Below are 59,956 nucleotides of genomic sequence, written 5' to 3' on the forward strand. Positions count from 1 at the left end.
GCTTTTCTTTTTTCTATGAACTCTTTTTTTATATATCTCTTACCCATTTTTCTTTAGATTTGTTTTTTTGGAAGTATTTTTTTTTCCAGTTCATCATTTATCTTTTGACTTTGTTATGGTAATTTTTTTGCACTGAGAAGTTTCATTTTTAATCTTGATGTAGTCACATAAAATCATTTGCAAGTATATGGGATTCATCAACATTTTCTTCTAGTATTTGCATAGTTTGTTTTTACATTTGAATTTCTTATCTTGTTATATGGTATGAGAAACAGGTCCAATATTATCTTTCTCCACATGGCTATCGATTACAAAGAGAGCATTTTCATAAAGAAGCAGCAGCTAACAGTGTCAAGAACTACTAAGAGGTTTGCTAGGTTAAGAATTGAAAACTGTCAACATTTAGAAAAAGAAAGGTCAATGTGACTTTGCCAACAGCACTTTCAATGAAGCAATGGGGCAGATGTCAGATTGAAATGGTTTCAGGATGGAAAGAAGGTAAGAAAGTAGAAGCAGTAAGCATTGAGGACTTCTTATGCAGTCCTAAAGTGATAATCTTTTTATTAGGTACATATAAAAGATTTAGAATTCTAAAAGGTAGATTCAGTACGTAAAACCCCTATGTCAGTCAGGGACCAACCAGAAAAACAGAAGTCTTTTAAGTTCTTAGATAGAGGGAATTATCCTTTGTGAGAGTTAGAAAATGGGGACATGGGGAGATATGTCTGTGAAGGGATACAGCTTGGCTAACTCAAGTGCAGATGGGTTCAGCCCTTTCTTGCCTTTTGGGTTGGTGCCTTTGATGGGGCATAACCACCACAACTGTATCAAGTGGCCCTGGTTATCCTCATTTTAATGAAAGAAATTGAATAATTTCCCCAACATCATATGGTTAATAAATGGACAGAGATTACCAAATACTGAACAGTTAATTGCTGTTGATTTCCTCCCTGTACAAGAGCTTCAATCTATTATTCTTACAAGGTGTAGAAAAGATTCATTTATGGTCAAGGTTCATGAACATCTGTTCACTACTGACCAGATCTGACCAAGGTTCATGGATCTGGGCACTACACTTAAAGTTAAATCTTTTCCTCCTCCATCCTTCTCCATCTCCTCTCCCTCCCTTTTTCCCTCTCCCTTCTCCCCTCCTCCTCCTCCTCCTCCATCCCTCCAGGATGAGGGATGATGACACAAATCACTATTCCATTGCTATTTGGAACATAGAGAAGTCAGTTTTCTTTATTCTCAGAGGCAGATAACAATGTAATGCGAGTGGAAAGGGCTGGCCCTAGTGTATTGGTGTTTTCCTACGAGAGATTTGTTTTTTTTTTTTTTTTTTTTTTTTCTTTTTTGGCGGTGCTGGGGATCGAACCCCAAGGCCTCATGCTTGTAAGGCAAGCACTCTACCAACTGAACTATCTCCCCAGCCCAGTGTTTTTCTAGTGACTATCAGATTCCATGGTTCCACTGATGAACCATTGTTTTAAGGCAAAGGGCCAGAAGCACCATTTAGACTAAGGAAGGATTCTCTGACATAGTATTTGACTTTTATCTTTCACTCATTAAATATATCTCTAACAGTGTTTACAGGGCCACTTAATGTATTGTATTATCAAGGAGGGCTGGTTGATTACAAGTAGGACCTCTCAGGAACACTAGCTAAATTCAAGACTGATTTCAAAACCAGAGCCTCAATGCATTAATTCATATCAGGGAGCAAGTAGGGCTGATATGTCTTATTTATGTCACCTTTTCCCCAGTATTAAAGTAACTTGAGAAGTTGAATTATTAATCAGAAAGTTGCTAAGTGAGCACAGAATCAGAAGAGGTGCTGGTGAAATATCTTTACTCACAATAGCGAATACCCCTCTAGTGACTAGCCCGCAGAGTTGAGTCTTTCCCAGTATTTCCCATATTTTAGTCATTTGAATACTATCATCAGGATTTTTGCCATTCCTGCACACTATTATATAGTTTTTGTTTAAATGAGTAGAAATTTTAAAAGACTTTATTTACTTTAGCTTCATTCTAAACAATTGTATTTCTGAACTCACATTTGGTGTGCTGTAGTTTTCTAATACAAACTAAAATAAAAAATTAAATATAAATGTTGAAAAAAATCAAAGTGAAAAGTGGAACATATACCACACTTTGGTAAATATTGCCTTAGTTATTATTAGAAAAATACAGAAATTTTGTCTCTTTACACCCAGTTTGGTACAAAAACCCATCTATGTTGAATTTAAATTCATGTAGCATGATGGTATTTTGAAGACATTGTGAATCCTTCCCCTTCTATTTTATGTTGATATTACATATATTACGTAGTTCCAACTTAAAAGGTATTTATTTCATCTTTAAATATATGATTATATGCAGAGTAGGAGATTCTCAAATATTTATGGCACCTAAGAAAGAGCATTCATTCTCCCTCATTTGAGCTTATCCTTTTTTTGACCTGCTAGTGGATTAAAATTAAAAAAAAAAATTTTTTTTTCTGGTCTGGGAATTGACTCTAGGAACTCATGAGTGCTAGGCAAGCACTCTACCTCTGAGCTTCAACCCTACCTGTGAAAAGAAATTTTTATAAGTCTTCACATGATGCTAGACACAGTCTATGTCAATTCAAAAAACATCAGACAATGTAGAGATAATGCTAGAAATATAAAAAGACAAAAATATCAGTTCTCTATATCTATATTAACTTGGAGAAATTAGTGCCTCTTCCTAAATTGTGAAGAATCTTGAGAAAACTGTTGTCCTACATAATTATATGGGACTTGGAGAATTTGGAGAAACTATATGATAGGAGATTCACCTTCCCTGCCTGCCTTCTCTCTAATGAAACTTTTGAGGGAGGAAATAAAGTTTTAAATTCCAGTTAATACTGTCATTCTTTTTTTTTATTGTACTTATTTATTTTTTTTAATGTGGTGCTGAGGATCGAACCCAGTGCCTCACATGTGCTAGGCAAGTGCCCTACCACTGAGCTACAACCTCAGCCCAAATCTTTATTTATTTTTTTGTAGTGCTGAGGGTTGAACCCAGGGCCTTGTGCTTACGAGGCAAGCACTCTGCCAACTGAGCTATATCTCCAGCCTCTATCATTCTTTTTTTAAAAAATATTTTTCTTTAGCTTTAGATGGACACAATACCTTTATTTTATTTTTTTATGTGGTGCTGAGAATTGAATCCAGTGCCTCACACATGCTAGGTGAGTGCTCTACCACTGAGCCACAACCCCAGCCCTCATTTTTATTTTTATATTTTAATAGTACTATGTATTAAATCTAGGGGTTCATACATTCTAGGTAAGTACTCTACCACTGAGTTACATCCCCAGTTCTTTAAAAAAATATAAAAACCAAAACATTTTTTCCCCCAGTACTGGAATTGGACCTAGGGGAGATCTACCATGGAGCTACGCAAGTCCCACTCTTTTTATTTTGAGATAGGATCTCCGTAATTTACCAGGCTTGCAATCATTTTGTCCCAGCTTCCTGAGACAAATACAAGTGTGTGCCAATGGGTTTGGCTACCACTGTCATTCTTTTCACCACCTTGAAAAAGACTAATTTTACTTGCAGTACCTAACACAATGTCTCATAAACTATGCTTTTCATTCTTTTCACTTCCTTGAAACACGGGCTAATTTTACTTGTAGTACCCAGTATAACATCTGTCATATAGTAGGTGCTCATTTAAAGTCCATTTAATGAGGAAATGAATTCTAGTCTTTCACCTATGTTACAATGTATTACCACTACTAATTTAAGATCGTTCCAGAAAATAGAACATATTGGCTTCATTTTATAGGTATATACATGAAAGAGCAACTGTTTACTGAAGCATGCTTGTTCTTTTTCACTGTGTTCAACTTTTGAATTATATTATTTTCACCTACTACTCATTTATCTTTTCCTCAATATTGAAGTTAAATTCTCATTTTAATATACTTTTTCATAATCTGGGCTTGCTTTCACATAGTTATGAAAATAAGGAATTTGAAAGCAACAAGAATTGTTGTGATACCTGAAAGTAACTCCCTTCCAGAATTGATAGCAGAGAATGTTTGTTAAGTGTTTAAAATAATATGTTCATTTTAGAACACTGTCCAAGTTTTATTTTATTTTTATTTTATATCAGTACTGGAGATTGAATATAGGGGTTCTTTACCAATGAGCTATATCCCCAGTCCTACCCTTTTAATTTTTCTTGCTAAGTTGCCCAGGTTGGCCAGGAAACTTGTGAGCCTCCTGCCACAGCTTCTGAGTAGCTGGGCTTATAGTCGTATTCTACCATGCCCAGTTCCCAGTTTTAAATGACATTTATATTAAAATATATTTTGGCTAGGCCTTTGTTAAATATAATTTTTTTAAGAACAATTCACTTTGTAAATAGTCTGATATTAAGTGCTAACTAGATAAATCCTAACATATTCTTGATGCTGCAACAGTAATAGTGGTTCTAGAGACTAAAAGTTTCAAGCCTGAGTCTGTAAGCACTTAGGATTTATGTTCCTAAATGACATACCTAGGAATTTCTTTAAAGATTTGGAGAAATATGATAGGAATAAAAGCAAAGTTTTAACTATGCTTTTTGAACAACTTTATGTTGAAGGGATGGGGAAAATACTGAGGGGCTTTCCCTACTTTTGAAGTGGGTAGGAGGAGAATATTCAATTGATGAGAGCATTAAATATGGAAATAACCCTTGGTCATTGTTTTGGTCATTGCCCCTAGGGATATAGAAAAGAGGACTGCAAATCTAGCCCTTGACAAACAACCTACGCCAGCACCAATTCCCTCCTTCCTTCTGGAGCGGAGGCTGTTTCCTTCTCACGGAGATGAACCACCAACTTTACAGATAGGCTAACTTTCTTTACAGCATCCTGGGGTACCACCAGAATGGAGCCTCATCCTCACCCTTCTTACAGGGAGGAAAAGGGTTACAGCATTCTACTGGCCTCAGCCTCACATTGAGGCACCGGTTTCCCGGATGTGGAGCCATCATCTCGGAAATTGAAAACCAGAGAAGCCAACCGCCAGGGACGAGGCAAAGAGGGAGAGAAGACTAAAAGGACTTGAGGGAGGGTGTTACTCCACCCGCCTTTTAGTTGTATTGTTAGAAAATTGGAGGTGGACATCTTTTGCTTGCAGCATTTGCACAGATTAAATCTAGAGCCTCTCCAGAGTGACAATCCCACCCACGAACGTGGAGACAGTGAGCCCACGGCCAGCAGTGTACCCACAAGCCCAAAGAGATCCTCGGCGAGGCGACCAGCGGTTCCTACCACTGAAGCCTCGAACACGAGCAAATAGGGAACGTACGGGCCTCGGCGGGAGGCGGGACCCTGCCCACCCTCCGAGCGCTGATTGGCTGGTGGCGCTGGTCGCCTGGTGCTATTTGTTGTTGGAGCTGCGCACCTGACGCAGGCTGCGTCTGCACGTGCAGCCGTTTAAGCGGCGTCGGATCCTGAGAGGACCAGAGAGAACCGGGAGCGGAGAGGTGAGTGGGAGCGTGACTTTCTTTGGGTGCTTGCCTGGCCCTCCGGGCTTCTTGTAGCTGGGCCTTGTGCCAAAGGAAGACTGGATGGGCTGGACAAGGGTTCGAAGCCCTGTTTGTGAGCCTTTCCCTCTCCTGCCTGGGTCCTGAAACCCGTGGGTGACCTGAGGCTTGAGGCCTGCAGGGGAGGCGAAGGGTCTTTTTCCCAGCGCTTAAACAGCCTTTTTCTCGTACAAAGATTGTTACAGTACTGTTTGCGTACAAACGTTCCTGGGGGAGGTAGTTGTCCTTTGTTGGAGATATTTAGTTCTAACTCTTCCCTTCCAGTCTCGAAGGCCTCTTGTCTTTCCCCAACCTCTTCAACTCCAAGCAAACAAGATACTTAAATCAGACTGACTGTCTACCTTTGGACGGGAGTAAAAGGAGAAAGCATAGAAAGGGGAAAATCTTGAGTAGTATTTAAACATATCCAACAAACTTTGTGGGGTATACTTTGAGGGAGAAGAGACTTTGGGACAAAGCCTAAGCGTTTTGGGAACGTGGTGATTGCTAGAATGATTAGTTAAGTGGTTCAACTGGCTTTGAAAGATAAAAAGGATGGATATCAATGCCATTTCTAGATAAGCAAGACCTAATTCCCCATTTTTGCAAAATCCTTTTGGGAAGGTTAACACTTAGTTGAGCAATTCCAAGAGGTGTATGGCAAACAATGATTGTTTATAATTTTTTTTTTTTTTTAATTTTTTGGTGGGTGTGGATGTGCTGGGAATCAAACCCTGGGCTTTGCGCCTCATTTGCTCATCATGTAGCTACATCCCTGGACTAAGAGTTTGTACTTTTAAAGATACAGTTCTTATCTAATCAAGGCCAAAGTGCTTTTGTTCCTCCCCCACCCCCAATAAAAATAGAACTTGAAGCCACCATGGGAGATGAAGATTGGGAAGCAGAAATCATCAAACCTCATGTGTCTTCCTATGTTCCTGTATTTGAGAAGGTAATAAAATTTAAAGCATGCAGTTATTAAATGATAGGATTTTTACCGAAGTTGAAAAACTGGTGGGGAAGTTTTAAATTGTAGTGTTTAACTTTGTGATTGTTATTATCTATTTTATGGGGAATGAGAAAGAATGCCTCTGATAGAATTATGTATCTGTTAATGTGATAATTAAAAGCTAAATTAGATGTGATATGAACAACTTATTTAAATCTCAGTGATTTAGTACTTACAGGTGAAAGCAAGCTTGTACAATTGTTGTTGAATGTTTCTGAGGGACACTTATATGAAAAATTGCCAACAGTTTGGTTCTGAGTGATATTTTGAATTCTAAAAATTGGTTTTTATTGGAGGAAGTCTCTTAAGGTATTTTAGGCTGATTTAGATGGTGCCATCAGTTTGATATATTACAGGCCATCAAATCTTTTTCTTGAATGGAATTGGGGAAGTTGCATTGTAATTCAGAAGCAATGGCACTAGATTAGATTTCTGGGTTTCAGTTCTGACTTTTAAAAAAATTAATACAATAAGATCTAGAAGATAATATAGTTTAAGGGATTGTTTTTGCAGAATTGTTACTGAGTTGACATTATCTCTAAAAGTTTTTTTTCCCTTCAGAATTTCCTATTTGAGTATATGAGAGTCAATTTTTTTTTTTTTTTTTTTTTTTTTTTTTTGGTGTGCTGGGGATTGAACCCAGGGCCTTGTGCTTTCAAGGCAAGCACTCTACCAACGGAGCTATATCCCCAGCCCAAAAGTCAATTTTGATACTTTGTGATTTTAAGTGATGCCTTTGTGGAAATCCTTATTTTGTGTGTGTGTGTGTTTATATATATATATATATATATATATATATATATATATGTTTATATATATATATATATAAGCAGTTCTTTAAATTAATTGGAATTGATTGATATGTGGAATTTGAATTGCAATACCCAAAATATTAATCTGATTTTATATTTCTTGTCTTGGAACTTATTTTAGATATAATTTCTTTTTATGATCTTTTTTCCAACATAAAAATATAACAACATTTCTGTGAAAAAAGGAGAAAAATCACCTAAGAATCTTGCTCTCTAGCATAGTCACTAATGAAAATCTTAGTAAGCTACCTTCTATTTTTCCAAACATTTTATGAAATTGAATGCAGGGCTTGGTGCATACTGGGCAAGCATGGTACCTCTGACCTATAACTCTAGCCCTATCACAATAATTTTTAAAAAATATGTATATACCTTTATTTATTTTTTACGTGGTGCTGAGGATCAAACCCAGTGCCTCACACATGCTAGGCAAGTGCTCTACCACTGAGCCACACCCCAACCCTCACAGTAATCTTTGAATCCAGCTTTTTTGTTTTTTTCACTCTTCACTAATTATTCCATATTATCAATTTCCTACAGATAATTTCTTATGTGAGACTGTGGAAAGGATCTGTCATAATATGAATGATTTCTGTTTGTGGGAATTTAAAGTGGTGTTAGTTTTTCATTATGGCATTGTCATAAATACCTACAACTTATTACTTGTTTAATTTAGGAATTTTTTTTTTTCTCAAAAATAGAATTATGTGGTCAGAGAATATTTTATGGTTCCTTTTCCCCCTCTGCTTCTTAATAGACTTGCTATAATACGAAGTTTAGTGTACAGATAGACTTTCTTTCACTTGGACTTGAAGTCATCTGTTCAGTTTTTATTTTTTCTTAGTTTGAGATGTTTGTCTAAATAAAGCGCTCTTCAAACAGCACAGTGCACTGTAGTATGTTGTGCATATGTATTGCATTGGATTTCTGAAATTGAGGATTAGCTATTACATCTTGCAAGTTCACCTTTTTGTAATCATTGTACTATTCAGTAACATACCTTTTATCTTGACATTCGGAATACTAAATTGAATGTGAATTTATGTTGATCCTTCCACCTCACTTCTTAATACATCTGTGTGGGGCCAATTTACAGTAAATTTTTTACATTTGTCTGTGAACTTGACACCTGTTACTGGTTGTGCAATTAGTAACTTGGCCTAGTTGACTTGAACATGATGTAGTCAGTAGTTTTGTTTTCCTTGTTTAAGAAGTTCAGAGAGGGGGCTGGGGTTCTAGCTCAGTGGTAGAGCACTTTCCTCAAACATATGAAGCACTGGGTTCTGTCGTCAGCACCACATACAAATAAATAAGTAAAGATATTGTGTACATCTACAACTAAATATTTTACAAAAAAGAAGTGCAGAGTGTAAGGATGGATAAATGACATCTTTATGGAGGAAAAAAATTGAGTTTTTTTCTTTTAAGAAATGCACTTTACTTTTTAAATTTTGTAGTTGTATATGGCCAAAATACCTTTATTTTATTTATTTATTTTTTATGTGGTGCTGACGATCAAACCCAGTACCTCACACATGCAAGGCAAACGTTCTACCACTGAGCTACAACCTCAGCCCCCAACCTGAGGTCTTTTATTCCCTGCCATTTTCTTCTTTAAGGCACCGGTTTGGTTGTTCTAAATAAATTTGCATCTCAAGAGTATGTGGGGCTTTCCTTTTAAATTTAAAGTGGTTTTGAAACAGGCTTTGGATTAATATCAGTTTAAGCAGTATCTATGATCAGACTTTTATGAGTACTTTGCAGGAGCTTTTTAGTTTTTGAGGTATGTTCATATATGCTTATACAATTTAGCACTATATAGGGCACTGTTCTGGTAGCACTTAGAAAGGCATGGTGGCACACACCTTGTAATACAGCCAGCGATTCCCTAGGCACAGGAGGATTGCACGTTTGAGGCTAGCCTGGGCAACTTAGTGAGATCCTGTCTCAAAATAAAGAGAGTTGAGGTGTAGCTCAGTGTTTGAGTGCCTCTGGATTCAGTCTCTAGTACCTGCCCCCTTTTTGTCACAGAAAAACTCGAAATCTCCAAAATCTAGATTTTGAAGTGAATGTACCACCTGGGGGGAATAGACAAATGAAAGATGTGAGGTTATGAAAAATTCGATAACTTAGCAGTTATAAACTCCAGAAATCTCAGTGGTTGACATTTGTACATTGTAGGCTTATTGGGATGAGTATTCAAATGTATGGCTATGATGAATGTATTAGATATTTAGTTTACTTACTAGCTGTTAGTGTTTTTTGTTAGATGACTGTGTGATTAAATACAGTGGTCACTACTATATATTTCCATTTTTGTTATTTTCAGAAAATAACTCTTGTGATTAAAGTGGAAACTGAGATCATTACTCCATAGTGGTAATTTTATTAAGCAGCAGTAGCAAAGTTAGTAATAATTTAGAAAAGAAAACGAGCTTGTATAACATTCCAGAAACAAAAAGGGTACAGGTGAAAAGAAATGTATTTATCAAAATAATTATTTGTAGCTTGCTTAGGAAAATTCTATTGTGTTATTAAACATTTTGAAATTTGAATGAACCCAGGATCTATCTAGCAAATGTTAGGCAAGTGCTCTCCCACTGAGCTACATCTCTACCTTTGTCTTGAATTTTATTTTAGGGCAGGGTTTTGCTGCATTTCTCAGGCTGAACTTGATCTTGTGATCTTCCTGCCTCAGCCTCCCTAGTAGCTGGAATTAAGGGTGTACACCACTATATCTGACTTGAAATTGCTAAATTGGTTTATTTAGGTGCTTTAGGAGATTTCAAATGATTTATAGCTAGGTGTCCTAATAGTAAACAGACAAACCTTCTGATTCATTCAACATATTTGTATTGAGTCCTATGTGCTGAAGGTAGTGTTGAACATGATAAAGTCCTTGCTATTGAAGACTTGTATTTTAGTTGGGGATATAGAATTAAGCATATTTGTGAACCAATTACAGATGATAAAAAGTGCTTTGGAAAAAATAAGGAATTGTGTGTGTGTGTCTGTGTGTGTGTGTGCGCGCGCGCGCGTATGCATACGCACGTATTTGGTTCAAGTGGAGAGAGAAGGCTTCCTTCAGATAGTGACTCATGAGCAGGAGACCTGAAACAGACCCAACAGGCCATCATTTGCAAAGCTTCTGAGGAGGAAACAAACATATATTAGGGCACCAGGAAAAAGGTGAATGTGTTAGTTTCATATGGTTGTGACAACAGATTACCCTTAACTGGGTAATATAAGGTAACAGAAGTTTATTATCTTACTGTTCTAGAAGCAGAAGTTAAAAATCAAGTTTTCAGCAGGTCTGCTGTCCATCTGGAAGCTCTTGGAGAAAATCTTTTCCTCTTCTAGCATCTGGTGGCTGTAAGAGGACATTGGTTTGTGGTTGCATTTCTTAGCCATCTCCTCTCTGTGTTTATGTTATCTCCCTTTATCCCTCCCTCTCTCTCTTTTTTTTTTTTCCTCCCTCTCTTTCTTAAGGACACTTTTGATTGCATTTAGGACCCACTCAGATAATCCAGTATAATTTCCTCATCTCAAAATTCTTAATCCACATCTGCCATGACCCTTTTTCAAATAAGGTAACATTTACAAATTCTGGCAATTAGGGTTATCTGTTAGTGACCATTATACAATTTACTACAGCCACTATGACTAAAGCACAATGAGATAAGACAAGAGTAGTAGAAATTGAACTAAGAGAAGGAAACGGAAAAGGAGAGGAACTGGAGTACTTGCATATAAAGACAAGTTATTTTCTGTGAAGAAGTGAATTTTCTTAGAGTGATTTCCTTTATAAAAATTTGGATACATTAATCATTTTGTATAAGCACAATGGAAGTTTTAAAAATTTCATTATTATAGAAACTGTTAATCCACTAATATCCTTCTGTGTTCTACTTTGTATAGCACTTGATGAGTATAATGTAAAATACTGAACTCTACAAACTGTATTGTGTATTGGCAGGCATTGGTTTATTCATGTTACTTTGGTCAGATTTTATTTATATGATAATAGTACTTGATTGTACTTTTAAAGTATATGGGTGACTTAAATAACTTAACTTTTCAGTCAGGTGACAGCCAAACCCTTTACATAAAATGTCAGAAAGCAATCATTTAGACTTTGCAGGCCTTAGTCTCAACTCCAACTTTGCTGTTGTAGTCTGAAAACAACCTTATGCCTACCTAGGTAAGTGAGGGTCTGTGCACTAATAAAACTATTTACAGAAATGGGGTGGATCACCAGATTTAACTGTAGTTTACCACCATTTTAATTACTATATTAATATGTTATAATTGCAGTATTTAAGTGAATATGTCTTAGAATGATTAATAAAAGGAATATCCAATGACCCAGGAACCCTTATTATCTACTATTGTTGTATTCTGAGCAAAGCTCAGTTGTCATACAGTAGTCTCATCCCTTATCTATGGTTTTGCCTTTTATGGTTTTTATTACCTGAAGAAGTTAATGATGGTTTAAAAATATTAAATGGAAAATTCCAGAAATAAACAATTCATATGTTTTAAATTGTTCACCATTGAGTATCATTATGAAATGTCCTGCAGTCTTTCTGTGTCTGCCTAAAATGTGAGTCATCCTTTTGTCTGATGTATCTGTGCTGTATGTACTACCCATCAGATGTTTTCATGGGTTCATGATCCAGAATCACCAATGTCCTCCTGACATTGCATTAGCCTAATATTACATCACAATGCCTGTTACTCACTTTACTTCCTCTTATTAGCTAACATTGTATCATTTCACATCATCACAAGAAGAGTGAGTACAGCATGATAAGTTATTTTGAGAGACCACACTACATAAATTTTATTACATTATTATAATTGTTTCTATTTTATTGTTAATATCTTATTGTACCCAATTTATAAATTAAACTTTATCACAGGTATGTTTGTGTAGGAAAAAATAGAGTGTATGAATCAGTAATTTGATATTATCCATTGTTTCAGGCATCCACTAGAGGTCTTAGAATACATACTACTAGAAAAGGGGTTACTACTGTAATTTTCTGTTTGTGAAATAGATGATATTCTTATTATGCAAAGTAGAAAATTGGTTTCCTTCTTACAGGATAAATATTCTTCTGGAGCAAATGGTGACACTTTTAACAGGACTTCGGCTTCATCATCAGGTATGTGTCAGGGTAAAAAAGATGCAACTCTTTAAATTTAGGATTTCATCTAGTGAATAATGAGCAGACTGGTGGATATCTTGACATGGGCTGTTTTAAGTCCCTAGTGAGAATTCATTCTAATTTGGATATCTTGGGATGGGGGGCAGTTCTAGATAGAGTAGGAGAGAGAAGGGAAAGTATAGTGTTAGTATAGTTAGTGGGTTGCTATAAAACCTTTGTTGAACCTGGAAGCTGCATGTTTGACTTCCAGGTTGCTAGAGCATTGTTAGGGTTCTTGACATAAGGGAGTATGATGTTGTGTATTATGTGTTATGTTATTGAAGCAGATTTCAATGGTGACTGGCCAGGGTAACAACTATTCAAGCCACATATGGCATGCCATAAAGATATCATGAGTTTCTTTGAGATAAGAAAACTAATTTCAGATAGGTCCTAAGAGAAGAGGAGAAATGAGTGTTAAGATAAAAGAGCCCTGCCTTTCCTGCTGCTCTCAACTCCCTTCTCTGAACTTACTTTTGCCTGGCCTGCCCCACCACCCGCATGCCTCCACCTTAATTGTCCAGCACACATACACTCTCTTTAATATAGGGTTGATGTGGATGACAAGATGGATAGAAGTGGAAAGACTTAGTCTAGGAAGTTAAACTTAAGACAGTAGTCTTTTGCTTTATCAAAGTTTGAAGCAGGCTGAAATGTGATTGCTACTACATTGAAAGAATTTTATTGCGGTTATTGCCATTTTAACCTTTTTCAGTCTATAGTTCAGTGACATTAAGTATATTCACATTGCTGTGTAGCCACCACCTTTCCTCAACTTCCAGAACTTTCATCTTCCTAAACTGAAATTCCATACCCACTAAATAATAACTTCCCACTCAACTCTCTGCAGCCCCTGGCAACCAATTGTACTTTGTTAATTGAGTTACTATGCTATGAGTCTCTATGGATTTGAGTTTCTATTTTCAGAAAGCTAGATTGAAATAACCACCAACTAAAAGCCAAGATTTTGCTTATAGTTCTGTGAGTATTTAGACTAATGAAACAAAATCAGAACAAATAGTTTTTCTTATTATAAAATATATCAGGCAAATGAAAATATACTAAACTGATACCTCAATGTGTTTATTGCCAAAAAAAAAATTAGGAAGAAACAAAATTATCTGAAATTCTGACTTTCACTTCTAGATTTAGCCACTGTTGACAGTCCGTTAACTTTGATTTTTTTAGATGTCTACATATATCCCCACATAGGTAATTGTATTCCACTGGCATTATATATATTTCCTTTTATTATAAACACTTGGCTTACCTGCCCTTGAATTCCATGCCCTTTTTATGCTCTTAGAATGATATACTTGAACATGTTTTTTTATTTATTTCATAGAAATGGAATCTTATACCAAATATTTTACTTATAGTCACAGAAAACTTTATAAGCAACTACTATAATCTAATTCTTTCCAAAATTAAGTGAAAAACATTCTCATTACCTGACTTTAAAATGTCAGAGCTTATAAGCTATGAAGTTACTACTATATAGTAGTTCTTTTATAAAGTTACTACTTTATAGTATGTATATGGCATTCACTTTAACAAATTTTTTTTAGTTTTAGATGGACACAGTACCTTTATTTTTTATGTGGTGCTGAGGATCGAATCGTGTCCCACATATGCGAGGCAAGCGCTCTGCAACTGAGCTACAACCTCAGCCCCCATATGCCATTCACTTTTGAACCACATAATATGATTTCATTTCTTTTATTCAATCCTCTTTTTTTTTTTTTTTTTTTTTTTAATGGTACTGGGGATCGAACTCAGGGCCTTGTGCTTGTGGGGCAAGCACTCTACCAGCTGAGCTATCTCCCCAGCCCAATCCTCTGGTTTTGCTAGTTAATTTTTATTTTGTTTTGTTAGCTTGAAATTCTGTGTTCCTATTGCTAATTCATTCCCAAACACTCTGCCAGAAGCACAACTATCCATTTAGTTTCTAACATATAATGTGATCTATCAATTTCCTTATTTAATTGGAAAAGGATTTGAATGCTCCATCCAGCTGTTCTAATATAGACTGACTTCTCTAGCTCTCTCCCATTCTATTTTCTCCGGATCTGTGTTTCTTTTGTCTTGAACCCTCCACCCTCACTTTGCTGGAATTCATTTTTCAGCTTTCAGAGAAAGGAAATTGAAAGTGTCTTAACTTCATGCTTCATTGATCATATAAGGGCAAAATCTTAACTTGGAAATAATTTTCACTTTGAATCTTATATTGCTTGATAGTGTGTGAAATTGTAGTGATGGTTTTAAGAAGTTTGAGATTCTAAGTCCCAACCCTTTGTATATGACTACTTTTAAAAACATTTCTAAAGGGTTGGGATTGTAGCTCATAGATAGAATATTTGCCTAGCATGGGTGAGGCACTGGGTTCAGTTCTCAGCACCACATATAAATAAATAAAATAAAGGTCCATCAACAACTAAAAAAAATTTTTAAATTTCTATAGCTTTTAGGATCTTATTTTGCTTATGCATACATAATAAAAATTTTCTTTTCTTCCAGACATGATTGACAGTTTATCAAAACAGATTATTAAGAATATAACCATATCGTTTTTTCTTCAAAAAATGCCCAATATGGGCTAAGGTTTTTCTGCTCTAGGCATTTTGTTTAGCAGCTACATTGTCTAGAAAGCCTTCCCACTAAATGAAGACATAATACAAGATAGCAAAAGTTTAATATTAATCTGCTTTGAATTTACTGTGGGGCCTGGTTGGCTAATATATTGAGATTTTGTATCTGTTAGTAACAGGGGCTTATAATTTGGTTTTGTCATATTAAGGTTATTCTGATATTGTGAAATGAGTTGGTCAATATATTTCTAGAACATTCATATGACATTGGAATGATTTGTTCTCAGTTTGATTGAACTCTCCTGTAAAACCCTCTCTAGGCTTGATTTGGAAATTTAAAGTCTGATTGAATTTCTTTAGGACATCTTTGTGTGTGTGTGTGTGTGTGTGTGTGTGCGTGTGTGTGTGGGTTTTCATTGTTTCTTGAGTTAGTTTTGGTGAGTTAATTTGGGGGGAACTTTTCAATTTTTTTTTTTTTTTCTTTTCTTTTGGTACTGGGGTTGAACTCAGAGTCTTGCACGTGCTAGGCAAGTGATTTACCACTGAGCTATATCCTGAATCCTTTTTAAAAATTTTTTTTAATTTTTTAATTTTGAGAGTTATAAATTTTATTTTCAGACAGGGTTTTACTAAGTTGCCCAGACTGCTCTTGAATTTGTGATCCTTCTGCCTTAACCTACTGAGTAACTGGAAGCTGAGATTACAGGCATATGCCACTGTGCTTGGCTTCCATTTCTTTTAAGGTTTTAAATTAGGAGAATAAAGTTGTCTAGAGAAATTCTTCAGTCATCTTCATCTCGTAACTTTGAGATGCTTGCCCTCTGGCAAGTTTTATTTATTGATCTTTTCAGAGAATCAGTTTTGGCTTTGTTGAGTCATTGTGTGTTTGTTTCCTGTTTTATTTCTGTTCTTTCTTTACTTTTGCATGATTTTGTTGCTTTCTAACATTCTTAATTGAAATGACTATTAAGCTCATTGATTTATTTTCTAGTATACAAATTTATCAATATGTATCATTTTTAAATAATTCTAAATGTTTTATTTATTTTCTTTCTGTGGCACTGAGGCTTGAACCCAGTGGCACCTTACATTGAACTACATCCCCAGTCCTTTGTTTTTTTGAGAGTGTCTTGGTAAGGTGCCGACGCTGGTCTCAAACTTGTGATCCTTCTGCCTAAGCCTCCCAAGGAGCTGGAATTACATGTGCCATCACATCAGCTAATTCTTAAGTGTTTTAAACTTCCATTTGATGTATTTCTTTGGGTTGTGAGTTCTGTAGAAGTGCCTTTAAAAAGTACATTTCCAGCCAGGCACGGTGGCACATGCCTGTAATCCCAGTGGCTTGGGAGGCTGAGGCAGGAGGATTGTGAATTCCAAGTCAGCTTCAGCAATTTAGTGGGACCCTGAGCAACTCAGCGAGACCTTGTCTTTAAATAAATATAAGAAAGAGCTGGGGATGTGGCTCAGTGTTGAGTTCAATCCCTGGTATCAAAAAAAAAAAAAAAAAGAAAATGAAAAGAAAAATAAACCATTTCCAGATATAAAGGGATTCTAAGCCTTTTGTGTATATGGTATTAATTTTTGAAATTTGTTATATTTCTTTGTGACCTGCTTATCAGGTTTTAAATAAACATTCTTGTGGAAGAAAGTTCTATAGTGTCAAGTGCTAAATATTTCTGTGAAATTAATGTGATAGCATTCTATGGATGACTGACTTTATTCTCTTTCCCTCAATTTTTTTTTTTTTTTTTTTTTTTTTTTTTTTTGCGGTACTAGGGATTTGAACCCAGGGCCTTGTGCTTGCAAGGCAAGCACTCAGTCAACTGAGCTATATCCCCAGCCCCCTCAATTTTGCTATTACTGGTGCTTATAAAAAATATGTTTCACTAGGCATGGTTATATGGATGTCTTTAATCCCAACTTGTGAAGCTGAGGCAGGAGGATCACAAGTTCAAAGTCAGCCTCAGCAACTTAGCATGGCCCTAAGCAACTTTACCAAGACCATGTTTCAAAATGCAAAATAAAAAAAAATGACTGAGGATGTGACTCAGTGGCTAAGTATGCTTTGGATCAATCCCCAGTACCAAACCAAACAAACAAAAAAAACCTTTATATCTGCTGTTAATGTACTCTCAAAAAGTATACACCTTTTAATTTAAAGTCAAGATTGATTCAATTTATAGTCTAAATATAGTTTGTGATTTATGTTTGTTTCACCTGTGTCCTTGAATATTCTGGATATTAGCAAATTTAAAACCAGTCCTGTGGTCAAAAATTGCTATCTCCTCCTTTTGATATTCAGTTTTTAATTATGAGTAAGATTTAGTCACCATTTTTTTTTTTTGGAGAGTTACCTATTCATATTCTTACTCATTTTTCTTCTAGGCTCTTCATTTCTTTCTTAAATTGCTATATAAAATTCCTCTTTTGCTATACGTGGCACATTGAAGAGGCTTAAAATATGTATGCTACCTGGATACTTATTATTTGACTTCTTTCAAAATGTCATTTGCTTTAGAAATGGATGATGGACCTACTCGAAGAGATCATTTCATGAGAAGTGGATTTGCCTCAGGGAGGAGTTTGGGAAACAGAGGTAAGATCTTTGTTTTTCTTTAGTCTCCTGGACTTTTGGATAATGGAATTATTATTCAATTATTCATGGCTCTTTGGTGCAAAGCTAAGTGTGTTATAACTCAACATGTAGTTGTTTTTTTTTTTTTTTTTTGAGTAGTGAGTTCATCATTTCTTAAAATGGAAATGTTCTTTTTACTGTTTTACTTCTTTGGGATAGTAGGACATAGTTAAGTTGATTGGACTGATTAGTTAATAGATTGGTTGGTCATATGCTCCACAGAGGTGTTTCTTAATTTCTTTATGCTTATTGATTTCTTCTTATAATTAACCTGGGAAGAATGTTTGTAAAGAGCTTTACATATTCAGATGAGAGTATATGTATATAGTACACATGTGTGCGCACGCACACACGTGCACACACACACTTATATATAGATTTTTTTTTTTTGGTACCAGGGATTGAACCCAGGGGTGCTCAACCACTCAGCCATATCCCCAACCCTTAAAAAATTTTTTTTTTAGTTGTAGATAGACACAATACCTTTTATTTATTTATTTTTATATGGTACTGAGCATGGATCAAACCCAGTGCCTCACACATGCTAGGCAAAGTGCTCTACCACTGAACTATAACCCCAACCCCTCCCCAACATGTTTTAAATTTTGAGACAGGGTCTTGCTAAGTTGCTGAGGCTGTCTTTGAACTTATGCCCTGCCTCAGCCTTCTGAACTGCTGTGATTACAGGCATGAGTTTTGTATTTCTTAAGAAAAGACATTATGGGAAACATTGTTGTTAACTTATTGGTATTAGGTTTATGAGGTTATTTTTCCAAGCTTGGGTTCTTAAATTTTACTTCTAGAATTGCCAACATTTGATTTGACAGGTTATAACACAGTGAGATACTTTCCTATAATCCATTTTTCAGACTTGATATTAAAATGCTGAAAATATTCTAAATCATATTTTTATAGTGCAATAACATAATTAGAACCTCAAGTTAAAAATCTGTATGACTTGCTTGACATGATGGTAGCACAAGCCTATAATCCCATTTACTTGGGAGACTGAGGTAGGAGGATTGCAAGGTTGAGGCCAGGCTGTTCAACTTAGCAAGACCCTGTCTCAAAATGAAAAAAGTGCTGGGGATGTAACTTAGTGGTAGAGGATCACTGGGTTCAATTCCCAGTACCAGAAAAAAGAAAATCTGTTTATTTTAGGGGATTGCATAGCAAGGCTATTTAGTAGTTTTAATTATGCATAACACTTCTCCTTAAGTTTATTTTGAAAGACTTTATTGGTAATTCCATTTACTTTTTACATTATTGGAATCTAAAGGTTAATATGTGTTACTTCATTTGACATTTGGAAAACATAACTTTGATTTTAGATACAACAAATACAGATTCGAATTTTATATTTGGACATGTTCCTTCTAGTTGACATAATTTATTTTTTAAATGTATATATATATATATATATCTCATGTTTTTAAAAGCTTGCATATCAAGATATGCTGATTTGGATCATGTAATTGTGCCAAGAGGTTCACATATGGGCTTTGTTAACTATTACTAATTATAGAAATAATAAATACCTTAACAGTATACTTGAGAATATTTTAATTTTTAATATTTTAAAATATTAATGTATTTAGATATATTTTAAAATTTTAATATTAGAAGAGTGTGTGATACTTTTTGATGTTAGATTTTGTCACAAATCATTTTTATATGTTTAAGGTTGAAATACACATTGAATCCTTGACAGGACTCTGCTGAAGTCAGTACTTTAAAAAGCTATTTTTATACCACACATACAATCAGAAATTCTTAGACCCATGAGTATTTCTTCTTTTCCTTATGATTTATCTGACATAATGTTTTAATCTGATAATTTTTCTGAATAAAAATTGTACACTTAGAAATGTGTTTTTAAAGTTGACTTAATTACTGAAAACGTAATATTGATTCACTTTTCATGTTCTGTGAAGTATGACTAAGCAGCTTTAACTTCTTTTTTTTTTTTGGGTGCTGGGGATCGAATCCAAGGCCTTGTGCGAGGCAAGCACTCTACCGACTGAGCTATCTCCCCAGCCCCAGCTTTAACTTCTTGAATCACATACCTCTAAGATCTGATGAAAATACTCATAGTTGGACATATGCAAGTTTGTACTTGGTTTTAGAAATTTAACAGACTATTGTAGAGATAGATAAAGTAATTTATAGGAATCACAGGGAATGCTTAAGAAAAATAGTGATATTTTAGAGTGTCAGTTTATGTTGTTTTGGCAGTTTCTGCTGTTCCTTCTTTCCTTCCTATTGTTCTGTCTCTCTTTTCTTTGCTTCTCTCTTCTGTGCTCCTTGATATTGCATTTCTGCCCTTAAGTTGTTTTTGAGATGGGGTCTTACAGTCTTGCTCAGACTGGTCTTGAATTCCTGGGCTCAAGTGATTCTCCTGCCTTAGCCTTCTGAGTAGCTGGAACTACATGTGTAGGCCATAAAGCCTGGCCAAGATTTTTAATTTAGTGGTACAGAAACATGTGATGAAAAGAAGTATTACTAGAAAGAGGTACAGATAGTGTGCAATTGGCAGTGCAGAGGAAGGATTATGTCTGGAGTGCTGAAGGTTTTATAGAAGAATTGGTCTTCTGAAGGGTGAAAAGAAGTCTGATAGGAAAAATAGGAAAGCAAGGAAGGTACACAGTATTAGAATTTCACAATGTGGAGTAGGGGAACTTATTTGGTGTGAATTAAAATGTTTGCTCAAATTATGTAGTGTAAAGCTACAAAGGTTAACATGGGCAAATAGTAATAAGACTCAAGAAGATGTTGAGTGGTATTCATAGCTGTTTTTCTTAAGTAGTCACTAATTTTACTAGTAGGAAGACTGAAAGAGATTCAAGTACTAGGAAAATAAATTATAAAAAGAACAGTTAAAAATCAGGATGAGTGTGTAAAGTTTTCAATGGCAATAACTCACACCGAGTCTAATATCTAGGTCTATCAAGGTGAACATTCAGCATATACAAAATCATAAAGTTTGTTTCCTGGTTAAAGATCCTCCAGTAAATTAACAAATAGTAGAAACTCATATTTCACTAGCAGATTTATGTTTGTACCTTGATATTGTAGTTATTTTTTAAAAAGCTGCAAGTATCTTATGTACTAATTTTAAGTCCTTTTACTGTTCTTTTCCCATCCTTGAAAATCTCCTTACCCTAAAGAGTTACTTCATCCCAGTTTTTGGGGGTATAGGGGATTGAACCCAGGGATCTTATCTACTGAGCCATATCACCAGTCCTTTTTATTTTTAATTTTAAGACAGGGTCTTGCTGATTTGCTTAAGGCCTCACTAAGTTGCTGAGACTGGCTTTGAACTTCTGATCCTTCTGCCTCAGTCACCAAGTTCCTGAGATTACAGGCATGTGCCACCATGGATGTGTTTAATTTTATGTTAAATAGTTTGTCTGAACTTTCAGATGCTGGTGAGTCTAATAAAAGAGAGAATACACCCACAGTGGGCGGTTTTGGAGTTGGAAAGGGTTTTGGAAACAGAGGTAAGTGTTTGCTTATACTATATTAAAAAATAAAAACTTGAGTTGATCTCAAAATTTTCAGTTTTTTGGTTTATATTTCCCTTTAATATACATAGAAAGTATGTGCCTTTCTCAAAAATTTATGAGGATCACAAGGAATTACTGTCACTTTCCTAGTTATAGTTTAAAATAGCAGTTAGTGCTGCTTTGGATGTTCATGTTGTTCCTTTCGCCATTCCCCTCTCCCCCCTTAAACAGCCTTGCTACTTGCTGCAACTTCTCTTCAGGTGGATTCACTTTACTCATGATTCCCAGTTCTTTAATATTCAACATCCTTTACCAAGGGATTCCTCTTAGACCTCCATAGGTGAATCTGAATACCCATTTTTAGTTGAACCAGGAACCAGTAGTTTGAAATTACATTTTTTCCTTAAGAATTTAAAAAAATTATAATTAAGGCAGAATTTATAATCAAGTCAAATAATGTGTAGGTGGAAAACTTTCCCAAGATTTTTGAAACTCAGCACTGACTCTTCTTAGGGAGAGGAAGAATAAGGAGGAAGCAGCAGTTGTAGAAGGCAATAGAATATAGTCTTTTCTGAAGCATCTTCAAACACTGCAAATATTTAGATGAATGAAAGAATTCAAATTAGATTTTGTGGGACTATATTCTTTCTCTAGAGTTTATATATTTTGAAATAATATATCTGTTCAAGGAAAAATCTTTTGTTATTCAATCATATAGCAAGGTTGTCTTTCTTAGACATAGGTGTTTATGAAATGACAAATTTGAAAGCGGACATTGATGAAAGATTTTTTTTTTGTTCTTGTTATTAAATGGTAAAGTAGAAGAAATTAACAGGATTTCCATGTTACTGAGAAGGGAAAATTTATGTATTGGATTATAATTTAGTTGTCCTGTGATAGATGAACAGATTGCAAATTCATTTGTAAAATTTTTAAATTTCTGGTATTTTGAATAGATAGTATACAGTTGTTATACTGACATACACCACTCTCTTGCCACATACATATAGAGGAGTTTAGGACATTTGATGAAATATAAAATTGACTGAAAAGAAAGTTGTTTTTGACCTTGAGAGAATGGAGCTGATAAACTGACATAAGGCTAAAATCTTACAGCTTGAATCAGAGTTCTCATTCAGTATCTCTGTGTGTAATTATTTATGGTTTATCTTATTTTAAGGGGGTGCCATAACAAGTCTCTGAAAAGTGATTTTTTTAACCATATAGGAATAGGAAATTGCTTTCAAAAGTTTGCAAGTTTATTTTATATTTTGTTTAGGTTTTTCAAATAACAAATTTGAAGAAGGTGATAGTTCTGGTTTCTGGAAAGGTAAGTTCCTTGTTTTTGTAGTTACTTTAAAAAATGTAATATTAAGAAGACATGCTAAAGGGAAATTAAATATTTTAATCTGAACAAGTATTTAATCTGAACAATTAAGTATTTTAATTTCTTTAAAGCCAGTTTTATGAAGCAGCTGTATCTGGGGCCCTTGCCAGAGATATTGGTTTGTAGATAAAGAATTCAGGCATCCTAATTTGGTCTTTTGCCACCTGCCTTAGTTAATCTAGGAGGTACAACTTTTGAATGCTGTACTACCTTTAGAAAAAATGATAGTAGAAAGAGCAATTCCAGCTGGGCATGGTGGTGAATGCCCTCTAATTCCAGCAGCTTGGGAGGCTGAGGCAGGAGGATCACAAGTTCAGAGCCAGCCTCAACAAAAGCAAGGCAGTGAGACCGTCTCTAAATAAAAAACAGGGCTGGGGATGTGGCTCAGCAATCCCCCATACCCCCCCCAATAGAAAGAGCAAATCCAAAATTATAATTCATCTCCATATATAAATACAGTTTGGTACCATTCACAATTTAAGTCTGTGAGAAAGAGTCTGTGAATCACTGCTGAAGTTAAAAGCATTTTTTCAAAGATACACGCTGGTTTGGGAAAATACTGTGACTAGAATAATATTATCAAGAGTATGGACTACCATATGAATATTGCTTTCCTAAAACTGAATATTTGGGTGAGACTTCGAAACTTATATTTAAAAAGCATCTCTGGTGATTATACCTCCTTTGATAACCTTTGTTGTAGAATCTTTATAGCATACACTTTGGAGCATCCTGCTACCTGCTAATTGAATGATAGTGGAATAAATTGCTTAATCTCTCTAATCCATAGTATTATAGTCTGTAAAATGGAGACCATCCATTTTATAGGTTGTTAGGCAGACTAAGTGAGAATTCATGTGAAAGCACAAAACTCAGTATCAGATACATTTGTGATCACCTGTATTTCTTCATTAAATGTTTGAGGCTTGGGTTAGGTTTATAGCTCAGTGGTAGAGTGCTTGTTGAACATGGATGAAGTCCTGAATTTGATCCTTGGCATCAAAGGGGGGAAAATGATGTTTGAGGCTTGATTTTATTAATCTCTTTGATTCACAAAGTTAAACTCAAGAACCAGACCTGATCACTTTAAAAACTCTTCTGAAATAAGGTTGGATTTTAATATATCACTTAAGATGATTTCCCCGAACTATTGCCAGTCTCATTCTCTCTCTCTTTGCTTGTTTTCTTTCCTATTCAAATGAAAGCACACAACATAGAACTAGTATTTATTTGAGGAAAAAAACATCACCATGTTTTTCTTTACTCTTTCTACTGTTTCTATTTTAACCTCCCTACTTTTAACCCATTGAATATTTACAACTATTTCCACTTCTGCAAAGACCTTCCAGTTGTCTTTCATTCCTTCCTAGAGATGGTGGGCCAAGGAACTCCCACAAATTCCACAGTTTCTCCCAGACTTGAGAGAGCTCACTTTCTCCAAAGTGGTCTGCTTTCTTCACTTTGGTTCACTTTCTTCTGTTTTTATTCTTAGTTATCCTAAATGAAAAAACAATAACATATGGTCCAGATTCTTTTGTTCTCAAAAGTAGTGACAAACTCAGGAGGAGATCAAGGTAGAAATTTTTACTTGCACAGAAGTAGTGTTTTGTGCCCCCCCAATACCCCGTTGTCTAGTTTTCCTGGGCTGGTGTAGTGTAGTGATAGGAGTTCAGGGTTTTTTTTTTTTTTTTTTTTTTTGACAGATTGGTCAAAGAATAATGTAAGACTTTTTTGTTCTTGTCAAATTCCAAATTAATCAGTAGAATTTTTTCTTTAAGGCAACAAATATTATCTATCATCATTATATCAGGGCCAGCCTTTCTTCTAAAATTCATTTCCTGTTAATCTCCCTTACATTAAATTTTGTCCAAGTAGTTGTCTTGTTAGGTGACTCTTCAGGAATGCTTGTCAGTTGTCTACCACAGCTCAAATAGGAGCCTGGGTCATTATTTTTGGTAAAATTAAAACATTAAGTAGACTGGTGCTTTTTACACAGGAATTTAGTTGATGGGCTTACAAGCTGTTTGGTTTCTTGATATCATTATTGTTAAAGTTCTTAGTTATTAAACATTAATTACATGTACAAAGATCTCTTTTTCTATTTTTTGGTCCCAGGGATTAAACCCAGTGGTGCTTAACCACTGAGCCACATCCCCAGCCCTTTTTAATATTTTATTTAGAGATAAAGTCTCACTGAGTTACTTAGGATCTAAATTGCTGAGGCCAGCTTTGAACTTTTGAATCGCTGGGATTATAGGTGTACATCACTGTGCCCTGCTACATAGATCTCTTGAAATCATCTCTAGTTCTCAAATGTGATTTTGGTTGAATCTTCAGGAAAGCTTAAAGTTATATTAGTAACATAGAACTTTTAAATTTTGAAAAATTATTCCTACTTTATAGTCACTCTACATTCTCTGAAGAAACTCTAGGAGTGGGACCTGGGCATTTTATTTATAACCAGTTCTCCTAGTAACTCCTAGGGATCCTCTTACTCTATTGTTAAAAAACAAAAAACCTTTTAATGTTGCTTGCTAATGTCATTAAAAACAGAAAAGCCAGGATATCCTTAAATTATTTAATTAGGACAGATGAGGAAAAACTGGCATATATATTTAAGAAAGCATCAATTTCTCCATTATGAAGAACAGTAAATGACAGAAAAATACGATATTATAAATAGTATTGTCATGTATTTCTAGTGGTCTGTGGTTCACATTAAGTAATCACTTGATTACTTAATAGTTTAGATAATGGTGGAACTATATTTAATCAAATTGACATTTATGAAATTCTTCCTTTTTGGCTTATTTTTCCTAAGATAACACTTGGGAAATAGTGGGTTTTCAATTATATACTTAATGTTTAATATTTAGAGACATTAGGTATCTTCCATTGTTAAAGTGTTTCAAGAATTAAAATGTAAGTTTCCATTGTTAAAATTATTTCAAGAATTAAAATGTTTTATGAAAAAAATTTTTAATATTTATCTGTGACAATGTAATTTAGGTGTTATGTTTTAAAAGTAATTATTTGGATGCTATTCACATGTTAAATTTTTATTCAAGAGTCTAACAATGATTGTGAAGATAATCAAACACGGAACAGAGGGTTTTCCAAGAGAGGTGGTAAGGATTATGTTTTGGAACAATTTTTACTTGAAACAAGGATACTAAACTGACAAAACTGATTTTAGAGGAGATGAAAAAAGAGAGAAAAATTCTGGTGGTGAAAACCTTTAAGAAAAATACCTTGATGCACATGTTTTCAGCTTCTAATACTTAAGTGAATATTCAGTAGGTGCCCCTTTTTCCACTTTCTAATATCACTGGCTTCCCCCCCCCCCCCGAGATCTCAATAATGTGTTATAAATTACACAATTTTTTGCCAAAAATAGGGGATGTGTTTGTCTTTGAGTAGAGTCCCTGGAAATTTGGGGGAGGGAAGAAATTGTAGATTAATCTTTGTTTAAATATAGCATTATTTCCTCTTACTCCACTACCTTTAATGAATTTGAGGTGAAAGGGTATAACAATTATTATACTTAGTTTTCAATTATATATGGAGATATGTTGAAACGGGAACAACAAAACCTACAAAAGCCATTGTGAACTTAGTATAAAATCGCTACAGGTGTGTTGATCCCTGATTAAAGGGCCTTCTGTTTGGGACAACATGGTAGTCAGATGCATCAGTGTTTTGCTGCAACTTGGGAACATTCTTTTGTCCATTACATGATTAGCTGGCTGAATGGTGCCCTTCCTTAGTGAAGCTAATACTGGATTTAAGAATGAGGGAAGACCGTTTTCTGAATTGAAACTTAGGATAAGGAGTTGTGGTGAAGCAGAAGTTTAAGAAAAAACACAGACCTATCTTTTCGAACTGTTTTTTTTTTTTTTTTAAAGCAGTTTTTGACACATTAAAAATATGCCTATGTTTTAAAATTTTTGTTTTTTCCAGGAAAATAGTGAATATCTTCCCATTACATTCATTTTAACTAAATTAGTATAGTTCATATTTGAGGCAGTCAAAAACCATTTGTAGCTGTGTGTTCTTGATTCTGACTTACAGACCAGTGTTGGGTGATTAGCAGGGACATAGTCATTTTACAGAGTAGTTGATTCCAATTCACTGTAGACATGCCTTCAGAGGGTATTAAGTTTAGCATATAGTGGTCACTTGGTAAATGCATATTTATATTGAAGTATGGCATGACAAAGGTTCAAATATTAAAAGCACATAAGGCAGTATTTTTTTTTAATAAACCAAACACACCTGATGTTCACCAGCATATAGGTCAGGGAATAGAAATCACTAGCACATCAAAAGCTTGTTTTCACTCACAATGCCTGCCCTGAAGGTTTACCTCTATTATGACTTCATAGCAGTGTAGATTAATTTTGTCTGTTTTTATACTTAATATAAAGAGAATCATACAGTACATACTTTTAAAGTATCTGGCTTCCACTTAAGGTATTTGTGAGGTTTACTGATATTTTTGGTTATAATTTTAGGTCATTATCATAGCTGAATAGTATTCTTTCCTTCAACTGTTCTAATGATGACTATTTGGATGACTTCTAGTTTTGTGCTATTACAAAAGTATTGCTAGTGTTTTGATGACTTTTGGAACATACTCAGAAATAGAATTGGTAGTTTCCAGGCTGTGTATATTTTTAGGTTTGATAACTATTGTCAAATGTTTTCAGTATTTATACTGAAATACTGCCACATCCTCAGCAATGCACTTGACATTTTTTCTTTCATCTTAGCCATTCTGCTGTGTATCCCATTATGATTTTAATTTGCAATTTTTGATGTACTACTGAAATATTGAGTGCTGCAATTGGCCATTTGGTCAGCATCATTTGTGAAGTGCCTGTCTCATACCTATTTTTTTTTATTGGGCATCTTTATTTTTACCTTTTAATTTGTAAATGATTTAAAACTTACAGCAGAGTTTCAAGAATAGTACATATATTCCTGTATGGCATTTATGTTGTAGGTCTTTTGGTGAATAGAAGTTATTCATGTTAATCAAAAACAGTTTACTATCTTTATGTTTAGTGCCTGCTTTTTTTTTTTTTTTTTTTGGTACTGGGGATTGAACCCAGGGGTGCTTAACCACTGAGCCACATTCCCAGCCCTTTTTAAAATTTTTTGAGACAGGGTCTCACCAAGTTGCTTAAGGCCTCACTTAGTTGCTGAGCCTGGCTTTGAGCTTGAAATCCTCTTGACTCAGGTTCCCGAGCCACTGGGAATTTATTTTTATATAAAAATCAAGGTGTGTTTTTTCTGTATGGGTCGATATCCATTTGACTTAATGTCACTTATTGAAAAGACTTTTTCTTCCAATTACAGGATGGTATTGCTTTTGTCCTTAACTAGTCACAGAAATACATGTATCTGATTTTTTAAAATTTTTTTTTAGTTGTCAGTGGATCTTTTTATTTTATTTATTTATATGTGGTGCTGAGTATTGAACCCAGAGTCTCACACATGCTGGGCAAGTGCCGATCCACCGAGCCATAACTTCAGCTCTATGATTCTGTTTTTAAACTTGGCTCTATTCAAGTGATCACTTCCTCTAATTTTGCACCATTGATACATAATGTAATTACAATAGTTTCATAATAGGTCCTGATACTTGGTAGTGTAAGTCTTCCAAGTTTGTTGCTTTTTATGATTGCTTGGGTTATTCTTAGTCATTTGTATTTTTGTGTGATTTTTGTAATCAGCTTATTCATTTTTAGAAAAAAAATCTTGGTCTGGACTACTGTAACAAAATATTTTAAACCTGGTAACTTGTAAATAACATTTATTTCTCATAGTTTTGGAGGCTGAGAAGTCTTAAGATCAAGGCACCAGCAGATTTAGTGTCTGGTGAGGACTCATTTCATGTGTTCGTAGATCATACCTTCTTTCTGCATCTTTGCATGGTGAAAGGGGCACAACAACTCTTTGAGGCTTCTTTTATATGAACATTAATCCTATTCATGAGGGCTGAGCCTCATGACCTAATGACTTCTCTATAGGCCCCTACCTTATGTCTCATCACCTTGGGAGTTAGGATTTGAACATGAATTTTGGAGGGACACAGTCATTCAAACCTTAGTAAAAACTTAATGGGATTTTTGTTGGGATTGCATTGAATCCATAGATTAAATTGGGGAAAATTTGCTTCTTTGCTATAGTCTGTCTTCCAGTTCATGAATTTCCCCACTTTAGGCCTTTAATGTTTTCTAACCATTAGCCATTTTTCAGTTTTCTCTCGAGTCCTCAATACATATTACTATACTTGAGTTTTTGATACTTTGTGATAAATATTTTTATTGAATTAACACTTTATATAACATAAAATTCACCATTTTGAAGTGTGTAACTCAGTGGTTTTAAATATATTAATTCTGTTGTGCAACTATCATCACTATTTCAAGAACATTTTCTTCTTCCCCAAAAGAAATCTTACACCTGTTAGCACTCAGTCCCATCTGCCCCTCTGCCCATATTTCATAGTCTACTTTCTGTGGATTTATTGATTCTGTGCATTTCATATAAAGGAAATAATTTAATATGTAGTTTGTGTGTCTGACTTCTTTCACTTAGCATAATGTTAGCTTAAAGTTTTCAAGATTTATCCATTGTGAAGCATATGATAGTACTTCATTCTTTTTTATGATTTAGTAATATTCCATGTGTGAATATATCACATTTTGTTTGTTCTTCCTTGAAGGACATTTGGGTTTCTTCCATTTTGGGCTACCATGACTAATATTGCTATAAAATTTGTGTACAAGTTTTTATGTGAACACATGGTGTTTTAGGGTAGCTCTTGTGTTTAACTTAAAATTTTTTTTAGTTGTAGATGAACACAATACCTTTATTTAATTTATTTCTGTGTGGTGCAGAACCCCAGTGTTTTACACATGCTAGGCAAGCACTCCTCCACTGAGCCACAATCCCCCAGCCCCTTATGTTTACGTTTATAATGAAAAAAATCATTTGTTTCAGCAATTCAAATTGTTTTCCATAGCAGTTGCATCATTTTACATTCCCACCCTCAATGTAGGTGGGTTCCAATTTCTCCACATCTTCACCAATACTGATTGTTGTGGTTATGATTTACATTTTATGGTGACTTATGTTGAGCAGTTTTTCAGTGTGCTTATTGGTCATTTATATATCTTTGGAGAAATACCTGTTTATGTTTAGATCCTTTGCCCATTTTAACAATTGGATGATTTTTTTTTGTTATTCTGAAATTTATGTACTTATTCTCAATATGAGTGTTAGCAGATAAATGATTTGCAAATATTTTCTCCCCTTCTGGATTGTCTTCATCATCTTATTGTGTCTTTTGAAGCACAGAAGTTGACATTACAGTCTAATTTATCTTTTTTCCTTTTGTTGTTTGTGCTTTGAGGTGTCACCAAAAACTGTTGCCCAATCCGAAGTGTTACAGATTTTTTTACCTATGTTTCTTTGCAGAATTTTGTAGTTTTAACTCTTACATTTGATCCATTTTGAGTTAATTTTCATTTACAGTGTGAAGTGGGCACTCCAAGGTAATATTTTGCCTGTGGATATCCAGTTGTCCCAGCATCATTTTTGCTGTATTTATTTATTTTGGTAAGGGGACTGAACCCAGCGGTGCACAACCAATTGAACCACATCCCCAGCCTTTTCATATTTTATTTAGAGATGGAGACCTGCTGAGTTGGTGAAGGCCTCACTAAGTTGCTGAGGCTGGGCTCAAACTTATGATCCTCCTGCCTCCCAAGCCACTGGGATTACAGGTGTGCACCACTGTGCCCAGCATATGTCACTGTTTTGTATGGCTGTGTCCCGGAGTTAGTCTCTTTGGGTTTATCTTCCTTTGAGTTGAGCTTCTTGGATATGTAGATTGATAATTAGTTTTGTAAAAAAATTTAGCTGTGTTTCTATGAAACCATAATAGGATTTTGCCATTTTAATTATTTTAAAGTGTATAATTTGTGACATTAAGTACATCCAAGTGTTGTGTAACTATCACCACTCTCATCACCCAAACAGAAACCCTCTACACCCAGTAGGCAGTTAACTCACCATACCCAATCTCTGGTAACATCTATTCTACATTCTCTATAAAGTTTTCTTGTTCTGGATATTTCATACAAGTGGAAATTATACATTATTTTTCCTGTTTTTTCTAGATTATTTCTTTAGTATCATGTTTTCAGTGTTCACTCAGGTTGTCACATGTATCAGAACTACATTTCTTTTTATGATGCATTAATATTCCATTTTATGTCTTTACTATATTTCATTTATCCATCTGTTGGTGGACACTTGGGTTGTTTCCTATATTGGTCATTGTGAATAATGTTACTATGAACATTCATCTGCAGTTATCTATTTGAATCCCTGTTTCTAAATCTTTTGATTATATAACTTAGAAGTGGAATTGCCAAGAGATGGGACCAGGGTAAGTTAAAATGCTACAATTTTTTTTTTAAATGTTCCCTGGATTGTTGCAAACCTTTGATTCATTATCAGAGTTTGGAAAAAATTCTGATGGTTTTTTTTTTTAATCATCTTTTCTTGCCATTTTAGAGTAGCAAAATTTGGAGTTGCTTTTGCTCATTGATGTTAGTGGTGGTGCTTATCGCTTAAATTTTTTCATTCTATTTGTTTGATAGTATATAAAAACAATTTAATTTTATATACCACAGGTTTATGTATTGACCTCTTTAAACAAATTTGTGATAAATACTTTTCTTAAAAAAAGATGTTCATGTTCCTTTTAATCAGTCATATGTTTCTGAAGATTGTTACCAAACTTCTTCAGAAATTTTAAGAGATTGTCATTGGTCCCTTATAAAATGCAGAATACACCTCCAGAAGGATTCCTCTTACTTTAAAAAATATCTTAATGACTTACGGGGGTTTAATGCCTTAATGGAACGTCCACCTAGCATGAAAGGAAGCTCTGGGTTTGATCTGCAGCACTACTGTCCTCACAATTGGTGTTAGCTCATGAAAAAATGACATTAAAAGTGGTTGATTTTAAAATATTTTAATGATGCAGAATGGTAAAGAATATTTGATTACACACTTATATGTTACTACCTAGATTTAGCAAATATTTTGTAATATTTATTTCGAAGCCATTAAAAAGTAGAATTGTTAGATGGCCTAAAGGATGGTTTAACTTTACATTTTATATTGTTCCCCTCCCAGAGATAATGTATTTTGACATATGGCATATATACTTCTTGTCTGTATTTTTTTTATACTTTTATTTATTTATATGTGGTGCTGAGGATCAAAGTCAGTCCCTCACGTATGCTAGGTGAGTGCTCTACCACTGAACCACAACCCCAGCCCTTCGTCTGTATTTTTATAGGTTGAATATATGCCGATCTTTTATGACATTTTTATTCAATAATTTTTAGATTTTTATGTTGAAAGTGTGACTTTAGTTCATTTATTTTAAATTTTGTTTCTTATTCTTCCTTTCAACCTGTTTATTTCAACAAGATAATTTTTAAGATTATAGTAGTATACAGGGAGTTTCTGCCTTCCCTTAAAACAAGGTTGTGCAGAACTGATTGTAACACCCATGTCGTTTTCATCTCTAGTTATTAGTCTTGTTATATAACTCAGAACAGGCTTCAACTCTGAAGAAAGAGCATATTTCTTTAAATGTCTGAGTTTCTACTCTGGTGGTATTAAGATGTAGATATGAAAGATGCTGAGGCATTAAATAGTCATGGGCTAAGACAAGGAAGATAGTTTTAAAAAGGACTCATTTTGTATTTACAGAAAAGAGTAGTGATTAAAATGAAAAACAATGGATGGGTTGGACAAATTAAACAGATAAATATTTAAATCAAAAGATTTGAGCAAATTTTTTTAACTTGGAAATGGAAAACATGAAAGCACTTAACAAATATGGAAGATAGAATAAGAATTATCTGTTCATTCTGAATGGTTTTCATTTTATTATATTTTAAATTTATATATGTACATATTATACTTTTATGAAAGTAAATTATACCTTAAAAAAATAAACTCCAGAATATAAACTATTTTTTTTGAAATGAGATAAACCCTGGTAAGGTTTCTTAAAAGATAATGGCACAAATAAGTAATTTAGAATGTAAAAGTAACTGTTGATATATACTGTTGACAGATTGAAGAGTGTAAGTTTTGAGTGATAGATGCAGAACTGTGAATCTACTTTTAATTATTTCATTTTTAAACAGGCTTGTAAAACATGTAATCTATCAATAAGTAGCATGTGTAGGACTTATACTTGTATTGATCATCCTCGTTAGGTATAAATAGTTGCAAATACATAAACTAAACATTTTCACTTTCTCTATTTCCTGCCTAGTTGACACTTTGGTTTGGAATTGATCTGGTTTTGCCTTAAGTGGAATTAAAGTTTACTTGAATTGTTCACTGTCTATTGGGTTTCAGTTTAATTAAAATTGACCCGTTTAATGTGAATCGAGATTTTATACGTGCTTACTTGTCTGTACTTTGATTAAGGTATTTGGTGTCTATTGGGAGTAAATACAAGCCTAGGATTAATTTAATCCTTCTGTAGATTGTAGAAGTCCAGTTAATGGTGCAGTTGTGACAACGTTCAGTGTTTTTTGACACTTTTCTATTACTCATATTTAGTTCTTCAAAGCAAGCAGTGGATTTTTCTCATCATAGCCATATCTACTTATATTAGTAAAATCTTAACATTTATTGATCAATTCTGGCTTTTCTTTTTAGGAACTGTCCATTAATGCCTTAAAAAGTATTTATTTAAAGCCATTGAATATGCAAAACAAATTTGGTCATCATGTCCCCAAGATTTCTTTGTTATTGTTGTTTTGTGTTGTTCTTGTGTGTGTGTTTTAATATTATAGGCTATCAAGATGGAAATGATTCGGAAGCTTCAGGGCCATCCAGAAGAGGTGGAAGAGGTAGTTTCCGAGGTTGCCGTGGAGGATTTGGTTTAGGAAGACCAAGTTAGTAGTGGATTGCAAATGGTGTGCTTCATGTGTTAAGAAGGAAATGATTTTTTAAAAAATCACATAAAGTTGTTAGGAGGAGTAAATGAAAATATTTTAGCACAGTGTCTGATACAAATTAATCACCCATGTTACATAACATTATTACTTTTAGATACAATTGCATATTGATTAAATTGGAATATATGAATTTTTTTCAGAAGTTTTACGTGACTCAGTTTTTAGTATTGCATTTTGTTAAGTTTTTTTAGAGCCTTGGTAATATGGCTTACCTTATCAATAGGTGGCCTTCTGTATGACTTTACACTTCAGCATACCTTCTTTTATTAATGTGGCTTTCTACCTTAAAATTCCTCCAGCCATCACTCCTTAGAGCTAAGGTGCTGTCTTCATAAATCACTGTTGGGGTACATGTGTCTCTTAGTAGAGGATGACAGATTAGTGGTTTTGGAAGCTAAAAACATCACAATTTGTAATTAAGATTTACTAAATGTGAAGCATTTATTAAAGCATTAGTAAATTGTCCCCCTACCTTTTTTTTTTTTTTTTTTTTTTTTTAAGTGAATGATTCTGTGCAGGGCTGTTAAGATTAGATTTGGCAAGAGTGGGAGTAGAGATGCTGTGCTGGTGAATAAGCAGTGAAATGATGCAGTGTGAAGTGCTACCTTGGCAGGAGACTTATCTTTTGTTTATATTGTGGGATAGTATTGACCCTAAGTTTTTTTATAAAATAGTTTAAGTAAAATGTTTTCAAGAAAGGAATTTGTAATTGAAAGATATAATTTGTAGAGAAATCCTTTGTGCAATACTTCGAAAAATACTCATTATGATTCTTGTTAAACTATATGAGCCCACATATTTTAACTTCCGATACAATGACTTGGCCTTTTTTTCTCTTTACTGAATGATTAAAAACTTCTTAAAAGTAATATAATTACATTTTCTCCAAATCAAGGTAATGAATATGACCAAGATGAGGGGACACAGCGTGCTGGTAGCCTTTTTGGTTCTAGAAGACCAGCATTAAGTGGTGCAGGTGAGAAATAAAACGTGTTACTCAATACTAGTCCTTTATGCCTTTAGCACTATGATTAGTAAATGTAATATATATATTTATACTAGATTGGTTCATGATTTTCTCTGTGTTTAGATCTTTAGGCAAAAATACATGGATCATTTTGCCTCCTCTGTAAAATACATGCACTGTGAATTATTGCTTTTGTTACCTACCAGTTAATTTGAAGTGTGAATTATATTTTGAAGTTTAGCTTTGTTTCAAAGAAACAAGTTTTTAAGTTAGGGGAAAACAGTTTGTGTGGTTTGAAGAAAAAAAAATGAAAAAAAAAGTCGTGATGAAATGTCAAATAAAGGTTAAGGTTTAAATAAAATCTAGAAAAAAAGAGGGTTAAGGGGTGAGGAATCCTGAGTAATTACTGTATATTGAACAGAAGTAGCAATACGTTGTATGTGCTTGGAGTGGGAGTTATATTTTCTTTAAATATTCTTCAAAACAATGCCTTACAGGTAATGGTGACACTTACCAAAGCAGAAGTGGCAGTGGAAGTGGTCGAGGTAGGTTCTTATTTGGTTTGCCTGACAGAGCTTAAAATTATTGTAATCTAAATTTAAGTTTTGGTTTATGTTCACCATTAATACTTTTGTACACTGTGAGGAACATAAATTTATATAGCCTGTAGTGGAGAGTTCTTAATACTCTCTAGGATATTTTCTTTCTGATTAAGCAATTTCCATTATAGGAATTATATATTATGGATACGTTTATAAATATATGTACAAGGACATTCATTGAGTTTTTGTTTATACTAAGTAAAAACTGAAAATCACCAAAAATTCATTAATAAGTAACTGTTTAAGATGTGGTACTGTGCAGCTATTAAATATTGAGATATATTTATATGTATAAATCATTATTAAAGTGTGATTTTCTTATGGAATAAATATTTTATTTGGTGTAAGGGATAGAGTTAGTTCAGTATATATGATTTCTTATGTTGAAGATTTTTTCCAGAGTGTAAATATGTAAATGTGAACATGCTTTCCAGATTAGTAATCAATAAAACTTGTTTGATGTATTGAAAGATTATCAGTAATCATTATTAGTCTGAGGGCAGAGTGACTCCTCTACCAGCCTCTTGGATTCCTCATTGTAGGAAAAGGTTGTTACAGACTAGTTAAACCAAATCTTCCACAGACAGAGCTCATATGTTTAAAAAAAAAAGTGTTATATCTGATTAGCCTTGAATCTAATGCATCAGTACCTAAAGTGGCACAGTAGATGAGTAGTTAACTAAAAGTCAGGAGGGTCACTTACAGAAAAGAGTTAATAAACCTGACTATTCTTTAAAATTCATCAGTAATGTGAAACAATCCAGGTTACAAGGTATTATCCTTGGCAAATATTGGTTAATTAGGGTTCTCCAGAGAGACAGAACCAATAAGAGATGGATGGATGGATAAGAGGGGGATTTGTTCATATAACTATGAAGACTGAGAAGTGGCTATCTTCTTTTTTTGGTGGTGCTGGGGATTGAACCCAGGGCTTTGTGCATGCAAGTCAAGTACTCTACCAACTGAACTACATCCCCAGCCCAGAAGTGGCTATCTTCAAGCTAATAGTTTGACTCAGTCCAAGTCACAGGGCCCCAGAACCAGGAAAGCCAGTGTTCTAACAATCTGAGACCCCAAACCTGAGAATTGGGGTGGGGGACTTCTGGTGGAAATCTTGGAACCGAAAGACTGGAGAACCTAGACTTCTGATGACTAGGGGTAGAAAAAGGGTGGCCAGCTTTAGAAGAGAGAGAATTAACCTTTCCTTTGCCTTTTTGTTCTGTCTGGGCCCTCTGCAGATTGGATAGTGCCTGATCACTTTGAATGGAGAATCTTTCTGCCTGGTCACTGACTGAGATGCCAGTCTATTCTAGAAACGCTGTCATAGACATATCCAGAAACAGTGCAATGTAGAATAGTCTCATCTGCATAAAATAAGCATCTTTTTTTAAAATATTTTTTTAGTTGTTGATGGAACTTTGATTTATTTGTATGTGGTGTTGAGAATTGAACCCAGTTCCCCCACACATGCTAGACAAGAGTTCTACCATTGAGTTAAAACCCCAGTCCCTAAAATCATTATTTTGAATATTAAGGAAACATAAAATGTACAAGATTCTACTTATTTTTTTTTAACAGTGCTGGTGATCAAACCCAGAATTTGGTGCATTCTAAGCGAGTGCTTTATTACTGAACCCCAATTTTTATTTCTCTTGTCTCTAGAGTTATTTGTGAGAAAGGACTTTAAAGATACCGGTCCATTTTTAGAATGTGTCCTCTTTGAGGACAAGCAGTAAAAGTAAAGATGCACATACCTTTATATCTTGACCAGTTATCACTATTAATTTCTTTAATAGGTGGTTATAAAGGTTTAAATGAAGAAGTAATAACAGGCTCTGGAAAGAGTAAGTGTTACTTTAGATAAAGTATTTAATTTTATAATGTGATTTATCTCCTAGTTTGTAAAGAATTTGTCTCTTTTTTATTTGATCCCTTTAAGATTCTTGGAAGTCAGAAGCTGAAGGAGGAGAAAGTGGAGACATTCAAGGTATATTGATATTTGTGTGATCTATACAAATTTAAAATGTTTAAAAGTAGAATTAAATTTTAAAAATTGAAACAGTGGAACCTTTAGTGATGAACAGTATGAAGTTCTACAGTTTTTTTTTTTTTCTTGTGGTGCTGGGGATTGAACCTAGGACCTTGTGCATGTGAGGCACACACTCTACCATCTGAGCTATATCCCCAGTCCCTCTACAGTACTTTGAACTTGATTTTTGTCTGTTTCATTTGTTTTCTTCTAGTCTGTAATAATATAAGTTGCATTTTTTATTTGAATTTCAAGGCCCAAAAGTGACCTACATACCTCCTCCTCCTCCAGAAGATGAGGATTCCATCTTTGCACATTATCAGACAGGCATAAACTTTGACAAATATGATACTATTCTTGTAGAAGTGTCTGGACATGATGCACCACCAGCAATTCTGGTCAGTGTATTGTTTCTGTATTGCTGTGTAGCAAACTTTGGTTTAGAATTGTGTGGTATATTATTTTAAGTTGATAACAACACAAAAATTCACTTTTAGTTTGTCTTTGGAAATTTGGAACCATGTCTGCCATCATCAGTAGAATTAATTGCTATGTCAAAAAAAGAGTACTAGATTTCATTCCCACTTTTCATAGCAGAATGGGAACTTTATTTAAATTTGTTAAAAAGGATACTTTTTCTAGAGATTCAATATATTTGCATCCTAAGTATGTGAGAAAAGTACATCTTAGAGGAATGGATTTTTTAAGGAAAGTTGGGAACACCTCTATGCCCTGTTAATTGTAATAATGAACCCTTGTTACTGATCAGTTTTTCGTATCTTGCAGGTGTTAAGGGGGCCAGAAAAAGTTTTTAGAATAACTGTTTTGGATACTGCTTCTAATGCTATAATGTCATAATAAATAGGCCTTGGATATTTACTTTTGAATGGGAACATATTAACGTTAGTGAAGTGAAATTAATAAAAACTGAAAACTGATTCAAATGGAATATGTTTATGAATGATGTGTATGATATGGAATTTAATCTTTGCTTTTTTTTTCTTCTTAGACTTTTGAAGAAGCTAATCTTTGTCAGACACTGAATAACAACATTGCTAAAGCTGGTTATACTAAACTTACTCCTGTGCAAAAATATAGTATTCCTATTATACTAGCAGGACGAGATTTGATGGCTTGTGCTCAGACAGGGTCTGGGAAGACTGTAAGTCATTATCCCAAATGTATTTTGCCCTTTATCCAAACTTTATTTTTTTTTGGAACTTTGATTCTTCCTAAGTAGCTTGAATCTCTTTTGTTCATAGAAGTTTTGTAGATAATTTTAGTGAAACATCATAAATATTCCTGTTTTCACTTCTGATTGCTGTTTTTTTGGGTTTTGTGTACTTCTGAAAAGGAGTTCTGAACTATTTTTAAGGTAGTGTTGCATTTCATGGGTGCTTAATCTGTTCTCAAGTCTGTTTACTTCTTTCTGGTACATACTAGTATCTAAAACAAAATGATTGAAGATCAGGGCACCAGAGGTATAAAGCACTGAGAAAAGCAGAAACTAATTTCTGTAATATCCAATACAATCTTGGCATCAAAAGATAAAGAATGAGAAACAACTATACACATTGTATTTGGTCCATAGTATGAATGACCTCAGGTTATGTTACCTCTAAAAGAAATATGATGAGACTAGTTGGTTTTAGGATGACTCTAGAAGGTTTATTTGTTAAATTGGGTTTCATGGAGATGAGGCTATTATTTCCAGGATTGTAGAGTCGTGGTTCGTCCCATTTTAGTCTTAATCAGTCTCCACAATAGAATGGAAAAGGAATATAGGTGCATAGCAATTGATGAGTGACTTAAGCATGGCTTTGGAGGTAGATTTTACTTTTATTTGCTTAAATGAGAAACTCTAGCACAAAATTTCTCTTGTCCAGTGTAACTTTAGTAGGGTAATGTATGTAGTGACACAGATGATGATTTTCAGATTTTTGCTTCACCTATAGATCATTTCTGATAACTTTTTACTTCTCCCAAAGTAATAATAACTCTTAGAATAACTGTTGAATGCACGGAATTGGCATCAAATTATATCTACATTCCCTTTTATAAGTAAATTAATGTTGTTTATCTGCATACATGAGTATGCTTATTTTCTTGGAAGATTGACAAATTTTGATGGAAAGCTTAATTTTATTGAATATTTTATGTTGTGTAATGTAAGCCTGAAGACCTAAATGTTAACTGGTTGACATTGTTTTCATTTCTCATCCTAAATTTACCAGCAAGATGGAAGAAGAATCTTAAAGGCTATAAAGGCATGACGAATAGCTTTCTATAGGGACAAAAGTGATGCACTGTAAGTTTATAAATTAGGCAATTTAACTTTTAGGCAGCTTTTCTCTTGCCCATTTTGGCTCATATGATGCGTGATGGAATAACTGCCAGTCGTTTTAAAGAACTGCAGGAACCAGAGTGTATTATTGTAGCACCAACTCGAGAATTGATCAACCAGATTTATTTGGAAGCCAGAAAATTTTCTTTTGGGTAAGTGCAATCTGACATGTCATTCACAAAATAATTTTTCTTAGATTTTTTTTCTCCATCTTAGGAGAAATTCAGTAATAGTGTACTCATGTAATTTTTAGTATCACTTGTTAAAAGTATATTTTTTATAATTCTATTATAAAATTTTTTACTTTATTTTTTAAAAGAAACATGCCTATTTAAAATTAGATAATAGATGCAGAAAACACAAAAATAGTGAAAATATTGGTCTATTTTGGTAGCTTTTAATGCATATTTAAAAATATACTTGGTGTTCAGAATAGTTACTCTTTATAACTTTGCAATGTAGAAAACTACTTTCACATAATTAGACCTAATTTTAATGATTTTAAAATTTTCATGCGAACACTTCAATTATTTTCATGCGAACACTTCAATTATTTTGAAGCATTTAGTTTCTTTTAAGTTTGAGGCTGTTGTAAGTAAAATCATGATAAACTTGCTACAAAAAGCTTTTTCATTTTAATTAAAAAAAATTTTAATGAGACGAAGTCTTGCTATGTTTTCTATGGACTTGTGCCTTAACCTCCCAAGTAGTTGGTGCTGTGGTTGTGTGTTAGCATGCCCAGCTAGTTTTTCTGTTTTAAGCATCTCTGTGAAATAGATTTACATCTATATATATATTTTTTTTTTTGCGGTACTGGGGATTGAACCCAGGACTTTGTGCTTGCAAGGCAAGCACTCTACCAACTGAGCTATATCCCCAGCCCAATTTACATCTATTTTAATACTTTAGAGCGTGAACTTACTTTAAAACTTGCACTAATGTACACTTCTAAGCAGTGTATGAGAGTCCAATTTCAGTATACCCTTTGCCAATATTTTTATTGTATTTATTGCTGCCTAACAAGTTACTTTTAAAAAATATAATTTTTTTTTTTTTTGCGGTGCTGGGGATTAAACCCAGGGCATTGTGCTTGCAAGGCAAGCACTGTACCTACTGAGCTACCTTCCCAACCCTTAAAAAATATAATTCTTAAAACAATAAACATTTACTGTGTCACATCTTCTTAGGGGCTGAAGGATTGGGAAATAGCTTAACTGGCTGCTTCAAATTTAGAGTCAATTTTGAGGTTGCAGGCAAGATGTCAGTCAGGAATTCAGAGACTTGACCCTCTCCGTAGGCTACTTCATTTTCTTTAGGAAATGGCAGCTGGCCTCTCGTAGGTTGAGTGATTAAAGAGAGAACAAGGAGGAGGCTGCATTGGTTTCAGGGAACAGTCTCAAGGAACCTCACACTTGGTTATTATGTTGTCATCTACTATCACTTTGTTCTATAGTTATTACACATTTCAAAATAGTAACAGCAGAGCATTAACCAAGCACAGCTTTAGAGTTTGGGACCCTTTGTGACTGCATAGGTTGCCCACCCATGAAGCCAGCCTTAGCCATACTTATGGGGTTAAGAAGGAATTTTGAATTTTTGTATGTGTTTTAAAACTACCTTAGGTATCTTCATTTTTTTCTCCATTTATTTGATTATTTTCAGGTTGATTACTTTTTAAAATATTTAATAATTTTTTCTTTGTGAATTATCTACTATGTACAGTTTATCTGTTAGAAACAATGTTTTTCTTTATGGTGTTTTGAGCTTTCTATGTAGAAATCATTAGTCTTTTTTTTTTTGTATAAGTCAGTTTATTTTAAATGAGAGAAAATAGTGACCAAGTTAATTTAAAACTTGATAATCTTTTGGAAAAAGCTGATGTAGCTGCACACAATGTGGTGCATGCCTCTAATTCCAGTGGCTAGGGAGGCTGAAACAGGAGGATTACAAGTTCAAGGCCAGCCTCAGCAACTTAGGGGGGCCCTAAGCAACTTAGTGAGATCCTGTCTCAAAATAAAAACTAAAAGGGCTGGGGATATATGTAGCTAGTGATAAAGCACCCCTGGGTTAAATCTCTAGTAACCAAAAGGAAAAAAAAAGTCTGTAGATTGCTTATACTAGTGTTTTATTTCTTGATAATCTTCAAGTACTATACTGCTTTTAGGCTCTTAAGAAGATAAATATTTTTTCAAAAACATGGTTGGTAAATTCTGATAATATGTATATGTAACCATGGATATTTATATATGGATATTTTTTACCACTTGTGATAAAAAGACTGAAAAATATCTAAATGTCCTTCAGTAGAGTACTGGTTAAATTATGGTAAATGTAAAATAATAATGGTAATAATTAAGTTACCAATTACTTAGCATTTGTTAAAAGTGTTTTATATATATTTAACTCATTTAGTCTTCACAGTAATAACAATTTTAAAGCAGAGTTTACTTAATAAAAGATAATTTTTTCCTATAGTCTTGATTCCTGGTTCTTTGACTCCTCTCTTCTGTTACTGTTAGGAGTTTCATATGAATCACTATAGAAACACTGCATGTGTTTATACTTTGCTTTTTCTTCTCCATTAATGGTAGCATATTAAACTGTTGTGTTATGTTAAATGTTTCTTTAACATAACACAATGTATGTTGGAGATAATGCTTAATCTAGAACTGTAGCCCTTTTAATGAATGCAGTGTTCCTTTGTGGGTATTCTGAAGTCCTTCACTTATAGACACTTGGTTTTCAGTCTTTTGATACTGCAGATAATGGCAGTAATGAATATTATTGAACATTCATCTCTGCCCATTTGTGGGAAGATATCTGAACAGTTAATTTCTAGATGTGAATTTAGTGGGACAAAGAACAAATTTTTAAATTTTAATAGAGACTAAAATTGTGAGAGAGGCTGTATGAATTTACTGTGAGTGCTAATACCTAGACTAACATGGTATTACTGTACTTGAGGGAAAATGTTGTCTTAGTATTCATTCATTTTCCTTTTCAAAGTAATGTTGAACTCTAGAAAATGTTTAAAAGTTTTCTGTATTTTATGAACAATTTGCTAGTATCTTTATATATATATATATACTTATATATATATATATATATATTTTTTATTTTTTTTATTTTTTTATTTATTTTTTTTTTGGTGAGAGTATGTTTGGGGAGGAGAGTACTAGTGTTTTTCAGTATTTGAATGAGACTTTTGTCAGATATGTTGCAAAATTCTTTTTGTTTTTCTGTCATTTGTTTTTCAAATTCTTCCTGAGCAGAATTTAAAAATTTTAAGGTCATCAGGTATATTCTTTTAATATTAATAGATATTGTTTTGCATGTTGTTAGAGACAAATGTCTAATTTTCAAATAACTAGAAAATGACATTTTTCTTGTTTATAGGACTTGTGTAAGAGCTGTTGTTATATATGGGGGAACCCAGTTGGGACATTCAATTCGACAAATTGTACAAGGCTGTAATATATTATGTGCTACTCCTGGAAGACTGATGGATATCATAGGTAAAGAAAAGGTAGGTCTTAGAAGTATAACAAAGTTGTGAGGTTTACATCTTATAGGGAAAAGGAGAGTAATGGAGTAATGAAAGATGTATTTACTAGAACACTGTTTATATGTTAAGCTCCACTGGATTCTTTGAATGTATTCTCATATAGTCCTCACAATAATCTCACCAGGATATTTTTCATCTTATACTTGGGTAAACAAACTCAGTAACATTATGTAATTTATTTTAGATCCCTAAACTGTAGTAAGTGATAGGGTTAGATTATGGGTCTGATTCCAAAATCCATATCTTATAAACCTTGGTGGAAGAAAAATGTAAGAAATACTTTTATCTAGTTTCATATGTATCTTTTTTATGAGCTGAGGATTGAACTCAGGGGCACTTGACTATTGAGCCACATCCCCAGACCTATTTTTTTGTATTTTATTTAGAGACAGGATCTCACTGAGTTGCTTAGCACCTTACTTTTGCTGAGGCTGGCTTTGCACTCTTCTGAGGAATTTATATACTATATTATTGCTTCTCTAAATCAACTCTTTAACTTCACTTTAATGAACCTTATTTTTTTAAGCTCTTCTCAAAAGGGGTTATTTAAAACATGATCTTTCTGCATAAAGGCACCTGTCTTTGGATATTTAAAAGTATCCAGAGAAAATCCACCTTAGATTCTCACTATCTTTCTTCATGGTAGTACTTGTGTTTTTGCAGATATAGTCTATTTATACCAATAAATGTTGTTCTTGTTTATGCAAAGGTAAGAGAAGTTTCCTAGTTGTTCCTGAGTGATTAGAGAAGGGAGGCTTTATTAAGGATTTTAAAAGGAATTAGAAAAAAATTGGCAGTTGGAAGATATTCATAGATGTCGTGTTAGATTTTTATTACATTAAGGAGTCTTTATCAGATAGTTCAGTCTAGATCTATGCTGTCCAGTACAAGTAACCATTAAGTCACATGTGAACTATTTGAATTTTTAAATGATAAGAATTCAGTACCACAGTCACAATAGTCATGTTTCAATTGTTTAATAGCTGTATATAGCTGGTGGCTAACATGTTAGTACAGATAGAGAACTTTCAAGTGATTGTAGAATGCTTCATACCTCTTATGAAGTATTGATAGAGATGTTTTGGTTTCTTTTAGTCTTAATTTAGAGAATATTTCATATGTTAGAATTGAGAGCAGAAATAAGCACTAATAGTATTATCTATGATGAGCATAACAATTCTTATCATTTTATGCTTTGATTCCTAGTCTTTATTCCTAAGAATATCTTAACAATTGGAATTGTGGAGAGTATTTTAGTTTAATATAAACAAGTATGAATTTTCTGTTCTTACCCTTGAAAATATCCTTAAAGATTGGCCTCAAACAAGTTAAGTATTTAGTTTTGGATGAAGCTGATCGCATGTTGGATATGGGTTTTGGACCAGAAATGAAGAAGTTAATTTCTTGCCCAGGAATGCCATCAAAGGAACAGCGTCAAACCCTTTTATTCAGTGCAACTTTTCCGGAAGAAATTCAAAGGTAAGTGTTTTTGTGTGTTCTTAATAATTTGTATATACACAAATTACTCTATGGAAGTAGAAGCAATGTGAATACTGATTTTTAGAGATTTGTCTTTAAGATTTTTACACAGGGAGTTTAAAAAGTAGATGTATTCCTGGAAAGTTTACTACATTTTTTTCATTGTTACTTACCTTTATTCCTGATTTTGCTTTAGAATTATATTCTGTTGAAGGTGTGTGTGTGTGTGTGTTTGAGAGAGAGAGAGAGAGAGAGAGAGAGAAATTGTTGGTGCTGTTGCCTACTGCATGACACCTAGCTAGGATTTAATAAGTGTATTGTAAATGAAGTTATTCTTATTTTAAAATCTAATTGGAATTGGGCCTTTGGTGGACATTTCAGACATTGACTATTGATAATGTTTGAGGATTATACTCTATACCATGTGGTCTGGTGAATTCAGAGGTGAGGGTGATACATTCCTGATAGGATGGCAACTCATCTTCTTACTATCTACCAATTGGTCTCTTGCTTGGCACAGGGAACCTGGAGTATCCAGGTAAAAGCAGAAGGACCCTTGCTATTTTCTCTAGGAACTGTTCTCTTTGGGAACCTAGAGCTCTATTCCTGCAGAGCCTTGACTTGAGACGGGGCGACAGGAAGCACAGATTTCTAATGTGAATCCTTGTGGGAATAGTGATAAATCTTGCTTGCATCACTTGGTTCCTAGGTTCATGTGCCATATAAAGATCTTGGGTTCAAAGAGTTACTATGTCCTGTTAGATGATGCCCTCTTTAAAAAAAAAAAAAAAGGCTTAAATATCACCAGTGAACTGTTCTTTCTAGACTGTTTCAATGTTTTCTCAGCCTGGCAGCTTCTACGTGGTACAGTATATGACCTGTGGATCCTAGGGTCATAGGTCTGTTTCTTTTCTGTAAAGTTGGCCATCTGGTCTGAGAAAGTGTTATGTGGGATTCCATGCTAGTGTATCATACACTCCAAGAGCCTTTGGATATTTGTGCTAGCTATTTATTTGTTTTACTTATTATGTGATAAAAAAATTTGTGTGTAAAATTAGAAAGTTGTTTACTGGGGGAAAATCTTAAATCATAAAGCACTGGGTCAGTTGGCAGGCTTTTTTCTTTCTTAGATAAAATAATTTCTTAATGATTGACTTGTATCTTAAATCTGAAACAGGGTATCTGATTCCTACCATTAGCTTGGTAACATTAAGTAGATTATTGTCTACCTAATTACCAGGTAATATTCCTGCTCCTTCTTTTTGAATTTCGTATAAAATAGGAAAGTTTTTGGATATTGGCTACCCACAGTGACTAATGTGTACTACTTGTTGATATTTTATGAGCCATGTTTAATTATTAGCCCTGATCAACAAAATAATATTCCTTGACTTTGAATTTTCTGTATTCTTTGTTTCCTGAATCTTTCATTACTTCACTGTCTTGTCTTAAATGTTAGCAGTTCCCCATTATTCTGCCCAAAGTCTTTTTCTCATTTTGCATGTTCTCTGAACCTTCATAGTATCCATTCCCTTGGCTTCCACTTGTAACTGTAACTCTCAGAGTTATTCCCAATATCCCATAGTCTGTATCCTGAACCCCCAGACTTTTAGATTTAACTCTTTGAAAATGATTTTTCTCTCAGATGAATTGCCAGTAACTAATGTTGATGTCCAAAGCTGAACCTACTTTTTTTTTTTTTTTGGTAGTGCTGGGGATTGAATCCAGGAGCTTGTGCAAGCACTCTACCAACTGATCTATATCCCCAGCCTGAACCTACTTTTCAAAAAAAATTCCATCTTTCCAGTTTTCTTTGGATTGATGGCATCTTTATCTTTTGAAACCCAAATTCTTTGAATTGTGGTAATTTCCTCCTCACATGCCTATAACTCTATCCTTCAAAAATATTCACTTGATAGTTATCTCTGTTATTCAAGTCTGTTAGTTTCTTCTTCATTTCCTACCTTAATTTCAGTCTTTTTCAATTCCACGTTTTTTCTTACTGCTTCCTTAGGTCCAGCTTCAAATGTAAAGACTCTTCTAAGAATTGACTCATTTCATTCATTTCCTGCAGTATATCTTGTGAAAAAAACTATATATAACGCTTTGTGCACATTTCTTGGAACTAATTGCTCCGTAAATGTTAACTATTCTAATTTTGAATCACAACAATTTTTAAAAATATTTATCCTACTCAATTCAAGCACCTCAGAGGCAAACATCATCATATTCATCTTTGTGATCCCAGTACATTATAACCATTTATACCTGCCATAGGGCTCTCGGTAAATGTTTTAGAAAATGAAAGAATGATGGATAAAGAATTTCAGATGGTTTCAAGGTTTTATGCCTGGGTGAAAGAGGGGATGCCTTGACTCTTGAAGGAGGCACATCAAAAAGAAGCTTTGCTTTTATGGTAAGAGAGCAGGTAAGGAGAAAGAAGAGGCAATGATTTATTAAGATTCTGGATATGCTGAGTTTGAGCTATTTTTATGACATTCTAGGAAACAGCTAGAAAGTAAGGAACTGCTATATAAGGAGGGAAGAAGACTGAAGATAAACTTGGACTTTCCCATTTATCTCTAAAAACTCAATTTTCTAATTGGCAGTGCCCCTAAAGCAACCATATTTATGGATGATCCAAAACAGACCTCAATTTTCTGTTAATAGTGAATTACTGTATGTCAGGATATTGAGCCTCTCAATCTTTGGAGCAGGCCTACACAGCCCAACCCCTATGCCTCTTACCTCATCACATTTTTTTTTTCCTGCTCAACTGTGCAATACAAATTTTATTTAAAATGTGTGTTGTAACTAAAAAGCACTAATCTGTGATCTGGTTTGCTTATAATCATTCATTTGAAGCAGAGTAGTTTAACAGGTAATCAGGAAATACTTCCTAGCAATGATGTGCATAAGAAGCAAGAAGGGAAGAATAGCTCAGTCTTACATTTCAATTTTTAATTAAAAAATTTTTGCTTGTTGTAGTCTGTTTTAGTTCTCACTTTTTCTATACACATTTTATGTAGTTTTATATGGACAGCAGATACACTGGAAATTACTATATCCATAATTTGATACAAACTTTTTTGCTAGTAATTATGTGTTTTTGCAAATCTTAACAGTTTATCCTGATCTTTGAAAATACTACTTGGATGACATAAATAACCACCTTATCTTAATACTGTTATCATCTGCTGTCTAGTAAATATGGAAGTAACACTTGTAGGACTTCAGCAAATATCGTGAGCATGAATGGAGGAGTATAAAGCTAAGGAATAATCTTTTGTCTTTCAAGGTTGGCTGGGGAGTTTTTAAAGTCGAATTATTTGTTTGTTGCTGTTGGACAAGTGGGTGGAGCATGTAGAGATGTTCAGCAGACCATTCTCCAAGTTGGCCAGTATTCAAAAAGAGAAAAACTTGTCGAAATTCTACGAAACATAGGTATCTTAACATTGATATTTTTTGTCATGATATTGATTTTTTAAAAAAATGGCTAATTTTTAAAAATCATTAAAATATTTGTCATAGCTTTTAGTAAGTTTGTTTCCTCTTCCTGTAAAGCTCTGTTATAAAAGGTTTTATGATTGAGTTTTCTGTGTAAATTACCAAAAAAATAGTCCTTTTTCTCTAGAGGTTGAATATAGGAAGGATTTGAAATTTAGTTCAACAGTATTTGACTAAAAACTATTTCGTAAGAAAAAAAATACACGTGTGTATAGACACACATGCACACACACACATGCACACATATGTAAATATGTATATTTGGTTTAGAAAACTAAGAATGACCTAGTAGTAACACATTTTTATATCACTGTTATTCCATCAAAAACAAACTCATAGATTCAAAGAATTTCAAAGCTGAAGGGGCTTGAGATCGAGTTCTATCCTTTGCAATACCTACGAGAAATATTTTTCTCTACCCCTTCCTAATATTTTCAGTTTTAAAGAGTAATTTTTTGTTTGAGATAGCTTTGAGACTAGAAATAATTTTCCTATGTGGTCATTTTGATACCTTCTTGTTACCACCTCACAGGTTAGAAGGTGGTCTGCTTATGTTTTATACTTTTTCCACCATTCACAATCTCCCATTTTAGTAATTCATTTTGCATGTCAGGATATTTTTGTTTATATAACTTACCTCCTTTTCTAATTAATTTTGAATTGGATGAATGAAAAGGAAGGAAATCAGTTTTTTTTTTAAGTTGTAGATGGACACAGTACCTTCATTTATTTTATTTTTATGTGGTGCTGAGGATCGAAATAGGTGCCTCACCTGTGCTAGGCAAGCACTCTGCCACAGAGCTATAGCCCCAGCCCCTGAAATCAGTTCTAATAAAGAGCACTAAGGAAAAATGGAAAGGTGATTTTGAAAACATTTAAGGCTACTTGTCTTCAGATGACTAGAAGACTGTTTTATTTAAAAAAACTCCCTAAACCAAGTACTTGAGAGTGAGCAAGTGAATTCATGAAATATTTCATAACATATTAAAAGCCCATGTATTAGTCAGCTTTTTGTCCCAGCTAGAGACAATCAGTTTAAAGAAGTGAAAATTTATTTTGGTTCACAGTTTCATATGTTTTACTCTGTAGTCAGCTGGCTCCATTGCTTCTGGGCCTGTGGTGTGGCAGAATGTCATGGTTGGAAGACATGGTGAAACAAAGCTCTTATCTTAGGGCAGCTGAGAAGCAGAAAAAGGGACGAGGGATAAGATATAGTCCCCAAGGGTCCACTTCTTTTAACTAGGTCCAGCCTCCTTCCATTTCTGCCACCTCCCAGTAGCTGTTTAGCTGTGAATTCATCAGTGGATTAATTCATTGATGAAATCAGAGCCATCGTGATCCAGATTTCTCAAAAACTCCACCTCTGAACATTGCAGCATTGGGTTGGGGACAATCTAGATCCAAACCATAAAGGCACATAAAAGTAAAAATAATAGCTGTGAACCATATACTGTTCTGATTGTTTTACATGTATGAACTCATTTAATTTTCAGAACAACTTTATGAGGTAGGTTTTGTCATTATCCCCATTTTAGGGATGAGGAAACTGAAATACAGAGAGGTCAAGTGACATGCCCAGTATAAACTGAAGCTCCAAATGCAGAAGAAATGATCACTATATGGTTTTGCTGAAGTTAGAACATATTTCTAGTATAGTCACCTTAAGATATATAATATGTGAACTTGTGGAATAAAGTTTATTTTGGGAATAATCCAAGGGGAGTTTTCCAGAAGTGCTGGTTTGCTCTTGAGAAAAGGTCAGTGTATGAGCACTATTAATATGCTTCTGTATTATTTGTTAAATTTTGTGTAGTTTAGGGTTAATTACTCATGTGTGTTTTTAACTTTATATAGAATATCCGTTCAGATCCTCAAATGTTACATATTTTTGTTTATATAACTTACTGCCTTTTCTGCTCTTTTCAATTTTGCTACTCTTTTCTGCTTTTGCCTTTAAAATGCTTAGGTTTCATTATTTCAGAATACTGTAACCAACTGCCTTTTAAAATAATTTTACTTTTAAATTGTTGGGGGTAAAAAATTTTATTGAGTTCTTTAATTACCAAAGGAACCAGTAAGTTGTTACAGCCAGTTTAGAGGAGAATTCAAAGAACACTTGTGGATAGATTATTAGAAATGCTAAAATTCATTTACAATAGATGTAAAACTGGTCAATTTCCACAAAGCAATAATTAATTATATTTAAGGGAAAAATTTCCTTTGTATTGTTATCATTTCCAATAATTGCAGAATAAAAAAAGCTGATGGAAAGCACAGATAACCCCAAAGGGTGTGCTAGATAGTAATCTTTTTTGCCGATTTCAAAGTCTTACACAGTTTTCCTGACAGCCTACATCTACCTCTTGATCATAATTAGCTTGATTATAAAGTTGATCATCTTATGTTCGACTTGCTTATTCTCATCAGTGCAGCAGGACTGTTCATTAACAACATAGATCTCTTCAGATTATTTAGCAGATGTGGAAACTCAGTATTGAGCTATGCAGTTCAGTAGTAGAGTTCATGCTTAGCACATGAAGCATTCTGCTTTTGATCCTCAGACCCCATACACAAAGGCCTCTATTCTTATCTGAAGGCTAGTAGATTAAGTCTCAAACCATCAGATTTTACCTTTACTACCTAGAAATTTGAATGAATTTCTCTCTTCTGAACGTTCTAAAGATTTCCTAAAGTTCCTTACCTTCCTTACAACCCTCCAAGGTTTGGCTGTGTAAGACAAGTACCAGGTCCCCTTATCTGGGAGAGTTTTGTAGGTAGGCATTGGTTCCTTAGGAAAGCTGGGAAGTGGCTCAGAACTAGGGTGCTTGCCTATTAGGTGTGAAGCCCTAGGTTTGATCCCCATAACTGAAAATAAGAAAGTATCTGGTCCTATATATCATGCCATTTTGAAATATGAATTCTAGGTAAGCTCTTAATGCTTAATCTAGTTGTACATTTATATCTTGGTAAAAGAGGGAGGGCAAATTCTCATTGAACTGCAAATAACTATACTGCCTTGAGAAGTAAGGAAGCTTAGTAAGAGTTTCTGAATTTGGGTTGGATAAAGTATTGATCAGAAGTGTCATATACTATTTTAAAATATTTCATTTTAGTTTACAGAAGCAGATTCTACTAAATTGCTGTGGGCTACAGCTAGGTTAAGAAGAAAAAGGCTTCTGGATATATCCAGAAAATAAAACATTAAAATAATAACGGTATTTCAAACAAATGACTGCAATCATATTTCCTCTGTTAGCTCATTCAATCCTTATGTAATTCTGTTTCATTGACTGTTAGGAATATACTTTCATGATTCTATTTCTGAACTACTGCTAGAAATCTTGCTTATTAGTTCAGTGATATGGACTGAAAATTGTCAAAGCAGTGTTAACTTAGAATCATCTACATAAAACACTATTTATAAAGTATCAGTAGTTTGAAGTGCCTGGTACAGTTCTTTTTTACAAGACTTGGAATCCTTTAAGATCCAGGGTCTCATCTGTAGCTTACAGCACCACCTCTGGGCAAGCATCAAGACAAAGCGAAAGCATAGATGATAGACACTTAATGACTAGCAATTTGTTACTGAGAATTGTTAAATTTGGAAACTGTTGTGTGTTCATAATAAGAATAATACAACTGAAGCCTGGTGCAGTGGCACACACCTGTAATCCCAGTGACTCTAGAGGCTGAGGCAGGATTGTGAGTTCAAAATCAGCCTCAGCAACTTAGCAAGGCCCTAAGCAATTCAGTGAGACCCTGTCTCTAAATAAAATATAAAAAAGGACTGGGGATGTGACTCAGTGGTTTACTGTAACTCTGGCAGTTCCATCCCCAGTACCAAAAAAAAAAAAAAAAAAAGCAACTGATTAAAATGTGCTTTTCATATAAAATAAAGGTAATAAAGCTATACTAAAAATTTAGACAAAACATCTCTGATGTTGATTGTTTTCAAAGAAGTAAAATCAGGTTGGAAGGTGGCTCAATGATAGAGTGCTAGAGCTCTGCCTAGCTTGTTCATTGTGCAGCACTGCAAAAAATATATATATATATATTTTGGGGGGGTGCTGGGGACCGAACCCAGGGCCTTGTGCATGCAAGGCAAGCACTCTAGACATAATTTTTCATGCCAAGAATAGATTCAATAACTGTAGGATAAGAGTCAGACATCCGTTTTCACAAAATTCCATGTGTAAACCTAATCTACATTCCTAGTTGAGAATATTGACTAAATTCAAATTAGGAAAGAAGATTGTGACCAAATAAATATTTTAAATAAGTGAAATTGTGAATGCCATTACTGTATTGTTGTATCAGGACTCTGACAAATACAGGGAGATGTCATAGAATTATTTGCTGAGAGTATTTTGATGAGTAATTTCTCCTGAAGGCTAAAAGTATATACAGTAAGAGAATTTTTAAATCTCCAGGGAATTCCCATGAAGTATATGTACTTTTGAAATATACATTTTACTTACGCTCTTTAATCTAGATAAGCTTAGTGTCTCTTCTGATTTGACAGCTCTTACCACACAACTCTCATAATACTAATATATCAAAAGTATAATTATTTCTAGCATTCCTTCTTTCATAAGGTGAAATAATAAGTCTTTTCCCGGGGCTTTCAGAAATTTTAAAGGTAGATTTCTTTTTTATACTTTAATGTTCTGATCTTAAAAAAGGGTAAATCAAAAGAGTTTTCAGAGGAGAGTTGAATATTTGATTAGTGTAGGAGCCATGGGTGTCTGAGAAGCAATGTTTGGCTACCAATTTAATCAATATGACAATAAGGCATTTAGAAATAAATATGGAAGTTAATATCATGGTTGTATTTCATCAGTGGGGGTCTTTTCCTCTTCTTTAATCAAAAGACTTTATAAAGTCAAAAATCTCTGCTATCTAGACTGATTACAAGGAAAGTAAAGAATAATGTTTCATATTATAAGTGAAGGTGTTAAACAGTAAATTAAAGAAGTAATTCCATCCAAATTGAGTGAATTTTGCTAAAATTTTATCATATTTCATAGCTTCTTTTTAGACTCAAGTGTTATAAATCAAAACAAAATACAGTTTCCAAGTTTTATCTTTCACTGTACTTTTTTAGTATTCTGGAACATAATACTTTAGAACAAAGCAAGTCTTTTCTAGGTTTCCTAAGATCCTTTAAAGGGGTCTGCCAAGGTAAAAACAATTTTCATAGTTACACTAAGAATTATTTAACATGCAGTATGTTCAAATATTTAAACTTTTCCTTGGATTTCATTTTTAATATGGTAAATATCAATAGTTGTAACTCATTAAAACTCTCTGGGATTGTCAATAATGAGTTAAAAATAAAACATGGAGACATAGACAAAAATATTTGAGAGTCACCACTTTAGGAACACTTATTTTTCCCTTTAAAAACAAAAGCACACATCGTTTGTATTTTTCTGTCACTGTTATTCCTAGTATAGCTGTGACCACTTATGTTGATTATAACTTTTAACCACAGTATTATCTGTTTTACCCTGCGGACAAGGGTACAATATTGAGAGATGTCAGTTGTAAGCATTGTCTCTTGTTTTAAGTTACCTTAAAAATTTGCAAATTATCTTCAAAATGATTTTCTTCAAAATGTGAATACTGTTGAATAATGAATCAATCTAGTTGAATGCAAATTTACATGTTTAGACTTCTTTCTTTTGGGGGAAGATGATACTGAGAATTAAACCCAGTAGTGTTCTACCACTAAGTGACCCCCCTCAGCCCTTTAAGTTTTGAGACAGGATAAATTGCCCAAACTGACATCAAACTTGTGATCCTTTTGTCTCAACTTCCTGACTAACTGGTATTAGAGGTGTTCACCACTCTACCCAACTTACATGTTTATACCCTTAAACATTATGGAGGAATAATTTAGTTTATTTGACTGGTAGACCTGTATATGTTAGGAAAACCAAACTCAAATAGAATAAGATATATGCTTGTTTGATACCTAACACTGATAAACAGGAGAAAAAAATGGTGTTTGAAAACCCAGGTTATTAAGTTAGTCTCCATTTATTAAAGACTTAATTAAGTGAACATTCTTAAATGTTTTTGATTTAGGGATAGGGATGTGGCTTGGTGGTAGAGCACTTGCCTATCATGTTCAAGGGCATGGGTCCAGTTCCTAGCACTGCAAAAAAAAAAAAATTGTGTGTGTGCGCGCACACACACACACACACACACACACACACACACACACATGTATGTAGTATCTAATATCTGGTAGCTAAATATCTAATGTTTAATTCCTATAATAAATTTTTTCAAAAGTTTAATACAGTTAATGTATTATGAGTTCAATTTATTTTCTGGGAATTTTAAGAATCTTGATAACATTTTTCTATTTCATCTCTTTAAGCCAATCTAAATAGAACTTCTTTAATTTGAGACTTTATTATTTAGTGTATTAATACTCCTGTAGGATATTGAGATGATTTCAAAGTGATATAAAGCTCTTTATGAATTACAGATAAATAACTTACAGTTTTAGTTTTACTATATTTCAGCCATATGTCAAGAATGAACATAAAAATACAAAAAAATATAATCTAACTTGCCAAAGGGAGAATAATTTTTAGATTTTTAATTGACTTTAACTCATAATAGACAAATAATTAAAGAAGTAGACTTACAAAATGGATCTTCTGTGTTTCTCACCCCACAGAAAATAGTTAATCAATGACCACCAGATGGTCTCATAAAACTGCAGTCATTGCTGCCACTAATGAAAAATAGCTATTGTCCAAACTAGAACAAATATAAAATTAGTAGAGAGGAAAATAACCAGAGAAATGGAGTCAGCAGAGTTGAAGCTTTACTGCCATTTGGGATTAACAGTGGGAAACAAGAAAGGTGAGACCAGGGATTAAAATTGCACAGCAGTGCTATGTACCTGGCTTTCTCATGTGAATCAATTTGGCATTGGACATCTTGTGGGATGACCTCCAAAACTGTTGAAAGATAATTTTTGATAAAACATAAAAATGTCACTTAAATGAATATGAAATAACCGTGTCTCAAAGATTTTTTTTACCTATTACTATAGGAACTAGTTGCCTTTTTGATTTCTCTGCTTGGTTGTTTAATAAGAGATTTAAGACTTAAATATCAACTCCCAAACATTTTTTTTTTCCTTTCCACACTTGAAGTCTTTCCATATCACTTAAATGTGAGTTCCATTCTTCCAGTTGTTCGGGCACAAAATCTTGGACTCATCCTTGATTTATTTCTTTAATTACACATCTGTTATGAAAATCGTGTTGGTTCTATCATCAAAACATATTTAGAATCCATTAACTTCTCAGTTAAAAGTGTTACTTCTCTGCTCAAAACCAGTGGCTTCCCTTCTCAGAGTAAAAATGTTCTTTAAGTGGCCTTCAAAGCCCTTGTATGATGACCTCCCTTACTCTGACTTCATCTCCTTTTCTCCTTAGTGCACCCTACTCCAGTCACGTTTTGTTCTTTAGTATTCCTCACATATACCAGGCACACTTCTATCTCATTGCCTTTGTACTTAACTATTCCCTTTGCCCAGAATGGACAGGCCATATGGGGGGGGGGTCTCTTTTGTTTTGAGCCTGAAAACACTATTTCAGAACCTGATCTCCTCTCTACCATGTAATGCTTTTTCCTCAGGTATTTGCATAGTTCACCATCTTTATTTCTGGCTTTCCTCAGATATCAGCTAATTAGTCTATCTGAAGTAATCTCTGAATCTTGATTCTGGTGATTTCTTTTCAGGATTTAACAAATAACATGTTATGTTGTGCCTTCTTCTAGTGAGAGCAGGAGCTTTATTTCTGTATTACTAACACCTAGAATAGTGATAGGCATCTAATTGGCACTGTTGAATAAATGAATGCAGTGAGCTGATGGGGAAATGGGGGAGAGAGGATATGAGCAGCAACAAATTCTTCCTTCTATTAAAGCTATAAATTATCATCTCAACTTATAGGGAAATTTACTGTGTGGAAAATCTCTGGCCTGTTCTCAGATTTCTACCAGTTAAATACTTTAAGCTAACAAGTAAATATTTATTAATGAGTTAAGACCCTGAGATAAGACTGTCATTTAACTTTTAAATACTTGAGATATTTTGGGAAAAAGGACTGAGACAAATTTGTAACTCCTAAAAGTTAGCAGGAAGTTATCAGTCCCTAAATTTCTAGTTCCTGAATTGGACTGGGAAGAGAAAAGGCAGGGTACTTTTTTAAATCCCTTAACTGGGAAAACTTGTTTTTTTGACATTCATCCATTCAAGAAACATTTGATTCCTCAAGTACCAGACCTGGCTCTGGGTGCTGGTACTTGGGGTTGATGAAACAAAAGTTTCCTGTTCAAACATTCCCTTTTTTAAAAATTTTTAATTTTGCAGTTTTGAATGTTAACAATTTTATTGTTTTGTAGGTGATGAAAGAACTATGGTTTTTGTTGAAACTAAGAAGAAAGCAGATTTCATTGCAACTTTTCTTTGTCAAGAAAAAATATCAACTACAAGTATTCATGGGTGAGTAAATTAATATGATTTCCTAGGAGGAGAGTCACTTTCGTTTGGGCATCTTTAGTATATATTCAGTCATGGGTCATACAACAACATTTTGGTCTATGACAGACTGCATATATTATAGTGGTTACTTAAGATTGTATTGCTTAGTGGTGTTGTAGCCATCTTAGTTTGTATAAGTATGTTCTATGATGTTTACATAATGCTGAAATAACCTAATGACACATTTTGGGATAAGTCCCCATTGTTAAGTGATGCATGACTGGAACTAATATGATGTAATTGGAACTAATGTCTAATTCTGATAGGATTGGAATCAAAATTTTCTTAAGATGTACACTATTATTCCCCATTTATTTCCCCTCTGTGCATAGGACAGTAAAGTATGCCCAGGAAGGCTAAATTACTATTCTTCATCTTTATTCTTCATTTTCATAGGACCTAAATGGTAGGGATGAGCAGGTTGAAAGGTCTGCCTTGGGCACCTCACATGAGAAGGAAGAGCTTCTCAGGAGATTTCATTTAAAGATCTCTTGGTATTTAAGTTTTCCCTCTGCTGAATCTTTCTGGTTCCACTTTTTTTTTTTTAATGTTGTTTTGTTTCATTTTAATTAAAGTGCCAAAAAATGTCATAACATGGACTGGGGATAGAATTCACTGAGTGGTAGAGCACTTGCCTAGCATGTGGGAGGCCTTTGGTTCAATCCCTAGTACCGTTAAAAAAAAAAATCATAATCACCACAACTTTCCTGATATTTTACTAGTAGATCTAAAATATTAACCATCTAATATGTAGAATTCTGGAATCGTATTTTAAATGAACTGCTTTTTTGAGCAAGTTTTCTAACCAAGTAGTTGTATAATTTTTATCAGGACTAGAAAGCATAGAGATTATTACTAGGGTATGATTCAACTTCGTCATACTTGAGCTTGTATTCTGGCCCTATATATTAGCTGTTACCACCATCTGCAAATGGAATAATTGTTCCAACTCTCAAAGTATTATTGGAAGGATAAAATAGTGGTGGATTGGAAGGCATTTGTATTGTACCTGGTCTGTAGGAAGTAGACATTAAATGCTGCTGTTTTTACTATTTAAAAAATTGTATGATGAATGTTATTTTCTTAAAAGTTGTCCTAATACACGCTTCCTTTTCTTTCAAGTGATCGGGAACAGAGAGAGAGAGAGCAAGCTCTTGGAGATTTTCGTTGTGGAAAGTGCCCTGTTCTTGTTGCTACTTCAGTAGCTGCCAGAGGGCTAGATATTGAAAATGTTCAACATGTTATCAATTTTGATCTTCCTTCTGCCATTGATGAATATGTTCATCGAATTGGGCGTACTGGGCGTTGTGGGAATACTGGCAGAGCTATTTCTTTTTTTGATCCTGAGTCAGATAATCATTTAGCACAGCCTCTAGTGAAAGTATTGTCAGATGTAAGTTTTAAAATTATAAACCTTAATGGATGGTGTCCTTACTTTATTGTTGAGATATTTTATGCATATGTATATAAAAAAGCAAACTTTCCCAGTCTTTGAGACTTTATGTTGCATATAATTCTTTTTTTTTTTTTTTAAAGGCTCAACAGGATGTACCTGCATGGTTGGAAGAAATTGCCTTTAGTACATATGTTCCTGGCTTTAGTGGTAGTACAAGAGGAAATGTATTTGCATCAGTTGATACTAGAAAGGTTAGTTAAGGGGGGCTGGGGAGATAGCTCAGCTGGTAGAGTGCTTGCCTTGCAAGCAGAAGGCCCTGAGTTCGATCCCCAGCACCACAAAAACAAAACAAATGAAACTGAAAGGTTAGTTAAGGGGAAGAATTCAGAACTTGGCTTCTAGTTGCTCTTTGAAAATATACTTGATACTGTGAAGTGTAAATATAATCAGTAATTGATCTAAACCATTGTTTTCATGCCTAAATGGCAGCAACTTCGTTTCTTTAAAATTTTATATACATACATATTTTGTGTTTTAAAGGTGAAGAATTAACTTTGAGAGTTATATTCAAATATCCTTCATTCTTCAATTTGCTGACATTTAAAGTCTGAGATTTCCTGAACTTTCTACAAAATTCTTTTTTTTTAATTTTTTATTTAGCTTTCAATTTTTTACAGACTGCAATTTGATTCATTGTACACAAATGGGGTGCATAATTTCATTTCTATGGTTGTACACAATGCAGATTCATACCATTCGTGTAATCATACATGTACATAGGGCAATGATGTCTGTCTCATTCCACCATTTTTCATACCCCCCCCATTTTCTTCTACATATTCTAAAGTTCCCCCATCTACAGAATTCTTTAATTTTGAAATTTTCAACACATTATTAAGACAAAATGTTGGAGCCGTGAGGCTGCATGCCTTTCTGATAGGTCAGTTTTTATGCAGTATACCTTTATACAGAAACAATGAACATATGAATTAAATATTTGTAAAAGTGTAACACATGAAGTTTCTCAACTTGCCAAAACCTAGTGACTTAAAAAATTGTCTTCTTGAATTATTCTGTGCATTTTAGACTTCTGTAACAGTTTGATATACACCTGTTTTTTCAATAAGAATGAATGAAGGTCTTAATATATTTGGGACAGACAAGTGGGAAATTTTGAGTCCCTGCTTATTCTGGGTAATGTAACTTCAAAGCTGTCATAACTTAATGTTTCTTTCTTTTTTTAAGAATTACCAGGGCAAGAGCACGCTGAATACAGCAGGGTTTTCTTCTTCACAATCTCCCAATCCAGTAGATGATGAGTCATGGGATTAAAAGTTTAAAAAAAAAAAAAAAAAAAAAAAAAAAAAAAAAAAAAAAGCTTCAAGAACATCTGTTTTGATGCACAGAAGAAAATAGTTTTGATTTTTAAATTTTTAACAGAAGTGTGAAAACTGACATTTTTGTATTTCCTATCCTTCTGTTCTCATTCCCACCCTTAAAAAATTCCTTATTGACTAGTTATGTGAAATGCTTAAAGTTACAACGTTGCAGTTACTGATACAAATGGTGTTAACTGGAAATATTAAAGCATTCTAAATGTCTTGCTTATTTCTAATATATTCTTCGGGGTTTAGACATGTTTTATGTCTAAGTTCTAAGTCTTACTATAGTGTTTATTGCTCCTTTAAGACAAGCAATAGGATATGATGCACTTTTGTTTAAA

At 34.0% G+C, this 59,956-nt stretch overlaps 1 protein-coding gene across 3 annotated transcripts; it reads left to right on the forward strand.

Annotated features, from left to right (window-relative positions):
* The first annotated feature begins 6,430 nt into the window (after positions 1–6,430).
* Positions 6,431–59,565, forward strand: Ddx4 (DEAD-box helicase 4). Of its 3 annotated transcripts, XM_047556111.1 has the most exons (21): positions 6,431–6,502; positions 12,479–12,539; positions 17,688–17,765; positions 21,227–21,304; positions 22,590–22,640; positions 25,766–25,825; positions 33,605–33,706; positions 34,665–34,745; positions 35,234–35,281; positions 37,135–37,182; positions 37,278–37,325; positions 37,623–37,765; positions 38,377–38,529; positions 39,709–39,863; positions 43,108–43,237; positions 44,589–44,755; positions 48,054–48,199; positions 56,699–56,798; positions 57,960–58,230; positions 58,374–58,484; positions 59,488–59,565. In XM_047556111.1, exons 1-21 carry the CDS (start codon positions 6,431–6,433, stop codon positions 59,563–59,565), a joined length of 2,181 nt encoding a protein of 726 aa, XP_047412067.1. The 3 variants fall into 3 exon arrangements, with proteins under 3 accessions (XP_047412067.1, XP_047412069.1, XP_047412068.1); XM_047556113.1 differs by lacking the exon at positions 33,605–33,706; XM_047556112.1 differs by lacking the exon at positions 25,766–25,825.
* Positions 59,566–59,956: the final 391 nt, after the last annotated feature.

Source organism: Sciurus carolinensis, chromosome 6, assembly GCF_902686445.1.
Source record: "Sciurus carolinensis chromosome 6, mSciCar1.2, whole genome shotgun sequence".
NCBI classification, from domain to species: domain Eukaryota; kingdom Metazoa; phylum Chordata; class Mammalia; order Rodentia; family Sciuridae; genus Sciurus; species Sciurus carolinensis.

Excerpts from the sequence above, each read along its gene's own strand:
- Ddx4 (XM_047556111.1), top strand. The coding sequence starts at position 6,431 with ATGGGAGATGAAGATTGGGAAGCAGAAATCATCAAACCTCATGTGTCT. Across the intron at positions 6,503-12,478 it reads ATGTTCCTGTATTTGAGAAG|GATAAATATTCTTCTGGAGC; the intron begins GTAATAAAATTT and ends TCCTTCTTACAG. Across the intron at positions 21,305-22,589 it reads AAAGGGTTTTGGAAACAGAG|GTTTTTCAAATAACAAATTT; the intron begins GTAAGTGTTTGC and ends TATTTTGTTTAG.